Source organism: Physella acuta, unplaced genomic scaffold (genome assembly GCF_028476545.2).
Source record: "Physella acuta isolate Inbredline_101_S28 unplaced genomic scaffold, ASM2847654v3 ptg000239l, whole genome shotgun sequence".
Classification (NCBI taxonomy): Eukaryota; Metazoa; Mollusca; class Gastropoda; family Physidae; genus Physella; species Physella acuta.
The window spans coordinates 169155-241243 of record NW_026731758.1 but is presented as its reverse complement, the minus strand read 5'-3'; the positions used below and the strand labels follow the sequence as shown (position 1 = coordinate 241243).

At 36.2% G+C, this 72089-nt stretch overlaps 5 protein-coding genes across 5 annotated transcripts in view; 1 reads left to right on the top strand and 4 right to left on the bottom strand.

Annotated features, from left to right (window-relative positions):
- The first annotated feature begins 8033 nt into the window (after window positions 1–8033).
- On the top strand, window positions 8034–24068 carry LOC131938227 (uncharacterized). The gene is made up of 8 exons (XM_059296148.1): window positions 8034–8114; window positions 17130–17203; window positions 17958–18019; window positions 20354–20495; window positions 21312–21439; window positions 21691–21835; window positions 21977–22198; window positions 23806–24068. The coding sequence occupies exons 2-8, from the start codon at window positions 17158–17160 to the stop codon at window positions 23919–23921; spliced, it is 861 nt and encodes a 286-aa protein (XP_059152131.1). The 5' UTR covers window positions 8034–8114; window positions 17130–17157; the 3' UTR covers window positions 23922–24068.
- LOC131938246 (uncharacterized) lies at window positions 8844–11291 on the bottom strand. The gene is made up of 2 exons (XM_059296176.1): window positions 11185–11291; window positions 8844–10730 (listed from the first exon to the last, which is right to left on the bottom strand). Exons 1-2 carry the CDS (start codon window positions 11288–11290, stop codon window positions 9010–9012), a joined length of 1827 nt encoding a protein of 608 aa, XP_059152159.1. The 5' UTR covers window position 11291; the 3' UTR covers window positions 8844–9009.
- A 23032-nt stretch (window positions 24069–47100) lies between the features above and the next one.
- Window positions 47101–53747, bottom strand: LOC131938226 (integumentary mucin C.1-like; the record flags this gene model as incomplete). Its single annotated transcript, XM_059296147.1, has 5 exons — window positions 53658–53747; window positions 52086–52206; window positions 51582–51694; window positions 50493–50595; window positions 47101–48319 (listed from the first exon to the last, which is right to left on the bottom strand). Coding segments are annotated over exons 1-5 (1602 nt in total), but the record flags the coding sequence as incomplete, so codon positions are not given.
- Window positions 53748–59378: 5631 nt separating this feature from the next.
- On the bottom strand, window positions 59379–63197 carry LOC131938225 (mucin-2-like; the record flags this gene model as incomplete). Its single annotated transcript, XM_059296145.1, has 3 exons — window positions 59379–60946; window positions 61028–62953; window positions 63080–63197. Coding segments are annotated over 3 exons (3612 nt in total), but the record flags the coding sequence as incomplete, so codon positions are not given.
- Window positions 63198–70726: 7529 nt separating this feature from the next.
- The window catches only part of LOC131938224 (transcription factor SPT20 homolog), a gene marked incomplete at its 5' end in the record, with an annotated part of 10440 nt that continues 9077 nt past the window's right edge, over window positions 70727–72089 (bottom strand). The window contains one exon of the mRNA XM_059296144.1: window positions 70727–70814. Within this exon, the coding sequence (XP_059152127.1) occupies window positions 70727–70814 (88 nt within the window). The remainder of the gene's footprint in view (window positions 70815–72089) is intronic.

The following is a 72089-nucleotide window of genomic DNA, read 5'->3' as shown; positions in this document are numbered from 1 at the left end:
ACTTAATTACATGTTAATTTCACTTTTTGAAAATTAATCCGTGTTTCCTTTGTAACGTAATACTGTTCATCTCAATTATGCACACATTGTTTACGTTCATTTAGGTGCCTAATTCTTTTTTCGACTCGATTATATATATATATATATATATATATATATATATATATATATATATATATATATATATATATATATATATATATATATATATATATATATATATATATATATTTAATAAGCAATTGTTTTATTAGTAGAAAGAAAAAACTTTTCTTTTAAAAAATTGCACTGAAAGTACCATCCTCCTTACTGTTATAACAAGGTAATTAAAAAGTCTAGTGACAATTTTAGCGCAATTTCCTTATGTTATCTAAAAATAGCTCTGTCGTAGCGTAAATCAAGAGCAGGGTTAGTAAAACCATTGGTTAGTTATTAAAACGTTTTTTATTTTAAAAAAATTCAGTATTTTCATGTTTTATTTACAATAGAGTTACATGACTAAAAACCATTGCGCGCCTACTGGAGGTGATGGCGCAGCCATGGAACGCGATGGCGCAGCTGTTGAACGTGATGACGCGTGTAGTGTGGTTGGATAAAAATGCCTACTAATTCGGTCCTAATTTTAATTAATTCAAACATTTTTTTGTGACCGAACGAAAGGATATTTTTTGAAAACTATCTTCGGCAATATTGTTCTAAATTATGTCAGGAATCGATTGGTACATGTTTCAAGTCGCTAAGTGGTCTGGTTGCCGAGATATGGGCCAAAAACTGCATTTTTTCGAGGTTTTTTGGCTTTTCCGGGAAATCCATGAAAGAAACCCGGAATTTTTTTGGCCTATGTTCATCCTCGTAACTTGCTTAACATAATTGCTTTGGAACTAGTCGTCGATATTGCTTCGTTGAGGAGGAGATACGACTTAAATCTGCGGACACACATTCATCCATACATTCATTCATCCATCCATTCCCAGTAATGACGAGTTAATAAACGCAATTCTCCAGAATGGAAATTGCGCTAATAAAGAAGAATATACTAGAAAGTTATGGGAGATTACTCCCGCCTATTTTAATTAGCGCATTTTAGCGCTATAGACGGATCTTATTTATAACACGTGTAAAATGCGAATAATATATACGCCATAGTTTAATGGATCGAAGTTGTGAAAAGTTTTATCTAGTGTAGGGCCTACTGGTAAGTACAAAAGCTAGAGTTTATACTTTTGTAGCTATAAAGTACAAAAGCTATTGTACAGGTGTATTCACCCACGACTGCACTCTGATCAAGCGATTGCTTGCAAGTATTTTATCTTGTTATCTCTCCTTTTGATTTGAATATAGTAATTTTTAAAATTTAAATTAAATTGTCTCTCTAATTATTTGAAGTGGTTCAAAATTGAGTTACGAGTTTTGCCACAAACTTACTCCTAAACTAAATGTCCAAATGTATCCAAACACTGTCTGCACATACAACATCAACGGTCTAATCGAAAACTATTTTAATGGCAGAAAACATTACACACATGAACAAATGACATTATTTTATTTCAAATTAATAGAAAAGCAGAAAAAAACTTTTCCAGTAAAATAAATTTGAATTTTTCAACGTAATCCTATCCTGTCTGCATACTTGTGTGGTCGATCGTGGGTAGTCGATCTTGGGTGTACGCATGCGCTTAAGTTTTCGCCCGTCATCCTTAGCATCTATAGCGGATATTGAGCCGACATCGTATACAAATCAATTACACAAAAATTACACAAAAATTACAATTTTATAAATTCTATTTATAGTGTTTAACACACTTAATACACTAACAGACATATTTATTTTACACTAAACACACCAGCTGTAACAACAACAACAACAACAACGACAACAACAACAACAACAACAGCAACAACAACAACAACAACAACAACAACATGTAAGTAAAAGATTTAATTTTCTACCTTCTTTCAAATTTTGAGTAATTTCCACTTACCGGAAGTAGTAATTTACACTATTTCCTATGTCTTGAAAAACGCATGTAAATTTATAAAGTACTAATAATACTCCGCACTATTATGCACATTTTATTTGGCGTTCACTTGGTGTGCATTTTTTTTTTCTACGAGATTTTATTCTATTTTAAAAAGTTTTAAGTAATTAAATGAATTAAAAGTCATGTCTATATCCCGAGTTCCCATCCCCTGTTGTTTTATATAAGAACATTCGAGAAAGTATAGGGGAGATCACTCATGGTTTATTTTTACATATAACTATTTCAAAGTTATTCAGTAATCTTTTCAATTTTTTTTGTAATTTAAAAATCATAAGCGGGAGGTAGAGGGGGGAGAAGAGATATTACTAAATTTACAAGTTTATTTGGTAAAAAATATTGGGTTCCTTAAAAAGCCCACCTGAATCCATGCAAGTCGGAAATCAAAGCAATGAAGTTCCGTCGGTGGCTTCAGAGGAAGTTGGGATCTTGGCTAAGTTATAGAATAAGTTCGAGGTTTGTTGTATACAATTTTCGAAAATACGCCATTAAACAGACAATTGATTTTTCTACTTCAATGCCAATTTTACAGACACTGCATGAATCTACGTTAATAAGGACAGCATGTAAGAATATAAGAGTATACGTTAAATTCAACTTGGAACTTATATTTTGAATTTGCATACAGACCACCTTTTACATATAACTTTTTACAGAATACCTTTTACATAGAACTTTTCTACAGACCACTTTTTACATATAACGTTTCTATAGAGCACCGTTTACGTAAAATGTCATATAGACCACCTTTTAAATATAACTTTTCTATAGAAACATCCACTAACGCCATAATCACAGCACAGCTTAAAATTAAAAGTAGACTTATTTTCTAAGAATAAATAAAGTAACAAAATATATCACCCTGAAGAAAAATTTTAATAGTGTACAATTTACTTAACTTTGTTTCATTTATTGCCGATTTCGTCCCTTGATAGATTAGAAAAAAAGTTTTACTTCCCAAAAAAAGAATTCTTAGATTGGGGGGGGGGGGGGGAGAGAATACTTTTTATTACTGAGTTTTGGTGTTGGGAAAATAATTACATAATTAGCGTTGATTGATAAAATATATGGCTAGTATATATATATATATATATATATATATATATATATATATATATATATATATATATATATATATATATATATATATATATATATATATATATATATATATATACATAGTAAGAGAGAGAGTAAGAGAGTGAGAGGGAGAGTGAGAGAGAGATTAAGGGAAGCAGGATTAACTGTAAAACCGTCAAAAATAGAAATAGGATTTGAACAGGTAAGTTTCCTCGGTCATATAGTGGGAAGTGGAGTAATGGCACCTCAGAGAAGTAAAATAGATAAAATTCTAAACATTGCCATCCCAAGAACTAAGAGACAAGTGAGGCAACTTGTAGGCCTTATTAGCTATTACTCCAAATGTATCCCCAACTTCAGCAATCTTAAGGCGGTGTTGACTGACCTTTTGGCGGGGGATAAACCAGCTCTTGGGCTGATACAGGAGCACTTAAACTCAGAGCCTGTCCTTGTCCTGCCCGATATTAACCAACCGTTCATACTCAGGACGGACGCCTCAGCACGCGGCATCGGCGCAGTGCTACTGCAGGCTAAACAGGGGGTGCTGCGGCCCGTCAAATATGTGAGCAGGAAGTTGCTACCGCGAGAGACGAGGTACTCAACAATTGAGAGGGAATGTTTGGCCATTATCTGGGCAGTGGGGAAGTTAGCACTGTACTTAAACAACGTACACTTTACACTATAAACGGACCAACGAGCTTTGAAGTATTTAAATAACTGTAGTTACAGCAACTCTAGATTAACTCGATGGTCTCTATTGTTACAAGAATTTAAGTTTACTATATAGCATATACCAGGAAAAAGAGAATATAGTAGCTGACATGCTATCAAGGGAATTGAGGGAATGAGTAATAGAGGGTGGATTTTGAAAGCGTGAGTGCTAGACTCGCTATGGGTTGTCACTAGTAGCAATAGAAACAAAAAGTATGCAAGTTCACTTGAAATTTATAATTGTTCTAATTGGCCCCCAGGAAGTTTAATTTTGCGTGAATGAGTGGGTGCGTGAGCTATTGAACCTTGGTTGCAATATATATATGTATATATATATATATATATATATATATATATATATATATATATATATATATATATATATATATATATATATATATATATATAGACTATATATTTCTTTTTTTTTTTAATTCTTTTTTTCATCAAATGTGCTAATTGCTGTTGTAGATCCTGTTTTAAGCTTTGCTTGTTTTGTTTTTCTTTAATATTTTTTTTGTATTTTAAAAATCATAAGCGGGAGGTAGAGGGTGGTGGGGGAGAGAAGAGATAATACTAAATTTTCAATTTTATTTGGTAAAAAATATTGGGTCCCTTAAAAAGCCCACCTGAACCCATGCAAGTCGGAAATCAAAGCAATGAAGTTCCGTCGGTGGCTTCAGAGGAAGTTGAGATCTTGGCTAAGTTATAAAATAAGGTCGAGGTTTGTTGTACACAATTTTCGAAAATACGCCACCAAACAGACAACTGATTTTTCTACTATAGACTATATATTTCTTTTTTTTTAATTCTTTTTTTCATCAAATGTGCTAATTGCTGTTGTAGATCCTGTTTTAAGCTTTGCTTGTTTTGTTTTTCTTTAATATTTTTTTTCTATATATGCATTATATGTTATTATGTATATTGTAATGTATGTATACACATTTTAGTTGTATGTATATAGCATCTGCTGGGCGAAGGCAAATTTACAATAGTAGTTTAGTATTTAGTTTAGGCAAATAGTGCAAAGCCCAATTTGCTCTGGGTATGGGTGAGTATGTTGGGTCAGAATTCCACCAACATCCATTCACTATATAATTACAGGGTACACAGTAGGGATGGACAGTAGGTGACACGCTCAAAGAGACTGACCGCTCTGACAGGACAATAGTAGCCTTTATACTGACCAGTAGCCAGGGTTGTTAGCGCCAGGGGGATAATTTGTTAGGTCACAAGTTTAAAGCTCATTGTCCCATGGGAATAGCTAGGGGGTTAGAACAGGGGTATAAATACAGGCAGGTCAGTTAGTCTCTCTCTCTCTCTCTCTCTCTCTCGCACACACACACCCGAAGTTAGCGGTGAGGGGAAGCCTCGCTCGGCCGAACAGGCATTTAGCGAATTAATAAACAGCACAAACTAAGAAGGTCTCCTGTTCCGTTGATTTTTTCACTGGAGCTGACTCGGGTAGACTAATTAAATACCCCTAGACAACGACGGCCTTATTGGCTAGTGCCCTAGCCAGTGTCAGCAACGTATTCGGCCGGCGACTAAGCAACCGGACGGCAACATCGTAGTCCGGTTAAGGTTAATGTTAATGTTAATGTTAATGTTAAGGTTAAGGTTAAGGTTAAGGTTAAGGTTAAGGTTAAGGTTAAGGTTAAGGTTAAGGTTAAGGTTAAGGTTAAGGTTAAGGTTAAGGTTAAGGTTAAGGTTAAGGTTAAGGTTAAGGTTAAGGTTAAGGTTAAGGTTAAGGTTAAGGTTAAGGTTAAGGTTAAGGTTAAGGTTAAGGTTAAGGTTAAGGTTAAGGTTAAGGTTAAGGTTAAGGTTAAGGTTAAGGTTAAGGTTAAGGTTAAGGTTAAGGTTAAGGTTAAGGTTAAGGTTAAGGTTAAGGTTAAGGTTAAGGTTAAGGTTAAGGTTAAGGTTAAGGTTAAGGTTAAGGTTAAGGTTAAGGTTAAGGTTAAGGTTAAGGTTAAGGTTAAGGTTAAGGTTAAGGTTAAGGTTAAGGTTAAGGTTAAGGTTAAGGTTAAGGTTAAGGTTAAGGTTAAGGTTAAGGTTAAGGTTAAGGTTAAGGTTAAGGTTAAGGTTAAGGTTAAGGTTAAGGTTAAGGTTAAGGTTAAGGTTAAGGTTAAGGTTAAGGTTAAGGTTAAGGTTAAGGTTAAGGTTAAGGTTAAGGTTAAGGTTAAGGTTAAGGTTAAGGTTAAGGTTAAGGTTAAGGTTAAGGTTAAGGTTAAGGTTAAGGTTAAGGTTAAGGTTAAGGTTAAGGTTAAGGTTAAGGTTAAGGTTAAGGTTAAGGTTAAGGTTAAGGTTAAGGTTAAGGTTAAGGTTAAGGTTAAGGTTAAGGTTAAGGTTAAGGTTAAGGTTAAGGTTAAGGTTAAGGTTAAGGTTAAGGTTAAGGTTAAGGTTTTTATTTGAGTAGTAGTGACATTTTGCAATAAAGAAAAAAAATATTGCATATTTATAATAAACAATGATATAGACTGAGAAAATAAAAGATATATGAGCAATGTTGCAATGCGTAAGTTAAGGGGATCATTAAATAATTAAATGCTCCTATTTTATCCTGTTGCTAGTAAGCCTACTCGGAACAAATGTATTACTCATTAGTTGTTTACAGTCCGATATAAAGACTGATGTTCCCGTTTAAGTCTTTCATAAAATAATGTAACAATATTATAAACTTACGGTGGGTTGACTAGCGAGTTACTGTAAGAGGAAGAGGAGGGTGGGAATTATTTCTTTCTTCAGACAGAAATGTTTATTATGCATTGTTTTAGCTTAGTATTTGGTAGTAGCTTAGTATTTGGTAGCATTTTCTAGTGTTTTAATAACATAAAAACTGTATATTTATCACAAAATTATAAAAACAACAACAATAGATGAAGGAAGATCCGAATGAAAGAAAAAAAACCTAGTCAATTGTTTAATTAATGTTGTAACATGATGGCCACTAAGCAGAGGCGTAGCGTTGGGGGGGGGGGGGGGGGGCAGGGGGGTACATATGACCCCGGGCGCCGACCTTAGGGGGCGCCAAAATGTGTTGTAAAGACACATTAAAATGTCATTTTAGCTGCACTTTTGCACTTTTGCATTATAAATAGTTTGGGGGGGATGCAAAACGAAAGTCTGAGGGGGGGGCGGTGTAAAGTGAACATATTTGCTCCCGAGGGGGGGGGGGGGCACCAAATTCAAAGTTTGTCCCCGGGCACCGGGAAGGCTCGCTACGCCTCTGTCACTAACCCCACGTGGTTGGTCCTAGATTATTTTGTCTCACTATGCCAACACGAAATTTCATCTGCATCAAGATATCTATTCCCAGTCATTGTTTTTACTTTCTAGAAAAGAACGTTTGTCCCACTTGTTTCCATGACAAAAGAAAAATGTCACTGCACCAGCGTGTGCACGAGTGTTTCGTCGACAGGTGGGTGTGTAGTTTATTATGCCTCGTGACCTCATGGGCAATAAAAAAAATTAAGACACGTTCAAAGACTGCCGATATCAGTATGATATTGTGAAAATGAGGTTGAGGGGTTTGTCATGTAATATATCACAACAAAAACAGCACATTGATGTAGAGAGACAAAAGAGCACATTGATGTAGAGAGACAAAACAGCACATTGATGTAGAGAGACAAAAAAGCACATTGATGTAGAGAGACAAAACAGCACATTGATGTAGAGAGACAAAACAGCACATTGATGTAGAGAGACAAAACAGCACATTGATGTAGAGAGACAAAAAAGTACATTGATGTAGAGAGACAAAACAGCACATTGATGTAGAAAGACAAGGATCGAGCCTTATTTGTCAGAGGGTTTGAAGTCGAGAGTTTTTCGAATTTATCAACGATGAGCTTTTGCCGACTCGACCACGCCTCCATCAGTACTTAGGATATGTGTCAACTGGTTATTCGCCATTGAGGCCATTGGCTCCGATTTCAGATTGCTTTTCTTTTTATATTTGCTTCTATAGCCTTTGTCCAACCAAGGCAGCAGTTGTTTGAATTTGGAGTTGTCTCTACTAGAAGAGCCTCACCTGCCCGAGGGTTCGAACTCGAGACTTTTCGGCTTAGCAACCATGAGCTTTACCGACTCGACCCCGCCAACCCCGAAACCTGATTGGCTATTTTTGCAGTCGACGTGATGTGAGTAATTGTCGGTCGCCACGTCGTCCGCGGCAATTCCAGTTTAATCCGGGTTTTTTCTATTTATATAAAAAACCTGCGTAAGTGTGCAAGTCACATGACTCAATTGTTGGTGCTAGCATTCAGTCTACGATAGCTTCTTGTGAGTATTGTAATATAGTATTTAGTATTTAGATGCCTTTATATTCCAGCTGGAATGTATTACTTTATTTTAACGTATTTTGATATATATGGTAGATTAAATATAATTGAAGGGCTCAGTGGAAAAAGTACTTAAGTGTATTTTGAGAGTTTTGAGAAAAATGAGGTCAAAGTTTTTAAATTGAAGCTGAAATACCTTTTATTCATTTTACTTAACTGTAACATTTTTTTTTATATACAGCACACACTGCTAGATATCTGAACCAAGTTTTATACTTGTTTTGTAAAAAATAATGATTTTGTGATAAATAAGAGGTTTTGCACTTAGGTACTTTTTGCCCTGAATTTTGCCCTGAATTTTTATTTTCAACTTAATTTTTAAATTTACTAGCAATGTTTTGCACCCATAAATGTTTTGTCAGTCAATAATAGTCCCCTACTCACACCCTGTTTATTTATAATTCAAGCAGCTGTTAGTATGATGTTTAAATAATAGGTAGATAACATTTCTGTTGCCAGTGTTAAGTTCATCAGTGATCATCTGCCTATTAGTGTAGGTTACATAAGATGGATCTATCTACAGCTACCATTTGAATAATACCAACTGGAAATCATTTTATTAAAAGACTGCCTTTAAAGTAAACATCTAATGGCAAATAGTAATATTCTTTAACGATAAACACACTTTGACAAGATTCTGTTTATGATTATGTCAAAATGTTTATTTCCATTCAAATTTTAAACAACAAAGGTATAAACACAAAATGAATTTAAATTATTGGTATATACAGAGTCAACAGAAATAGTAAAACAAATGTGATGTAATAATTATTTATAATCTTGATGGTAACACTATTTACCTCAATAATTATCTATACAAAATTAAATTAAATGTCCTATTCAAAATCATCAGCTTGCTCATCCTCTTCTGTAGACATTTCTAAAGGTTTGAGGGAAGTGTAAAAAGTTACACTCTCTGGAAGATGGACATGGGACAAAAGTGACATAATGTCATCAAATTTTGCTTTCTTTATTGGAAGAAAGCCGTTGAATGCCAAAGGGAAATCTTGAATAGCTGATTTTAAGGTGTTCAGTGATTTTCCCCTTTTTAATAAATTTAAAGTGAAAGTAAGAGGGCCAGTCATTGAGCTTCTGCCAACAGGGTTCTTCAGCCTTTCAAATAAAATCCCTCTGAGACTGGCAATACCCTCTGGCGCTTTAATGACTTTGTCCAGGCTAGATTTAAAATCTTTAACCCTGACAACAGGTCTACTGTCCATTTCCAAATTGTCAGTAAATGGATGTTCAACATACACAATTTTCCATGAATTATTAATGCTTGATTTGGCAATAAGATTTACCAGGTCAGAAGGCTTATAAAACTTATCTGTTTTTAATTTTTTTTTTCCAATTCTGCCAAAGTCTCTGTCACATGGCATTCTGCTGTGACCAGGAATAGGGTACTTAATAACAACTTCAGTCAGTTTAGTATTACATAAATTTTGCAAAAAAGCAACAATGTATCGGTTTTTGCTTTGAGAAAAACAATTATCTGTGAAAATGACCAGTTTTCTTATCGACTCCGGCAATTCTTCTATATAGTGTTCCAGACATGAAAGAACCTCATTGGGTCCTTTGTTAGCAAAATTTTCTGCATAAATGTACATCGAAGCATTTCCAGAGCAAACATCATGAATGCCAAGGTTATGCACAGCCAGCTGTCTTTTGTAGTACTCCTGGCCAATCCCAGTAACAGGTAGAGGCAGGTTCTTTTGGAAATCCATAGCTATGACTTTAGTATCATTAGTAGAAAGAGCAAGATGCTTATCCTCTCTTATCTGCTCATAGAAGGCATCCCCTTTTCTTTTGTGAACTTCATGTTCAGTTCTTAGTTTGAAAACCAAATCATTATTTCTGTTGACAGTGGCAGATTTAATATCAGCATTAAATTTTTCACACGTGTCACATATATCTGTGCGTGGAAACCCAAAACTAATATTAAATTCAAAGTTCAAAATATCTCTATAGATCCATTCTTTGGCCATAGTGTTCATGTCTGGGTGTTGTTCCAAAAACAACCTAAACATCTCAGAAATGTTAAGGTCAGAGGTTAGGTAGATCCTTTTTCTATTGTCTGCTCGAGAATAGTGGCTTTCTCTTGCAGGAAATGAAGAAATATGTTGACGGATTGCTTGGCGAATCTCATCATTAAGTTTTTTGTGATGGCCATGCTTTCCTCTTAAGTCTTGTAGGGGGTCTTCAAAGTTCAGGACTTTTTTCTTCAGGCGTGATTCCTTAATACCATGCAGAGCACAAAAAGCATTTTTGCACACAGGTATAGGTGAGCCAGTTTCTTTTATTGTGTAGCTGTAGCTGCTACGGAATGTTTTGGGGGCTGCCTGACTCTGCTTTCGCCTGATAGTGTTTTCTTCTTTTACAGAAATGCAACCCCTTAAATAAATGTTTTGTTTCTCATGTTCGGCAAGCTCATTAAATTCTTTTAAAATATTACTCCTTTCTCCATCGTTAAACTTCTCTAGGCATTTGCACCTGCAGTCCACATAGTGCTGGCTCCTTTCATCAACATCCTTTCCAACATGGTTTTTGTGAGCATCGCCTGCAAATAGAAAGTTTACATTTTTCATTAGGTTACAACATAATATGAGTGAGGTGAAGAGGGTGTAATACTAATAGTATAGATAGGCTAATACTAGATCTAGTAATTAGATCTAGATTCTATAAATTAAAAAAAAATCACATTTTAGATAGGGCCTACTATTTAAAATAGAACTGAGAGCTGTTTAATTCAATAGAAAGGTACCTAAGGCTAATAAACGTATAATTTAAAACAGACTAGATCTAGATTTTACATAATATTAATAATATAGTCCTCAAATCGCCGAAATTCTGCAGTGATAACAGTACAGTACAGCATGAAAGCCGAAATCATAGCATGGCATGATGATATTGATAAGAAAGTAAAGTACAAAGTGAATGTTATTTTTAAATAGAAATTAGTATACATAGCTATCTTTAATTTTATTATTTTGATTACTCAATAAACAACATACCTGAAGCTTTGGCACGCTTTATTGCAGTCTTTGACCATTTATTTGGTGTAGATTTTCTTTTTTTCCCAGTTTTGTTTTCACTTTTCTCAACTACGTTGTCAGCCATTGTTGTAGAAAGTAACAGGAAGGGTGTGCCTTTTTGGTGCATTCTTATTGGCTGGCAGTAATTTTGTGATTGGTTGGTAACAGTTAAGAACTTTTTCCCCTAAAGATCAGCACTTAAGAACTTTTTCTTCAAAATTTTACCAAAACAGCTGATGCAGAGTATTCAAATTAAGCTACTTCGGTACTCTTTCTATAATAGATTGACGACAGAAGCCTGTATTGTATATAATACATTTAATGGGTCTAACTACCACGATGGTAACACACAGAGAGGACGGAAGGAAGTACGCAAGGGACATCACTCAAGATAACAATATTATAAATATAACTAATACAGAAGAGTGAGTTCCCTTGACCTCACAATTATTTCAATCTATTACATCCCTTTACCCTTAGAACACAATAACACATCTCTCAATAGAACAATTGATAGTATCCTAAAATCACCAATTATATTGTAACATGAACATTATGGTAGATTACATCCTTACAAACAATGCACAATATGCTACAACATAATCAAAATACAAAACAATAATGTCAAAGTCCTTTTGACCTTTAGAATCATAGGTCTAACTTATTTGGGACTTTGATTGTCCTGCTTGACCTTCTCAGTGGCTTTTGATTTGGTGACTCAAGATTCTGACCATCTGGATTCTCTATCTCAGGAGGTCTAGGATTTAAATCATTAACTCCACAATTTACATTTTCTGACTCCAGACAACTTGGTTCACTCATATCAACAGAACTTGGTTGTGGAACAAACTGAGTTGGTGTGAACTGATCAGACTTGGTGGGATTGACAGATTCACACTTATTATCTGCACAAGTTATTTTCAACTGGTCTGCATGTCTACGGACAATAAGTCCATCATTTGTTTTTACTTTATAAGACACAGGTCCTGTACATTGAACAATTTGACCTGGTATCCATTTTTCCTTTCTCCCATAATTTCTCAGATACACATTATCATTAACTGCAAATTCTCTTTCAATGGATGATTTGTCATGATTTACTTTTTGTGTATGTTGATGTTGGGAAACAGACCTTTGAACAGTTGGATGTAGTAGGTCAAGATGAGTTTTAATTTTCCTACCACATAGCAATTCACATGGTGCAACACCTGTTGTTATATGAGGAGTTGTGCGGTATTTGGTTAAGAACCTGTTTACTCTTTCTCTAAGAGAAAACTTGTTACCGGTATTCATTTTTACCATAGCGGTTTTGAATATGCCTACCGCTCTTTCAGCCAAACCATTCCCAGCAGGATGATAGGGGGATGTGGTTATATGCTCAATACCATTTGCCACACAAAACAGTTTAAACTCATGAGCTGTGAAACTAGGCCCATTATCTGAAACAATTTGATCTGGTAATCCATGAGTTGAAAATATTTCCTTAAGTTCTATAATGGTATCATTTGCAGTGATTGTGTTCATGATTTTAACTTCTAACCATTTAGAATGTGAATCAATAACAATTAAGAACATTTTGTTCATGAAAGGTCCTGCGAAATCTATATGTATACGTTTCCATGGTTCGATTGGCCAGTCCCAGTTTTGCAAAGGTGCTGTAGCTGGTTGATTTGAATGTTGTGCACAGCTTGAACAAAGTTTTACATATTTTTCAATATCAGCATCCATATGTGGCCACCAGAACCATGATCTTGCTAGACTCTTCATTTTGGAAGAACCAAGATGAGTATCATGTAAAGTTCTTAAAACTTCTTTTTGTAACATTTTGGGGATAATTACTCTTGACCCCCATAGTATACATCCATCTTCTAGACTTAACTCTGTTTTTCTTATTTTATATGGCTTTAAGTCCTCATTCACTGACTCTTCAGGCCAACCATTTTTACAGTACTCATATACTTTTATTAAGCACTCATCTTTTTGTGTTTCTCTCTTAATATCATTCACATTTATATTGGAGTTATCCATGATAGTGAAGAGAACAAATACATCTTCTGGTACATAGCTCAGGCTTTGGTTTTTTAAAGGTAATCTACTAAGACTATCTGCACTATTCTCAGATCCAGGTTTGTATTTCAATTCATAATTGTATGCAGTTAGTGTGATAGCCCATCTTTGAATTCTTGGTGAGGCATGCTCAGGTAGGGTTTTGTTTTCTCCAAATAAACCTAGCAATGGTTTATGATCTGTAAAGATGGTGAACTTCCTACCAAACAGAAACTTATGAAATTTCTTAACACCAAAAATGATGCCTAAGCCTTCCCTATCTAACTGAGAATAATTTTTCTCAGCCTGGTTCAAAGATCTACTGGCAAAAGCAATGGGTCTGTCACCCTTCTCATCCATGTGGGACAAGACTGCTCCTACACCATCTGGTGAAGCATCACATGTTAATATAAGTCTTTTCCCTGGGTCATAGTGAGTTAGTAAGGTGTCAGCAGACAAAGCCTCTTTTGCTGTATTAAAAGCAGCTTCTTGTTGTTTACCCCAGTGCCAAGTTGCATTTTTCTGTAGCAGCTTGTACAGTGGTGATAGTTTACCAGACAGATTTCCTATGAACTTTGCATAGTAATTTATTAAGCCCAAAAAAGCTCTTAGTTGTTGGGTATTTTCAGGTTTGGGTGCTTCTTTAATGGCTTTTGTTTTCTCAGGTTGAGGTCTGATGCCTTGTTTGCTTAATATATATCCAAGAAAACTAATTTCTGTCAGCATGAATTGACATTTATCTTTGTTTATCTTTAAACCTTTTTCACCAACAATTTTCAAGACTTTATCAAGTGTTTTAAGATGTTCAGTGTCATTCTTACCAGTTATGTACACATTGTCAAAGTACACACAAACATTTGGAATGTCCTTAAAAATACTGTCCATGACAGCTTGGAAAATTCCAGGGCTAGATGATATGCCAAAACATAGTCTTTCATATTGGTAGAGTCCTTTATGTGTGTTTATTGTCGTATAGACTTTTGAATCTGGATGCAGTTCTAGTTGAGTGTAAGCATGACTAAAGTCTAATTCAGTGAATTTGTCTCCTCCTGCCAAATTCAAAGAAACTTCCTCAATGTTAGGTATAGGGTACCTATTTAGCTCTATTTGCTTATTCAGTGTAGTTTTATAATCTCCACAAATTCTTATAGAACCATCCTTCTTTAACACTGGCACAATGGGTGTCGCCCAATCGGAATAGTCTACCTTCTTTATAATGCCATTAGATTCCAATCTACTTAGCTCATTTTCAATTTTGTTCCTCATTGCATAAGGTGGAACTCTAGCTTTGCAGTATCTTGGATTTGTATCTTTAATGCTTAACTTCACTGTTCTATCATTTAGTAATCCAGAGTTACCAAAAACACATTTATTTTCAGATATAACTTTATCTAGTGAAGTAAGACTAGATTCTTTTACATTCTTCAATGAACAAATACTCTCCCAATTTAACTTAAGATCACTTAACCAGTTCCTACCTAGTAATGGCGGTCCATTTCCTTCAACCACAAGAAGAGGAAGTTTAACACTTTGACCATTATAACTTACATGAACCATACACTCTCCTATTACCGGAACATTGTCACCAGTGTATGTTGTTAGACACTTGTGACACGGCTGTAGAGACACTGATCCTCCTGTGACAGCGTCAAAATCTTTCTTTGTTATGACTGTTAGAGATGCTCCAGTGTCAAGTTGGAAGCTGATGCTCTTACCGTTGATATTAACTTGTACAGTGATGGGAGCATGACTTATTGATTTAACAGAGAACAGGTTGAAATCCGGCTGCAAATCAATTTGAGCATTTTCACAGGTAGAGTGGTTCATTGGTTGGGTTAGGTAGTCTTGGTGAGAGTTAACATAGTGCTGCCTTTGGTTGCGGTACTGTCTTGACTGGCTAGATTTAGCAACAGACGAAGACTTTGCAAAGCAGGCCTTGGCCATGTGACCTTGCTTACTGCACTTATAACAAGTTGCAGACTTGAACTTGCACCGATGAGATGCATGGGGACCTTTGCATCGATGACATTTTTGATAATTATTACTAGATTTAGATCTAGGATTTGAACGAGCAGGCTGTTTAGCATAAGTTGGAATGCTCTGTTGGGGTTGATGTTTGTTGACTAACCTGCTGTTTACTGCATGGATCTCTGAAGGTGCTAAAGATTTCGCCGCATCTGATGACTGCTGGAATGAAGTTGCAAGTTGTATTGCTTTTTCCAATGTTAGATCTGACTCGAGCAGCAACTTTCTTTGAACATCAGGACTGTTTACACCTGTCACAAACTTTTCACATAATCTGTCAGACAGCGTGTCTCCGAATTCACAAAATTCACTTAAATGACGTAAAGCAGCAACATATTCTGATATTGACTCGTTTGGTTGACGAGTCCTACTGTCAAATTTAGCTCGACATAGAAACTTTGATGGGGTAGGCGCATGGTGGTCTGTTAGCAATTTGCTCAGCTCGTTAAAGCTCTTGGTAGTTAGACTAACTGGTGCGCATAAGTCTTTTAGTAGCCTAAATTGTTGAGGCCCTATGACTGTTAACAAAACAGCTCTCTTTTTGGCTTCTATCGTCACGTCGTTAGCTTCTAGGTAAAAGCTTAACCTCTCTAGGTAATCTTGAATGATTTCATCATTTGCATCAAATTCTTTTATTTGGCCATACAGCGCCATAATTCTAGAAATAATTAGCTAATAAGCTCTAGCAAACCTCTTTTTTGCGTAAGTAGGTGCTCTTTTTAGTAGATGTTTATCCTTCGTCGCCAGTTATAATAGATTGACGACAGAAGCCTGTATTGTATATAATACATTTAATGGGTCTAACTACCACGATGGTAACACACAGAGAGGACGGAAGGAAGTACGCAAGGGACATCACTCAAGATAACAATATTATAAATATAACTAATACAGAAGAGTGAGTTCCCTTGACCTCACAATTATTTCAATCTATTACACTTTCCATGGCCCAAATTTACAGGGATGGTTAAGGGGAGGTAATCAAATAATATACCGGTCTTAACTCATTTTTGAAAAAATGTAACTTAAGTACTTTTTCCACTGAGCCCTTCAATTTCTTTTATCAGTTTGTGTAGTTATTAATTTCAGATTTTTAAAAAAAACTTTTTATTTGTGTTTATTTGTGTTTGTTGTTCTTTATGTGAAGTTCGTGATTTTGTTTATATGTCAACGCCCGAGACTGCCTTAAAGCTGTAATTCTTTTTATGTGTGTTTTATGCATCTCTCCTGGTGGCGGGTGGGTGGGGGAGATCACATCACTCCCACCCCCCTGGATGGAACATATCCAACGCCCTACGGACAAAATAGACAAACATTAATTTAAAAGCAAATGCATCCTTCAACCACTATCCACATCTAGTTCATGAAGTTTCAAGTACCCCCAAACGTAGCTAAATGATTAAAAGAATGTGTGCTTTGTTTTCACCGAATGTAAAATGTTTTAGTAAAACTGGGCATGTAAATTGCAGTTTTACATTATGTGCCGCAAATATAACTATAACACTGCTAATGTATTTTTAAACACCGTGATGAGATGATGGTATGATTGGAGGACAAATACATTTTTGATGTTAACTATAAAACTTAAACGTTGCATTTCCGTCGCACAAACGTAGTCGTAGTAGGGGAGCAATGCTTCCATCTAAGTGCCGAATGAAATAGAAAAAAAAATTATTTTAGGTAGAAGAATTTTTTTTTAAACAAATATTCGATTTTGTTTAGATACGTTAATCGTGAGAGAGTGGATGGATAGACGGACTGACCGACCGACAGACGAACGGACGGATGAACGGACGGACAAAAAGAGTGAAAGACTATAATAATACAATAATACAATCTTTATTTTTAAACAGTATTGACGTAACAACCAAGCTACTGAAAATGCTGGTCTTTGTTTTTTTGTGTTGCTTACCGTTTTTGGTTGCAGGTGAGTGGTTCATCTACGTTACATAGTTTTAAAATACATAGTACTAACTCATTTTAAATTCAGATTATGTAACTGCTTGCATATTGCATGTGAATGTAATTGTTAAGTTGTGTTTCTATCGTAATTTGTGGACATTTACAAGCCAAGCTCGGTAGGCTATATTTAAGTTGTTTGTAGGCCGGTCTCATAAGTTAATGTTGTTTTTTTTTTTCATTTCTGGTTAAAGTGCATTAAACTAATGCACGAAGTAATATCTGGCGTTGAACCTCTCATAAGCATTAAAAAAACAACTAAAACATTAATTCTATCACAATGCATGAATAATGAAGCGTGTGTTTTTTATTTAATTGATATTTAATTATTCAAATTGAAGAATCTTAGTTTTATTAGCAAAAATGCAAAGTGTATTTTATTTTGTCAAGCCTAATAGTTCCTCTACTACAATGTAATACCGCTTCTCTCGCAAACACATTGCAACAAATAATTGTATATAAGCATATCGTATAATTCACAACTCCGAATATCATATAACAATTCTGATAACTACCCTTCTTCTTATATAACTTCACAATTTTGGAACCACCAAAGATTTGTAATTTTAAAATACACAGTATTCCTGTAGTTTGCGAAAGGGACTTTATTACGACTCTATTTTAAAGTGTGTGTGTGTGTGTGTGTGTGTGTATGTGTGTGTGTGTGTGAGTGTGTGTGTATGTGTATTAGGTATTTTTAAAATGTTACATATATTCTACAGGAGAAGAATGCAAAGCTTATAAAGGTACCTCGCAACTCGAATTAATTGTAAATTCTCACAAGGTAAAGTATCATTTTAGCTTCAACAAGAAAAAAAAAATAAAACGGTAGCGATCTCTAAAAAACTATTTCGAAAAACCGTTTATAGCACTAAAGGGCATGGTTCAATGTATAAAATAAATAAAATGCAGTATTTAAAATATCTGTGTTTTACCAACCATATTATACTTTATTAATTCATGTGCTTTAAATTTAAAAAAAAATTAAATAGTTTCATGACAAAAAACCACTGCGCACCTAATAAACATGATGACGCGTCTATAATAGTTGATAGTTGATTACACATTATAATTAGTAAACAGTACGTTCAGTAAATAAAATAAATAAAAGATTGCCTTTATCAATCCATGATAATTATAATATTCCAAAAATAATGTCTTCTTACACGTCTGCAGAATTTGCATTCACATTTTACTAATTATATTATTCCAACAATAATTCCCTCTTGAAAATTTTGCGTGAGTTGAATTTATTTTTAAATTACCTCCCTTGGCAAAATTATCAAACCATTAATTAGATTTTTCTACCCTTCTGTTATTATGTTATAAAAATGTATCCACTTTTCTTAGGAATCCAACGAAAATTATATTTGTCATTGATCAGTTTAATATGTTTTTACAATGTGCGTGTATTTACTATTTTCTTTACGTTATGCGAAAGAGTAAAAGCAGTGACAACTATAAAATAAATGTAAGTCAATATATAAACAAACCCTATTCTAATACTTATATTACGACAATGCGATGCACTGAAAAGCAATGCATGGTGCGATGTATACTTTTATGGTTCCAAAATCTATAGTAATGACTGAAGGAAGGAATGACTGATATACTCTAACAACCAAAACATACTCTTCTTCGTCACATCCTTATTTACTTTATCACGCATTTATAATCTTTTATCAATCCCACTACACACATACTCTCAAACCCTCGACATCTTTTATTAAACACGTTCTACTACACACATACTCTCAAACCCTCTCCATCTTTTATTAAACACATTAGACTGCACACATACTCTCCAACTCATTCAATACAACAAAGTCCATTCACAACATAACTGTACTTAAGTTATCGTTTTCTGAGACACGCACACACGCACAAACACACACACACACACACTCACACAGACATATCGACAAAATTAAAATACTTAGTATTTTCCTACCCAAAACAATACTTCATCTATACTTCGTAAACGTGAAAGTAATAAATAACCCATAATACACTAGACAAACGTATATTGTTAGGTATTGCAAAAAGATATAAATTAATGATTTAGATAAAATAAACAATAATGGAACGAATCTAGCGGTTGAGCGAGTTAAAAATTTGTTTTAGCAAACGAGCAAAATTTGAGATACAAAAACCTGGAGAAACTGATTAAAAGTAATCAAATATTAATCAAATATTATATAGTAACATTTAGGTTAAGTTAGGACTTAAAAGTGTAATGTTAAAGTATACGAGTAAGCTAATTAATGTGACTGAAAGAGCTTAGCGTTAAAGTGAGTTAGTGAACGAAGCAAAGCTCCGCCGCCTATCTCTTCCACTCATTCTTAGCGTACACCTAAACCGGCTTCTTCCGTAAGCTCATGTTTGCTGATTTTTACTTTCTCGCATATAAGAAGTATAGAGAAAGTCTTGTAATCGTGCAAAAAAAACGATACAAATCTCGACGTTTTCCACCTCCCTAAGTCGGAAAAACATAAATTTGCAATCTTGTCCGTTTGTCAGTGTGTGTGTTTGTGTGTGTGTGTCTGTAAACACGATAACTTGAGTACCGTTACAGTAAGGTTTATGAACTTTCACATATAAGTATTATATCAAAATCTTAGATCCGTATCAACATTTGAGCCATTTCCGATAACCAGAAGTTGTATTTTTTCTACTTTGAATTTTTCAAAAGCCTGTAACTTGAGTACTATTTCAGTTAGATAAATGTAATTTCACACATAAGTAAAAGTATTAATTCTCTACCTTCTTGCAAATTTTGAGTAATTTCCGTTTACCAGAAGTAGTAATTTACGCTGTTTCCGATTTCTCAAAAAAACGCATGTAAATTTATAAAGTACTAATAATATTGCGCGATATTAAGCACATTTTATTTGGAGTTCAATGGGTTTGCAATTCTTTTAGATTTTATAGATTTTATTCTATTTTTAAAAACTTTAAGTATTTAAAATGGATTCAAAATCATGTCTAAAGCCCGAGTTCCGATCCCCTGTTGTTTTATATGAATATTCGAGCAAGTTTAGGGGAGATGAGTGTTTTATATTTAACTTTTTTGAAGAATTCTATTTCATTCACTCTTTCTAATTTTTTTCAATTTTAGGATTGTTTTGAACGATGCAAATCCAATCCCAAGTGTATTCAATACGATTATAGTCCGCCCTCAAACTGCATGAACTTCATAATAAATTCAGATGTAATAGACCCTCCTACCAGCAATTATGGCTTTGTCTTCTGCAACTGTTGTGAGTTTTACCACAATACTCATACTATTTAGGTTTCATCAACCGGCATTCCCACAGTGGCTTTTTAATTACAAAATTTTTTTTTAAAGATCGTAGAAAATGATCATCATTGGTCAAAAAAACTAAAAATGAAATGTGTTTCTCAGTGGCGTAGGCAGGGAGGTTAAACCCCTCGGTATATATATATATATATATATATATATATATATATATATATATATATATATATATATATATATATATATATATATATATATATATATATATATTCGGTCGGTCGGTCGGTCGGATTGTATGTATGTATGTATGTATGTACGTATGTACGTATGTACGTATGTACGTATGTACGTATGTACGTATGTACGTATATAAGTATGCACGTACTTACGTACGTATGTACGTATGTAAGTATGTACGTATGTACGTATGTATGTATGTACGTATGTACGTATGTACGTATGTACGTATGTACGTATGTACGTATATAAGTATGCACGTACTTACGTACGTATGTACGTATGTAAGTATGTACGTATGTACGTATGTATGTATGTACGTATGTACGTATGTACGTATGTACGTATGTACGTATGTACGTATGTACGTATGTACGTATGTACGTATGTACGTATGTACGTATGTACGTATGTACGTATGTACGTATGTACGTATGTACATATGTACGTATGTACATATGTACGTATGTACGTACGTACGTACGTATGTACGTATGTACGTATGTACGTATGCACGTATGTACGTATGTACGTATGTACATATGTAAGTATGTATGTTTACTTTATTCCTGAATCACAGCACTTGGGTGTACAACTATGGATGCCGCGACGTACTTGATGGTTATAGCTCAATCACCCGAGTTAAGTATAAATTATTCTCCTTATTATACATACAAGCATATTCAAACCGCATTTAAAAAGGCTTTTGTTGTTCAATAATTTTTTTGGCGGAACACAGCATTCTATCTTTGTGAGAAAACTCGAAAATTAGTAAACAGCTTTTTTGAAAAATATTCTTTCAGCGGACAAAGACAAAGAAAAAAAGCACAAAGTACAGAGGGGGTGAACTGTTACAATATTACAATTAAGAACATGGAAGAATAAACTTTTTCTTTTAATATGTAAAACAAGAAATTTAATATGATTTGATTTACATTAGACTCGGTTGTTTCTAACAGGATTGTTACAAAGCTTGTGCGAATGACGACAGGTGTTTCATGTACGCCTTTGATGGAGGAATCTGTTCAATTAATGTACCTACTGGATCTGTCGTAGACCCAAACGTAAACAAAGCAACATCAGGTTTCTCCTATTGCAAATGTGGTGAGTGAATTATATATTACCAGTCTCCAGTTGGGCCGTCAATTCAAACCTGTTACACGATGGTGCTGATACACAATTGTTTTTTTAAATACATTTAAAGCTAAATATTATTTTTTTAAACTGTTTTACTTTACCCACCAGATAGGTCTTCGGCAATTACAACTGTGAACCCTCCTGTTAGTTCGGTTGGTTCCACAACAACATCCGGTGTGCGTTTGTGCTACAAATGCAAGAACGGCCCATTTACTTCCAAATGCCACAATTGCCCCGCCCCTGAGGATACTGTAGGCTGGAAAAATACTAAGCTTGTCAAGTGCACTGGGCCTTGTGTGAAAACAACATCTCTAACAACTTTAAGAGAAGGTGAGTAGAGATACTTGAATTACGAGCTAAACCAACATTATTAGCATACATTTTCATTTGCTATCTGGGTAATGTATAATGGCTGGTAAATGGACCGAAGATCGTTCAACCTCTCTGTTGGCTGACTCAAAAGTATTTAATTACAATCCAACCAAACCCCGAAAACCACTCATCCGAGACTGTAAGCGTCTGTAAAAAAAAAATAACCACTAATCAAAAACACAATGACTACATGACACAACGATTCAAAAACACCATGCCTCAATGACATTACAAATCTAAAAAAAAAACTCCAAGACTCCCTGAATAAAATACAACAAAACCTCACGACACGCGAAACAAACACAAAGTCTCATTAAACCGTAAATTAAAACCACTAAGACTCCGTGATACCACAAATCATCTATATATATAATTCTCTTCTGGGAGCCGTTAGAAAACAAGCTGCAGGCGCGCCTTACAGTCCACTCTCTTCCTCTCTATCGCTTACCCCCCCCCCCCCCCCCCCCCACCCCCTCACATGGTCTGGAGAGCTGTGGTTCACGCTAAATATTTACAAAACAATCGTAGAACCGGGTTTGGTGACGGCTATTAGGGGCAGATAATTTAGTTTGAAACGATTTTAAACTTAGAGGAGGTAACTAAGAGGGGGGGAAGGGGGGTTTAGTGTTTTAAAGCAAATATTTTCAGTGGCAGCATTGGTACTGTCGAATTCACAAATTATGATTTAATGAAAAGTAGAAAAAAAAAACAACTAAATAGCGGCGTATGATAAGCCGCGGGTCGGCTCGTACACAATAAAACTCAATGACACGCATAAAATCAAAAGCACAAAAGCATGATTCCAATAATAAAAACCTCAGCACACCATAACACCACGAATCAAGAACATCAATCCTCCATCACACGACAAATAAAACACACCAAGATTCCATCACGCCCATAATACAAGTTCCTATGACACCTTGACATTGTTATTCCAAGGCAACAAAATGCAATAGTTATACTACAAAATGACACCATCTCCTCGCGAAATGGCGTCAACGGGTGGTAGAGCGAACGACTTTATTTTTAATGTATCGCTTTTGATTCCCAAATAGGTGTCATAAAGACATTCCAATGCCCCTCCTACTTTAATGAGAAATCTCTCAGGCTAGACTGAATAATGTAGGCTGTACTTAGAGCTTACTACTATATCGCTTTATATTCGACAAGGGTCTAATCAGCTCATCTGTCTTATTAACCGTCACCTCCGATAGACGCAGTGTTTCTTCCAGACTTTTTTCTCTGGGGGGGCACTTGAAATCTTCGGGGGGGGCGGTAAACTTTCTTCGGGGGGGGGGCGGACACTGTTAAAAGTATATATTTTCTATATAAATTATATAAATTTCATTTCGTTCGGGGGGGGCGGTAAAAAAATTTCGGGGGGGGCTTCGCCCCCCCCGAAGAGATGCCTGGAAGAAACTCTGGATAGAAGTCCATTGTATATGGCTCGAATTTTTAGTGAATTTAAAATCTTTATTTTAAAAAGTTTATAAAAATGTTAAATTTTGTAAAAATAATAGACTTAACTACTAACCTTCTATTGTCAACATTTCCCCTGACAGAGCTTGAACGCAGTTGTTCAGACGGAAAGTTCCCATCAAATGTTATTCAAGCTGATGGATGTGTGAATTATCTTGGAAAAAACACCTGTTTCTGCTCTAAAGACCTTTGTAACTAGACAAGCATCGTTATGGACATCTGGAAAAGAGATAAAAAATTAAAAACTAAAATTTAGGGAAAAAAAGAATAAACCCATTTTAGAAAATAATAAACGACCTATGTATAAAATTCAAATTAGGAAACAAGAATTTGTATCAAATATTTTTTAAACCCTGTAATTTCATTTGATTTTATAAAGCAATAAATATAATAAAGAAGAAATATGTGTTTGTAAATTTAATTTTGTTTGTGTTTATTTATCTGAAATATTTTGTCACAAATGTTGATTTTTCTTTTTTCTATTTAGAATGAGTATTAAAATTAAAAATTTAGATTAAAATATGTAGAAGCTATTATAAGTACGAGAAATAACAATGTTGTTTATTTTATCAAATGGATTTCTATATAAATATATTGACTTTCTAATGTCTTCTAGTACAATTTAACACCTTTGAATAATCTGTTCCGGAAAAGCCCAACCATTGAATAAAATGTACATGTCGCAACTACTCGATGAATGGCCGTGACAGGGTTTAGATATGCTTATGAACAACGAAAAATAGCTTAAAGATGCCCCTTAGTTTATTGTTTGGATAGTTGATTTCATGTGTGATTCGTACATATGGACCTAGGAACAAAAAAGGACCCAAAAGATGTAGCTCTTGTGACCTACTTAGGTCGAGTCAGGTTCTATTTTTATTTTGACATTGTATAATACCTTATATGGAGTGATTGTGCAACATAGAAATTTTCCATTAAGATCTGATTGAATGATTCTGGTCAGATGACTATCCCAACCAATGGCTACATGAGTTGAGGATAATCTCCCCTGTGGCAGAAGTCTTTAATTGCACCGCACACTCGCCACACGTGGCAGTTTTACCTTGATCAGGCAGCCGTCCATATTGTCTGGCTATATATTCTGACCATTTGAACGTGAGAGAACTTAAGTCCTGTGTGTGCCTTGCTTTCTTAAGTTGATTTAGTCTTCTAGTTTAATATTACTTGTCGCCAAGTAATTCTTGAAGCTATAATAGTGTTGTGTGGCCTGTGGCTATTATTAGGCAGTGTTGAAATCTGTGATAGTGTTTTTTCCTACATTTTGTAAGTTGGGTTCTGATATTTTATATATTAAATATTTTATCTAGTTTAAACTTGTGTTCTGCCACAACTGTGTTCGCTGATTAAAGGTTGTATGTAGATTGGATGAGTGTTAATTACAATAGTATCGCTAGTTATCCCTAGACATAGAATTCGAGCCCTAGTGTGCCGTAGTGTTAGTATTCATCCACTTAGGCCGTAAGGCATTTGCATATAACCCCGAAAAAAGAATCCGGGGACGTTCACCTTCTATTTGGCTGATAGATAGGGGACGTTACAAAGTGGGGGCTCGCCGAGATTTAATCTGTCGTTCCAGTTGTTGGTTATATCAGTAAGCACTAAGTTTAGTTTGATTTGGTTGTTTTTCTATTCAGTGCGCCGTGTTCTTACAGCGCGCGCAAGCCTAGTGGTATCTAGGTCAACAGCCAGACGTGTCACGATAAGAGGTCAAGTACACGGCCCAACGCTCAGTGTTAAGTTAGTGAATCTAGGCTTGTTGTGTTTTTGAAAGTTAGTGTTATGGAGTCTTTTTTGGCTAATCCCACTTTTGAGGAGGTCGAGAAGTTGAGTAGAAAAGTTTTGATTAGTCTTGTTAAGGAATTGAAATTGGATTATTCTGTTACGCAGAAGTCAGAGGTGTTGAGAGATAAAATTGTTGTTCATTTCATTAATGAAGGGGTATTTGATGAAAGTTTGTTGGCTGGTGTGTTACTCCGTGAGGAGAAAGTTGCTTTAGAGAAGGCATTAAAAGAACAGGAGTTAGAAGTTAAAATTGCTTTAGATAGGAAGAGGTTGGAATTAGAGTTTGGTCAAGTTAGTGATGTCACTTCTCTGGTAGATCCAAAAAAGTTGTCGGTAGGGCAAGTGATTGCCAAATTTGGGAAATTAGTTCCTAAATTTGATGAAACAGATTTGGTCGTTTTCTTTAACTCATTTGAGAGTTTAGCGAAGACATGTGAATGGCCCGAAACTTCCATTACTGCTTTATTGAGCTCGGTCCTTACTGGGAAAGCTGCAAAAACATACCAGGCACTCTCTCACGATGTTCAAAATAACTATAGCTTGGTCAAGACTGCCATTTTGAAGGCCTACGCACTGACGCCCGAGGCCTATCGGACAAAATTCCGAACACTCCGCAAGTTACCCACTCAGTCATATGTGGAATTTCTCTTTGAAAAGGAGAAAATATTCTCAAGGTGGCTACACTCTGAGGAAGTTTCTGAGTTTGAGAAACTCAGGTCACTTATCCTAAGGGAAGAATTCCTATCGTCCCTGCCTGAAGAGATACGACTACACATACTGGATAACAAGATAATTGACGTCCAGAAGGCTGCTGAGTCGGCTGACACATATATGTTGGTGCATAAGAAACCACCAGTGTCAGGAAACCGCCTCAACCCCGTGCTTCCCCTTTTTGGCAGCAATCCTCCTGTTGGCCAATACGTGAAGGCATCACAGTCCAGAGAGAAACCAAGATCAACTCTCAATCGTCGAGCCAGTTCTGCAAAAGACCTGGTCATCATGTCAAGGACTGTTACAAACGTCTTCAATTTAACAGAGAGGTGGTGCGTACTTCTGCGCACTATGCTCTACCCCCTCAAGCTGCCGGTTCAAATATGAACTCTAGAATTCCAAGGGACGCTAACCCTAAGTGTCCGCAAGAAGGTAGTCAAGTCTCCACACATTATGTGCAGTCACATTTTGACTGTTCTCGCCACCATCCAGTTTCTTCCGAGTCTACCGATCTCGAGGGATCGAGAAAAGTTGACTTTTCATCTTTTATTGCCGAAGCCATCATTAGCAAACCAGGTGATCCGTTGTCTCAGCGGAATATCACCGTCCTAAGAGACACAGGAGCGTCACAATCACTCCTTTTGAAAAGTTCAATGGACATTACACCAGAGACGAACACCGGAAATATTTCCATAATCCAGGGAGTGGGGACAAAATCTACTGTCGTCCCTTTACACAAGTTTGCCCTGAAACATCATCTCGTCGAAGGTGAAGTCATTTTAGGTGTGATAGATAGTATTCCTGTCCCAGGAGTACACCTACTTCTAGGGAATGACCTTGCGGGAAGCAAAGTATACCCCTGTACGGTTTCAGACCCTTTGTCAACAGTTCCAGATAATGATTATGAACTGTATCCTGCATGTGCGGTGACAAGAAGCCAGACCAAACAATTGGCTGACACAACGTCTGAACCACACCCGCCATCATCGTCAAGAAATTCGACTCCCAAATTGGAGTCTATGCTTCCAGAAAACACAAGCCTGGGCTTACCCCTGAGGATATCTCAGGAAGACATCATTAAAGCTCAACAAGTCGACGCGGAACTCAAAGCAACGGTCGAAAAATCTCTATCATCTGACGATGGAGAATATTTCTCCGAGAACGGCCTCTTCTTTCGTCGCGCTATACCAGTGAATGCCTCACCAGCCGAACCATGGTTGGGTAAAAACCAGCTGTGGGTCCCTCCTCCTTATCGGCATGAAATACTTAAGCTGGCACATGACCATCCAATGTCAGCGCACCCAGGAGTCTCTAAAACGACGGCGAAGATCAAAGAACTGTTCTTTTGGCCCAAAATGAGAAAAGATGTGTCGCGTTACTGCAGAAGTTGCACGAACTGTCAGTTGGCCGGAAAGCCAAACCAGACAATTCCTAAGTCCCCTTTGAGTCCGATTCCTGTATTAGAAGAACCCTTTTCAAAAATCGTCATGGACTGTGTAGGTCCCTTGCCTAAAACCAAGGCGGGCAACGAGTACCTACTTACCTTTATGTGTTCAAGTACCCGTTTTCCCGAGGCGATTCCCTTACGGAACATTAAGGCTAAGACTGTAGTCAGAGCCATGACCCGGTTCTTCACTACCTTTGGATTACCTAGAATCGTGCAAACAGATCAAGGCAGCAACTTCACCAGTCACCATTTTCAGGAAGCACTAGCCAAGCTAGGCGTTACCCACATCACCAGCTCAGCCTACCACCCTCAGTCTCAAGGCGTACTTGAGAGGTTCCACCAAACCCTCAAAACCATGCTAAGAACGTTCGCTAACAGTAACACCCAATGGGATGAGACTGTTCCTTGGATTATTTTCGCCGCGAGGGACTGTGTCCAGGACTCTTTAGGTTACTCTCCTTTTCAACTTGTGTTTGGACATTCTGTCCGTGGTCCCCTGAAGCTGATCCACGAACAGTGGACAGGTACCAGCGTTCATCCTGTGGGAAACTTTGATGATTTTCACGTTCGACTGAAAGCCGTGTGCGAAATGGCTCACAAGAACTTAAGAAGGGCCCAAGTGAGAATGAAAGGACTGTATGATAAGAGTTCTTGTAAACGAACATTCAATCCAGGCGACAAAGTTCTTGTGCTAGTGCCTAATCTGAACAATGCGTTATCCTTGAGATATTGTGGACCCTTTACTGTGCATTCAAAATTAAGTGATTTGAACTATGTTGTCAATACGCCTGACAGAAGAAGGAAACAGACAGTGTATCATGTTAACTCACTGAAAAAGTATTATGATAATTGTAACAATGTTCATTCCACAGCTAAAATTACTTTACCTGTATGTTCAAATGTTTCTGATGATGTGATACATGATAAATTGAAACCCCCAAAATTGGTAAATTCTTCCTTTTTAGATAATTTGAATGTCCACCTTATGCATTTGTCCACAGAGGAAAGCCATAGATTGTCTCAGTTATTCGAGACATTTCCCTCTATTTTTGGGGATGTCCCCAAAGAAGCGAAGGTTCCACCTCATGATGTAGACGTAGGTGACGCAAAACCCATCAAACAACACCCTAATAGAGTTAACCCGGAAAAGGCTGTTTTGATAAAAGATGAAATTGATTATATGCTCAAGAATGATATCATTGAGCCCAGTTTCAGCAGCTGGAGTTCCCCATGTCTCCTAGTACCGAAAGACGGTGGATCTTTCAGGTTTGTGACCGACTTTAGGAAGGTAAATGCGCTCACCAAAGCTGATTCCTATCCATTACCTCGAATAGAAGACGTTATTGATAAAGTTGGTCAAGCTAAGATAATTTCCAAAATTGATTTACTTTCAGGATACTGGCAAATCCCATTATCTGACCGTGCAAAAGAAATATCTGCTTTTGTAACCCCTAATGGTTTTTATAGATACAAACGTATGCCCTTTGGTATGCGCAATGCTGGTCAAACTTTCCAGAGGGTCATTAATTCTGTCATTGCTGACGTAGACCAATGTGAGGCCTACATAGATGATATAGTTGTATTTTCTAATACTTTTGAAGAACATATTGTTCAGTTGACTAACCTTTTTAGAAAATTGTCTGAAGTGAATTTTACTGTAAACTTGCATAAAAGTGATTTCTGTAAAGCTTCAATTACCTATTTGGGTTATCAAGTGGGAACGAACCAAGTTCGGCCCATTGAAGCTAAAGTAGATGCTATTGTAAGGTTACCTCCTCCCAAAAATTGTAAAGAAATCAAAAAGTTCCTTGGGATGGCTGGTTACTATAGGCGGTTCTGTCAAAACTTTTCAGCTATTGCTGAACCTCTTACTGCATTATTGAAAAAGGGTGTTGAGTGTGAATGGTCAAATAAATGTTAAGAAGCTTTTTTAACCATTAAGTCATTTTTATCTAATGCTCCTGTTATGGCTGCACCAAGTTTCAGCAAGCCCTTTAAACTTGCCATTGATGCTAGCAACTTAGCCATTGGCTCAGTCCTATTTCAAGAAGACAACATGGGAATTGACCATCCCATTGCTTTTTTTTCCAGGAAGTTAAATGAGAACCAAAAGAATTATTCTACTATTGAAAAAGAGGCTTTAGCTTTGGTTTTGTCCTTACAACATTTTGAAGTCTATGTCTCTTCTTCAACCAATCCAGTCAGAGTGTTTTCTGACCATGATCCCCTGAAATTTACCTCTAAGTTAGGACAGACAAATCAAAGAATATTGAGATGGTGCTTATATTTCCAAAATTTTAATCTGGAAATTTCACACATTAAGGGTAGTGATAATGTTGTGGCTGATTGTTTGTCAAGGATGTAAAATCTTATTGCACACATTGATCATGTGACATGTTTTGTGGTTCATTAAGACCATACCCAAGTGTTGTGTTTTGACATGGAAATGGGTGGTATGATTTTGATTTTTTCAAAATTCCTTTCCTGTTGAATATTTTGTTTATTTTCAGGTGAACCTTAATTAAAGGTGGTTTTTGATTATATGTAATCTTTTATAATAATATGTCTCACATGACTCAGTTGATATTGTAGCTAGTCATTGAAATAAAGGTCTTACCCTAGCGGGTTTACCACTTTTAATATCCTCATGGAAATGTTGTAATACCCTTTTCTGAGGGATTTTGATGTATAATTACTTTTTGAAGGGTTACTTCCCTTTCACCAATTGTAAAAGTTTGAGTTACTTCCCTTTTATGTTCAGGGATATTTTCATCTGGTTTTATGATTTTGATTGCCTACATTTGTAAAACATTTTTGTTATTTCATTGCCAGATTGGCTCCTTATGTATGTTTTGTGGAACCTATCTGTCACTTCTAAAAAGGGAGGGGATGTGACCTACTTAGGTCGAGTCAGGTTCTATTTTTATTTTGACATTGTATAATACCTTATATGGAGTGATTGTGCAACATAGAAATTTTCCATTAAGATCTGATTGAATGATTCTGGTCAGATGACTATCCCAACCAATGGCTACATGAGTTGAGGATAATCTCCCCTGTGGCAGAAGTCTTTAATTGCACCGCACACTCGCCACACGTGGCAGTTTTACCTTGATCAGGCAGCCGTCCATATTGTCCGGCTATATATTCTGACCATTTGAACGTGAGAGAACTTAAGTCCTGTGTGTGCCTTGCTTTCTTAAGTTGATTTAGTCTTCTAGTTTAATATTACTTGTCGCCAAGTAATTCTTGAAGCTATAATAGTGTTGTGTGGCCTGTGGCTATTATTAGGCAGTGTTGAAATCTGTGATAGTGTTTTTTCCTACATTTTGTAAGTTGGGTTCTGATATTTTATATATTAAATATTTTATCTAGTTTAAACTTGTGTTCTGCCACAACTGTGTTCGCTGATTAAAGGTTGTATGTAGATTGGATGAGTGTTAATTACAATAGTATCGCTAGTTATCCCTAGACATAGAATTCGAGCCCTAGTGTGCCGTTGTGTTAGTATTCATCCACTTAGGCCGTAAGGCATTTGCATATAACCCCGAAAAAAGAATCCGGGGACGTTCACCTTCTATTTGGCTGATAGATAGGGGACGTTACACTCTCGATAAAAAGATCCTTTGCAAATGCGTAGCGAGGGGGGGGGGGGCGACACATGTCTCCGAGCGCCGACCTTAAGAAGCGCCACATTGGATTGGAAAAACAAATTGAAAGGTTGAGGGGGGATGGAAATTGAGAAGTTTGAGGGGGTGGGGGGTGCAAATCAAAATATTGAGGGGGGGGGGGTGTGCAAATCGAAAGCTTGAGGGGGGTGCAAATTGAAAGTTTGTCCCCGGACGCCTTTGTGAAATATTTCCGACAAATCATGCTCGTAATTAAGAACAGCCAAATGCTTCAAAAAAACTTATACAAGTATGATACGAACAATTTACACAAATTAAGTATAATACAAGTTTTAAAACGAATATTATAGCATAATTATCGGATGTGATAATTATAGGACTAACCTCACCTAACCTGACATAAAATAAACCTAAACTAACCAAACCGAACCTAACCTAACCATGCATAACATAACCTAACATAACCTAACATAACATAACGTAATATAACATAACCTAAAAAAATCTAACATACTTTAACATTATTTAACACAATCTAGCATAATCTAACATAATCTAGCATAAGCTTACGTAACCTAACATAACCTGACGTTATATAAAAACTTGAAACAATCAATGTCTGATCTTCTTCTTCGTTCTTTATTACTTTCTCGTATACATAGCATAGGGGAAGTATTGTAATCGTGCACAAAAATCACATGAATTTTTTCCATTTTTCATCGTTTTATACCTCAGTACTTCATCATATATTGACTATAGGAGACTTTTTTTAATCAGCAAAAATAATAAATGCAGATTTATAAAAAACATTCTATGCGGAATTGAGTTGGAAAAACTGGGCTTTGCCAATCTGTCCGTGTGTGTGTGTGTCTGTAAACAAGATAACTTGAGTACCGTTACAGCTAGGTTGTTGAAATTTTGTATACAAGTATTATATTAAATGTGTAATTGTGTATCAACTTTTCAGCGATTATCGGTGACCGGAAGTGGAACATATTCTACATTTAGTTTTTTAAAAGCCAATAACTTGACTAGTATTTCAGATAGATGAACGTATTTTTTTTCAAAAATAAGTAAAATATCTAATTCTCTGCCTTGTCTCAAATTTTGAGTAATTTCCGTTGACCGAAAGTAGTAATTTACGCTATTTCCGATTTCTCAAAAAACGCATGTGAATTTATAAAGTACTAATAATATTCCGCACTATTATACAGATTGATTGGCGTTCACTTAATGCGCAATTCTTTTTTCTACGAGATTCTATTCTATTTTAAAAAGTTTAAGTAATTAAAAAAATTTCATAAAAAACATGTTAATAACAAGCTTTTATGTAATAATGCACTAAAAAGGAGAAAATAAATTATACACCACTATTTAAATAAAAAAAGCGTGGGTACCAACAACGAACCGTATCTGTCAGTTAGAAGTGCCTGCAATTTCGCTTGGACGTTTCGATCTAGACTGACTGACGACTGACGACAGGGGAAGCAAGTTAAATAAAAGCTTGTAAAAATTTAATAAAAAACGTTTTAATAACAAGCTTTTATGTAAAACATTATAGACTCTGTAAATCTGTTGTTTTTTTTGCATAACCTTTGTAATTGACTTAACCATATTGTAAAACAAATTGTCGGTCAGACTATACACCCACACAGTAGCTTGGGTAATGCAAGGCTTCAATAATCTAGCAACTGTTAAGGCAATGTGCTGGGATGATCTCCTTATATGTCACACACCTAGGCCAATATTGCTAACGCTATTAACAGCTGTGAATTCCTTTCCAGTTAAAAATTGAACAACATCGATATTCAGCCCGCAGATATTCAAAACCATCTTCGTCACGCCTTTAGAATTAAAAGAACAAAAACAAGCATAATTATAGCGCTGTTTGCTCAAACTAGTAACTCTGTGGGCGACATCAGCCAATACTTGGAGAGCGAGCAGAAGTCAAATTAAACTGCGAGTGCGGTCACACACACACAAACGCATACAAACAAACACAAACGTCACTAACATGCACAAAGGGTAAGGGTTAATGTTAAGGTAAGTGACCAGTTGTTAAATATATTTAACCTTTTTTTGTGTTCGGAAAAAGAAAACAAAGTATAAACAAAAATAAATAAAGTATTCTTTTGAGCCTGACGGTACCTGGGGCTGGTTAAGTTGCGTTCAAATGACATCAACATGAAGAGATACTGTGGTCAGCAATATGCTTGTATTTCAGAAAATCACGAGGAAATGAAAAATTCTTAGAATTATGTTGCTCTGTGAGAAAATGTTATAAAATTTAAAAACGTTTGAAGTTTTTAAGTGTGTAATAGACATGTTACATTCTTAGTATGGGCAGTCGTATGGTTAATCTCAAAGTATGGGCAGTCGTATGGTTAATCTCTAAGTATGGGCAGTCGTATGGTTAATCTCTAAGTATGGGCAGTCGTATGATTAATCTCTAAGTATGGACAGTCGTATGGTTAATCTCTAAGTATGGACAGTCGTATGGTTAATCTCTAAGTATGGGCAGTCGTATGGTTAATCTCTAAGTATGGGCAGTCGTATGGTTAATCTCTAAGTATGGGCAGTCGTCAAATTAAACTTTCCTTTGTGGACTTTCTTCAGGTTAAACTATAGGGAGCCGGACGTTTTCCTGAAAGACACTTGCCCGAATGCCGTTTGCCCGAAGGCCGATTTCCCGAATGGACACTTGCCCGAATGCGACAAACGTCCGAATGGACACTTGCCCGAATGCGACAAATGCCCGAATGGACACTTGCCCGAATGCGACAAATGCCCGAATGGACACTTGTCCGAATGGGACAAATGCCCGAATGGACACTTGTCCGAATGGGACAAATGCCCGAATGCCCGAATGCCACTTGCCCGAAGGCTGTTCGCCCGAAAAATGTTAATATTAGATAATAAATAATATTTCCAAATCATGTTCATGTTTGCCTGTCGTCCCTACTGGGACATAGGCCGCTGACAAGAGCTTTCCAGACGTCTCTGTCCAGGGCTAGTCTCTCCAACTGTCCCCAGGTGTATCCAATCTTCTTGGTGTCTTCTTCCAGGTCACGTCTCCGGGTCTTTCTTGGTCTGCCTCTCTTCCTCCTGCCTTGTGGATTCCAGGTGAGGGCCTGTCTTGTTATGCTGGATACAGGCTTCCCGAGTGTGTGGCCAATCCATTTCCATTTTCTCTGGAGGATCTCTACTTCAACTGGCAGTTGATTTGTCCGTTGCCATAGAACATCATTTCTGATGGTTTTAGGCCAGCGAATTCGCAGGATCTTTCTGAGGCATGCGTTTATAAATGATTGTATTTTCTTCTTATTTATAGCAGTTATTCTCCATGTCTCGGCTCCATAGAGTAAAACAGGTTTTACTAGTGTGTTGAAGATCCAGATTTTTATTCCAAGGGTCATCTGGTGCTAGGGCCTTGTCGTGGCTTGGCAGCTTGCGTACCCTGGCGACCCCCAGAGCTATACCAGCGGGAGTGTTAACTCCTGGCAGGTTCAACCAAGCTGGGAAGGTCTGCGCGGGTAGGGGTCAGACGAAAGCTAGCACCCTGGTCCTCAAGGATGGGGGTTGAGCATAAGGTCAGCAACCTTATCTCGTAAAACAACTATCGCTACAGAAACGCAGACAGAGAGAATATTTCCAAATAGACATTATTTAATCAGTTTAAGTTTGAAATTTTGATTATAAACACAATTCTAAGCATAAAACAAAGTTGTTTATATTTTTAAATTCAGCTTTTTTTTTACCACGTTTTCTTTAACTTGCTTTCTCTGTGTGTTTATTTATTTATTTGTTTGTCTTTCCAATCCAATCTTGCGATCGAAATTTCTGGCACTTCCCAGTTAGCTAGCGCGCTGAAATTTTCAGGGAAGCTTTCTTTTGGATGACCATTGAATATTCAATTGTTATTATTACTAAATTGATCAATGGAAACATTTTATTGAGCATTTTAGACCGCTATATAATCTATATATATATAATTCTCCTCTGCTAGCCATTACAAAAAAAAAACCAGCGACGCGTACCTCGCGCGCAGTGAAGCGAACGATCACATGTCGCCACAGGCTTAGGGGCAGAGAATTTAGCTTGAACCGAGTTTAAACTTACAGGAGGTAGGCCAGTTTGGGGGAGACGATATGGTCGAGTGGTTGGGCACACGATTGCTATCCCACTCGACACGGGTTCAAATCTATGTGTTCTAGTCAGTAACGTATTCAAACAACGTGTTTTTTACGAGTTGTCTTTTTACGAGTTGTCTTTTTACGAGTTGTCTTTTTACGAGTTGTCTTCGTTTACCCAAAAAAAGTGAAAAGATAAAATCGATAGCAAGATTTTAATGCAAACAAACAGACAAAGACTAAAAAGTAGAAAATAATAATCATTAAAAAAGTTTTTAAAAACCCACGTTTTCTGATTGAACTAAAAAGTAGAAAATAAATGCTATAGGCCCTACATCACAATAATGCAAGCGATCACTCTACTATAAGCGAGCAAAAACGTGGGGCGCCGTGATTTTCTTACAGTTTCTAATACTGTTGACTCTCTACAAGCTCCCTAATAAAAGTCAATAGTATTATCTAATCAATAGTAATATAACTTTTACTTCGGCGCCCCACGTTTTTGATCGCTTATAGTAGAGTGATCGCTTGCATTATTGTGATGTAGGGCCTATAGCATTTATTTTCTACTTTTTAGTTCAATCAGAAAACGTGGGTTTTTAAAAACTTTTTTAATGATTATTATTCAAAGCTGAGAAAGAGCTGTAAGAAAAACTTTATTCTTTAATAAATGTAAGGTGATGTTAGCGGCGGTGTTCTAACATTCTTTTGATGTATGTTTTGAACACCTTGTTTAGCCGACGTGTTGAGGTGGTTATATAGCTTTTATGACACGGCGTAGGCGGCGCGTCGTCTCGCAACATTGAACAGAGGCGATTTTGTTTGTTTATCTTGTTATGATTAAACTTGTGTGGTGATCATTTAACAAAAGAATGAGGCGAGGTCTAGGTGGCGAATTTAAAAACTAAACGTAGTCAGATATGTTTGATCTCCATTTAATGCACCATATTAAGACAATGTGTTGAAGCGATTACTTAATAAAGAAAGCAAAACTCATTTTGATGAATGAAAATTGTATTTTTGTCTAATTTCATATATGGAAGAGAAAGTATGTTTCTACACTTTTTAAATATCAAATACAAATTAATTTAAAATGTCTGCGTGGTAATATATAATATTTTTTTTACTTTCTTTTTGCGTAGATGTGTTTTGTTTACCAAAATTTTAAATTTAAATTGATTACGAATGATTATTTAGTAATATATAATGTTAACATTTTTCGGGCAAACGGCCTTCGGGCAAGTGGCATTCGGGCATTTGTCGCATTCGGGCAAGTGGCATTCGGGCATTTGTCGCATTCGGGCAAGTGTCCATTCGGGCATTTGTCCCATTCGGGCAAGTGTCCATTCGGGCATTTGTCGCATTCGGGCAAGTGTCCATTCGGACGTTTGTCGCATTCGGGCAAGTGTCCATTCGGGAAATCGGCCTTCGGGCAAACGGCATTCGGGCAAGTGTCTTTCGGGAATTTGTCGTAGACCCTAAACTATCTATGTGGACTTAGGTTAAACTGTTGTTGTTAAAGAACATTCATATCAAACTGTAAAGGTTTAACATTGAGTGCAGGGAGATGACAGGTTTAAACTGTGAGCGTGGAGTGCCTAAGGTTATCCTGTGTGTGGGGGAGGGGGGGGGGGCGGGGCGTCAAGTCAAAATGTTATTTTAGGCAGTTAACATTTTTAACTAGCTTATTCTCGAACAAACAGTTTAATAGTGAGAGCGGACAAATACCGTGTTCCAGTGTGGGTGTGCACTGATGTTAAGTTAACCTACGATTGTGGACAGCTGTAGGTAAATTATGCGGAGTGAGCAAATGTTATAAAACATTTTAAGTTGGACGCGTTATGTAAGATGAATTTGTCCCATCAAGATAAGACAACAGATGGTCTCTTACCACACTCATCTAAATTAAAATTAACATTTTATGGCAGACAAAACATAGACTCTATGTTATCAATTAAAACATCATTTTGTCGATCATTGCAACAGCCGACTGTACCTACATCTTCAATACATTGTGATGTATGTTTCAGTATGACTCATAAATGCATTGTTGAAAGAGCACATATATATATATATATATATATATATATATATATATATATATATATATATATATATATATATATATATATATATATATATATATATAATTCTCTTCATGGGGACCATACTAGACATTACGTAAACGCCCAACGTTACTCCCCCGCTCTGTAAGCATAGAGCTACCATTCTGGTGAGTTGTGGTTCACGCCAAATGTTTACAATAGTAGAGCTGGTTCAAATTAGTAACAGCTATTAGGGGAAGATAATTTAGCTTTTACACGATTTGAAACTAAGGAAAGGTAAGAAGTTCTGCTTGATCTTTTCATTGTCGTACGTAAACTGTCGTCACGGACGGCTGCTTTCACGTTGTCGCTGGGGGTGGGAAGGGAGGGTAGTGTCGAATTCACAAACTATAAAGTACTGAAAAGTAGAAAATAAAACAACTAAATAGCGGCGTACGATACGCCGCGGGTTAACTCGTTGTTATATAAAAACAATCATATTTTGTGCCTTGTATTAACAATTAAAAAACTAAAAGAAACTTTTGGCACAGATAGTTTATGAATAATGCAAGATTATACTTAAACTACAAGCCACCCCCCCCCCCACCCATTTTGCAATCTGGTCCAGCTCTCTACCGCTAGACCACTCCGTACTCTTCATTCATACTATCAACATGAACATATTCGAGATAAAAAAAAAATAAAAAAAAACAATTTAGACATTTATGGTCTGGTTTATTTCGATCAGAAATCGATGTGTAAATTGAAAATAAACAGAGTAATTGTTATTACATAGAAGTTGTAAACTGAACTTGTTTTCAAAGGTTTAAGAACAAAACAAACGAAACAAAAAGTACATTTTTTTAAAACGTTTTTTTTTTCGCTCGGGTTACAGCTAACTTTGCAAAATTTTATAACTAACGTTATCTGACTCACTTTCCATTCGTTACAATTGTTTGAAAGTAATGTTTCAAAAGATTAAAACGTAGTTAACTGTAGTAAAAAGATTTTCAAGTATTTGCATTGTTGTACAAAATTTAAACTAATGAACCATTTAAATCCTTCATAGTTTTAAATACTTTTACATTATTTTTTGTCTTAAATTTAAAAACGAGTCTGTTTTGTTTAATACAAATTTGGACAACTCAATTCAAACAGATTAGACGTTACAACCGTGCTATTGAAGATGCTGGCGATTGTTTTCCTGTGTTGCCTACCCTTAGTGGTATCAGGTGTGTGTTTTATATACTCTACGTAGTTTTAACATGAACAAAGCTCAAACTGATATTAAAATTGAGGTTTTGGGATTCTTTGACCGGCGACTTAATATCTTTTATTGCATTTTCCTGAACACTGATTTTTACTTTCTCGTAAATACGAAGTATAGAGAAAGCCTTGTAATCGTGCAAAAAAAAAATCAAGATTTTTGCAAATATCGACGTTTTACAGCTCCCTGGGTCAGAAAAACATAGTTTAGCAATCTTGTCCGTATGTCTGTGTGTGTATTTGTGTCTGTGTGTGTAAGCACGATAACTTGAGTACCGTTATAACTAGGTTGATGAATATATATATATATATATATATATATTTATATATATATATATATATATATATATATTAATATATATATATATAATCATGTACTGTCGTCAAAGAAGAACGCATCTTGAAAGTTTGGAATAAAATTGCTGTATTTGAAGTGGGTCAAAATTGAGTTACGAGTTTTGCCACAAACTTACGCCCTAACAAAATTTCCAAATGTATCCAAACTCTATCTGCACATACAACATCAATTGACTAATCGAAAATTATTTTAATGGCTGAAAACACGAAACACATGAACAAATGATATTATTTTATTTAAAATTAATAAAAAAGCAGAGAAAAACTCCCAGGAAAATAAATTTGAATTTTACAGTTTAATCCTATCCTGTCTGCATACTTGTCTGGGCGTCCGTGGGTGATCGATCGTGGGTGATCGATCGTTGGTGGTTGATGGTGGATGGTCGATCGTGGGTGGTCGATCGTGGGTGGTCGTTCGTGGGTGGTCGATTGTGGGTGGTCGATCGTGGGTGGTCGAACGTGGGTGGTCGATCGTGGGTGGTCGATCGTGGGTGGTCGATCGTGGGTGGTCGATCGTGGGTGGTCGATCGTGGGTGGTCGATCGTGGGTGTGCGCATGGGCTTAAGCTTTCGCCCGTCATCCCTAGCCTCTATAGCGGATATTGAACCGACGTTGTATTAACAGTGTTTCTCCGGGGGGGGGGCGGTCTACATTTTTCGGGGAGGGGGGCGGACACTGGTAAAAGTGTATGTTTACTATATTAATTCCATCTCGTTCGAGGGGGGGGGGATGCCTGGAAGAAACTCTGGTTGTATACAAATCCTTACACGTGAACCCAAGAAGAAATTTACAATTGAAAACATTCATAGGGTGTTGTAGGTTTTTATGTTGGATTGTTTTAACCGTTGGATTTTCAATGTTTTTAACATTTTTTTTAACACGTACACTATATTATAGATTGTAGAGCTATGAAACACATAACACATGAACTAAGGGTCGTCAATACATTTAACACACCAAAATGTTATAACATAGTGTGCTGGAATTTGAAAGATACAGGACATATGCATATAGAGTAATGAAAATACCAGAAGACTGTGTATTAAATAAATGAAAATATTACATGATTATAGCACCATTCCTATATGATCTAACGGTCAAACAATTCTAATAATTACCCCCCCCCCCTCCCCCCCCCCCCTCCCCTTTCTAACAATTTTATTTAAAATTAATAGTAATTGCCCGTCATAACTTCAACAGAAGAAATTGTAAAACTGTTTGAAAGAAAATAGTTGTCATAGAGTTCTATCGTTATCTAACCCAACCGTACTAAAAACAGAAAGTTTACCTAGCTCTATAACACCTTAATATAAAAATTGAACCACACGCCTCTTCTCCCCTTCCCCCTCCCCCTGCCTTGGTAAAATGTTGTTTGCTATGTCATGGATAATGTATACACCATTGGAAGTAGCATTCACTGTCTTAAAATCCAGTTCAAGTCGTACATAATGTGGTTTACCATCTTGCACACAAACAAACACTGTGCAATCAATAACACCTGTTTTATATTTATTTGTTTGAGAAAATATTGAGATTGTTGTGTAGAATGACGTAAATTGAGGCTGAAATCACGTGTCGTAGAGTGTGTTATGAAACGGAATATGGTGTGGTGTGTTGGAACGTGACACGGTATATGTTATGGCATGTTTTATGACGTCCTTAATTACATGAAGTGTGTAATCTCGTGACACTTAGTGTGTAATAGAATATCATGGGATAACATTTAGCTGTAGACATGTAACAGTGGCTTCTTTCAGATATCTATTCGGGGGGCGGAATGGGGCCGAAAATATCAAATGGGGTATTTGAAACTTCAATGAACTATCGTTAAAGTATATATTTTCTATTTTAAATGAAATTTTTTCTAGTTGTCAGTTCGAGAGTAGGCGGTACCCCCCCCCCCCCCCCCTTTGTTCACAAAGGAAACATTGGACGTGAAAGGTAGCATTTTTTGTCAAAATGTTAAGTGTAATAACTACGTACAGTGTGTAATGTCACAGCATAAAGTGTGTAATGACACATCATGGTGTGTAATGACACGTTATGGAGTTAGTAATTACATCATGCAATGTGTGATTACACGTCATACAATGTGTGATTACACGTTATGCAGTGTGTAATGCCCCGTCATGGTGTGTAATGACACGTTATGCAGTGTGTAATGACATATAATGCAGTGTGTGATGACACGTCATGAAGTGTGTAATGACATTTACACTGCTTAGTAAAAAATATATGTCAAGTTAAATCAAACATGTCAATGTGATCCCCGTGGTCTGGTTGGTAAAACCATAGCTGATAACCGAAAAGTCCAGAGATCAAACCCGGAGATGTGACTCGATATCTGGGAACAGCAACCCATTTAGGAGAGAAAACCACATCAATGAACACTACAACTTTGTAGTTTGTTCTTGGAAGGACAAATACTATGGAAAAAACACACCACAACAAAACCACCGACTACCACAGCACCAACTACCGCTACAACAACACCAACTACCTCTACAAGAACACCAACTACCACTACAACAACACCAACTACCTCTACAAGAACACCAACTACCAGTACAACAACACCAACTACCTTTACAAGAACACCAACTACCAGTACAACAACACCAACTACCTTTACAAGAACACCAACTACCAGTACAACAACACCAACTACCTTTACAAGAACACCAACTACCAGTACAACAACACCAACTACCTCTACAAGAACACCAGCTACCACTACAACAACACCAACTACCTCTACAAGAACACCAACTACCACTACAACAACACCAACTACCTCTACAAGAACACCAACTACCTCTACAAGAACACAACTACCACTACAACAACACCAACTACCTCTACAAGAACACCAGCTACCACTACAACCACACCAACTACCTCTACAACAACACCAACTACCTCTACAAGAACACCAACTACCTCTACAAGAACACAACTACCACTACAACAACACCAACTACCTCTACAAGAACACCAGCTACCACTACAACAACACCAACTACCTCTACAAGAACACCAACTACCAGTACAACAACACCAACTACCTTTACAAGAACACCAACTATCTCTACAAGAACACCAACTACCTTTACAAGAACACCAACTACCAGTACAACAACACCAACTACCTTTACAAGAACACCAACTACCACTAAAACAACACCAACAACCTCTACAACAACACCAACTACCTCTACAAGAACACAACTACCACTACAACCACACCAACTACCTCTACAAGAACACCAGCTACCACTACAACAACACCAACTACCTCTACATGAACACCAATTACCACTACAACAACACCAACATTGACATCGATTCGGGGGAAATTTGGCAAATAGAAACATTTTTCTGTGTGTTTAATAGTTACAATCTGTTTCCCCATGTCAGAGATAATTTATATCTAAAACTATATCACTTGATTTATTTTATTCATGTAATTTAATGCTAATGTAGCGAGTCTGAATGTTGAAATGCTAAGAAAACCACTTTTGTGTGTACCTGCTTTCTGTGTACACATTTCGTAACACACATTTAGTGTTCATATGTCATTATACATATTTAATTGTACACATTTTGTTCACTTCTATTCATTTTAGCAATGTCCATGAAACTCATAGAAGACGAAAATGTATGATAAAAAGATCATTAAAAGATATCATTAAAAGAGATGATTAATTGATGATAGGTTGAGATTTTTACAGATGATTGTTAGATAATTTATAGAAGATTGATAGGGATAGATAGGTGACTGTATCAAGGATGATTAATATAGATAATTGATCATTGATTACCAGATGATTAATAGATATTTGAAGCACGATTGTTATATGAATGATTAATTATTGAATACAAGATACATCTTTCTGTGCGAATAAAATAACAATTACCTGAAGTGAATTGCCACGAAATAATAGCTGTATTTATTCAAGTTCTTTTGAAATCATCATTCACATTTGTTGATGTTTTCGAATGTATAATTACACAAGAATACATACACAAAATTAACATAGTTCTGTTCATCATTTATTTTATAAAACAAACAAAAAATTCAAACACGGGTTAGCTTCGTTATTTTTTTTATTTTTTTTCTAACAGGAGTCTATATATTTTATTTCTAAATAGTTTTTAATGATTCATCTACTTATCCAAATGTCTATACGTTTCCTAACTATAGTTAAAAGAAAAAAGTTTATCATCGTTTACTGGTGTCCAAACGATGCTTGTTTAGTTACAACGGTCACTAGAACAGAAACAGCTGCTTTTGCCCAGGTAAGTCACACACCCTGACGATCTAACAACGGTCGATGGGAACTTCCCGTCTGAACAGCCACGCACAACATCTGCAAAGTGAAATGTTGACAAGAATAGTTTAGTTGCTAAGTCTTGTACAACGTTTACAGTAATATATTCACTATTGTGATTTTATGTTATTCCATTTTGCTAAAAAAAATTAAGCGCTAGTCTCCATTTATGTATCGCAATCACGTCATTTCTTAAATACATTAGGTTGCGGAGTAATATGAATGTGGAAGTTCGGCTACGGGAATCATAATCATATAGAGTCTTTCCGTTTTAGATCTGTTTTAGGGGGTTGGCGTGGTCGAGTCGGTAAAGCTCATGGCTGCTAAACCAAAAAGTCTCGAGTTCGAACCCTCGGGCAGATGAGGCTCGTTAGCTGGGGACAAGCCACTCTTCTAGGAGAGACAACTCCAAAATCAAACAACTGCTGCATTGCAGTACGTTCTTGGTTGGACAAAGACAATGGAAACAAATCCAAAAAGAAAAGCAGGCTGAAATCGGAGTCAATGACCTCATTGGCGAATAAACAGTTGACACGTATACTTAATTGCGTTGGCGGCGTGGTCGAGTCGGCAAAAGCTCATGGTTGTTAAAATTCGAAAACAAAGTCACGAGTTCAACCCTCTGGCAGATTAGGCTCGATCCCTTCCAACACTTAAAATTAAGAACGAAGAAGAAGATCCTTTTTTCAAGTGGTAGTCTCATCTTGACTTGTTTTTTAATATTATAAACGCGTTCTGTCTTGGACTAGTTGGATTAGACGCTTTAGGGATTAGAGGATTTTGCTTCATGGAACTGAATGTCATGTAATCATAAATAAATTTCGTCGTGGAGGTATGGGTGGATACACGGTGTCACAGAATGTTCAGCCAATTCACCAACCATCATGCAATAGTTAGACCATACAGTAATTTTTTTTCAAAACGCGGCTTATAAATAAGACAAATAATTTCTACTTACGTTCTCCTGTTGATGTTTGATATGTTGTTACTACACAAGGGCCTGTACACTTGGTCACCTTGGTTTTCTGCCAGCCTAAGATATCCCCAGGGGCGGGGCATCTCTTGCATTTTTTAACTCCGTAGCCACTCTTGCATTTGTAGCAGTAGCGGGTTGCTGGTACAGTAGGGGTTGTCGTAGGTGTTGTGTTTGGTGCTGATGTGGTGGTACTATCAGGTGGGGTTGTAGAAACTGATGTAGAGGAAGGCGTAGTTGTGCTCGTTTCTGGTGTTGTTGTTGTGGTGTCTAGTGGTGTTGTAGTTGTGGTATCCGGTGGTCCAGGTGTGGTGTCTTGAATTGTTGTAGTGCATTCTGGTGTCGTTGTAGTGGTGTCTTGATTTGTTGTAGTGCAATCTGGTATTGTTGTAGTAGTATCTTGATTTGTTGTAGTGCAATCTGGTATTGTTGTAGTAGTGTCTTGATTTGTTGTAGTGCAATCTGGTATTGTTGTAGTAGTATCTTGATTTGTTGTAGTGCAATCTGGTATTGTTGTAGTGGTGTCTTGATTTGTTGTAGTGCAATCTGGTATTGTTGTAGTAGTATCTTGATTTGTTGTAGTGCAATCTGGTATTGTTGTAGTAGTATCTTGATTTGTTGTAGTGCAATCTGGTATTGTTGTAGTAGTATCTTGATTTGTTGTAGTGCAATCTGGTATTGTTGTAGTGGTGTCTTGATTTGTTGTAGTGCAATCTGGTATTGTTGTAGTAGTATCTTGATTTGTTGTAGTGCAATCTGGTATTGTTGTAGTAGTGTCTTGATTTGTTGTAGTGCAATCTGGTATTGTTGTAGTAGTATCTTGATTTGTTGTAGTGCAATCTGGTATTGTTGTAGTTGTGTCTTGATTTGTTGTAGTGCAATCTGGTATTGTTGTAGTAGTGTCTTGATTTGTTGTAGTGCAATCTGGTATTGTTGTAGTAGTATCTTGATTTGTTGTAGTGCAATCTGGTATTGTTGTAGTAGTATCTTGATTTGTTGTAGTGCAATCTGGTATTGTTGTAGTAGTGTCTTGATTTGTTGTAGTGCAATCTGGTATTGTTGTTGTAGTATCTTGATTTGTTGTAGTGCAATCTGGTATTGTTGTAGTAGTGTCTTGATTTGTTGTAGTGCAATCTGGTATTGTTGTAGTTGTGTCTTGATTTGTTGTAGTGCAATCTGGTATTGTTGTAGTAGTGTCTTGATTTGTTGTAGTGCAATCTGGTATTGTTGTAGTGGTGTCTTGATTTGTTGTAGTGCAATCTGGTATTGTTGTAGTAGTATCTTGATTTGTTGTAGTGCAATCTGGTATTGTTGTAGTTGTGTCTTGATTTGTTGTAGTGCAATCTGGTATTGTTGTAGTAGTATCTTGATTTGTTGTAGTGCAATCTGGTATTGTTGTAGTTGTGTCTTGATTTGTTGTAGTGCAATCTGGTATTGTTGTAGTAGTGTCTTGATTTGTTGTAGTGCAATCTGGTATTGTTGTAGTAGTATCTTGATTTGTTGTAGTGCAATCTGGTATTGTTGTAGTAGTATCTTGATTTGTTGTAGTGCAATCTGGTATTGTTGTAGTAGTGTCTTGATTTGTTGTAGTGCAATCTGGTATTGTTGTAGTAGTATCTTGATTTGTTGTAGTGCAATCTGGTATTGTTGTAGTAGTGTCTTGATTTGTTGTAGTGCAATCTGGTATTGTTGTAGTTGTGTCTTGATTTGTTGTAGTGCAATCTGGTATTGTTGTAGTAGTGTCTTGATTTGTTGTAGTGCAATCTGGTATTGTTGTAGTAGTATCTTGATTTGTTGTAGTGCAATCTGGTATTGTTGTAGTAGTGTCTTGATTTGTTGTAGTGCAATCTGATATTGTTGTAGTAGTGTCTTGATTTGTTGTAGTGCAATCTGGTATTGTTGTAGTTGTGTCTTGATTTGTTGTAGTGCAATCTGGTATTGTTGTAGTAGTGTCTTGATTTGTTGTAGTGCAATCTGGTATTGTTGTAGTAGTATCTTGATTTGTTGTAGTACAATCTGGTATTGTTGTAGTAGTGTCTTGATTTGTTGTAGTGCAATCTGGTATTGTTGTAGTAGTGTCTTGATTTGTTGTAGTGCAATCTGGTATTGTTGTAGTTGTGTCTTGATTTGTTGTAGTGCAATCTGGTATTGTTGTAGTAGTGTCTTGATTTGTTGTAGTGCAATCTGGTATTGTTGTAGTAGTATCTTGATTTGTTGTAGTACAATCTGGTATTGTTGTAGTGGTGTCTTGATTTGTTGTAGTGCAATCTGGTATTGTTGTAGTTGTGTCTTGATTTGTTGTAGTGCAATCTGGTATTGTGGTAGTGGTGTCTTGAAGTGTTGTAGTGCATTCTGGTGTTGTTGTAGTTGTGTCTTGATTTGTTGTAGTGCAATCTGGTATTGTTGTAGTAGTGTCTTGATTTGTTGTAGTGCAATCTGGTATTGTTGTAGTAGTGTCTTGATTTGTTGGAATGCAATCTGGTATTGTTGTAGTTGTGTCTTGATGTGTTGTAGTGCAATCTGGTATTGTTGTAGTAGTGTCTTGATTTGTTGTGGTGCAATCTGGTATTGTTGTAGTAGTGTCTTGAAGTGTTGTAGTGCATTCTGGTGTTGTTGTAGTTGTGTCTTGATTTGTTGTAGTGCAATCTGGTATTGTTGTAGTAGTGTCTTGATTTGTTGTAGTGCAATCTGGTATTGTTGTAGTTGTGTCTTGATGTGTTGTAGTGCAATCTGGTATTGTTGTAGTAGTGTCTTGATTTGTTGTAGTGCAATCTGGTATTGTTGTAGTAGTGTCTTGAAGTGTTGTAGTGCATTCTGGTGTTGTTGTAGTTGTGTCTTGATTTGTTGTAGTGCAATCTGGTATTGTTGTAGTGGTGTCTTGATTTGTTGTAGTGCAATCTGGTATTGTTGTAGTAGTGTCTTGATTTGTTGTAGTGCAATCTGGTATTGTTGTAGTAGTGTCTTGATTTGTTGTAGTGCAATCTGGTATTGTTGTAGTGGTGTCTTGATTTGTTGTAGTGCAATCTGGTATTGTTGTAGTAGTATCTTGATTTGTTGTAGTGCAATCTGGTATTGTTGTAGTTGTGTCTTGATTTGTTGTAGTGCAATCTGGTATTGTTGTAGTAGTATCTTGATTTGTTGTAGTGCAATCTGGTATTGTTGTAGTAGTGTCTTGATTTGTTGTAGTGCAATCTGGTATTGTTGTAGTGGTGTCTTGATTTGTTGTAGTGCAATCTGGTGTTGTTGTGGTTGTGTCTAATTCTGTTGTAGTTGTCGCAGGTGTAGTGGTAGTGGTGTCAGGTTCTGTTGTTGTAGTATCTTGTGTTGTTGTGGTGGTGCCAAGTGTTGTTGTAGTGGTGTCAGGCTCTGTTGTTGTAGTATCTTGTGTTGTTGTTGTGGTGCCAAGTGTAGTCGTTGTGGTGTCTGATTTTGTTGTTGTGAGATCAGGTGTTGTTGTAGTACTGTCGGTTGTTGTAAATGTTTCTTGTGTTGTTGTAGTGGTTTCTGGTGTTGTAGTCGTAGTTGTTGGTGTTGTTGTAGTGGTAGTTGGTGTTGTCGTAGTTGTAGTTGGCGTTGATGTCGTGGTAGTTGGCGTTGTTGTAGTGGTAGTTGGCGTTGTTGTCGTTGTAGTTGGTGTTGTTGTCGTGGTAGTTGGCGTTGTTGTAGTGGTAGTTGGTGTTGTTGTTGTAGTTGTTCTTGTTGTTGTAGTGGTAGTTGGAGTTGTTGTAGTTGTTGTTCTGGTTGTTGTTGTAGTTGTCGTTGATGAAGTTGTAGTTTGCGGGCAGTAGTAATCTACCCAAGGCTTTAACATTGCGTCTAGTGCAGCTGACTCGATCGAGGTACTGAATGTTGGACAGCTAGTGACAGCTAAATCCATTACACAGGCTTTTGCTTTAATCGCCCAGCTGAGAAAATATATTTTTTACTATATAACCAAATATCGCAATCAATTTTACTTTCTTGTATACGAAGTATTGAGAAAGTATTGTAATCGTGCAAAAAAAAATCGAGATTTTTGCAAATCTCGACGTTTTACACCTCCCTGAGTCGAAAAAACATAGTTTTGCAATTTTGTCCATATGTCTGTGTGTGTATGTGTGTGTCTGTGTGTGAGCACTATAACTTTAGTACCGTTACAGTTAGGTTGATGAAATTTGATATATAAGTATTATATCAAATTTGTACTTCTGTAGTAACTTTTCAGCGATTTCCGATAACCTGAAGTTGAACTTATTCTAATTTCAATTTTTCAAAAGCCTATAGCTTGAGAACTGTTTCAGATAGATAAATGAAATTTCACATGTAAGTAAAAGATCTAATTCTCTGCCTTCTGTCAAATGTTGGGCGATATAAAGTATTTAAAAACTGGTTAGTTACAAAAAGCCTTATTGGACAATAGAAAATGGTCTAACAAGATAGGTATTTATCAACATTTAAGTGATTTCCAGCAAAAGATACTTTATATTAGATTTGTCTAAAACCTTCACAATTTGTAAATTTTCTATTATTCTCTCACATAGCAGCATATTCTAATAGCTTTTAGACTTTTTCTACCTTCTACTTCCCGATTCCACTAGAGTTGATACCCGTTTTATTTATTTATTTATTCGATTTACTAGGGAGGAGGAACGATAAGTTTATAAAGTGAAAATGTCAATAAGTTTTTGTGGAGTGAGGATATTAGCATCAGTGGGAAAATATATGACTTGTCTATAGTCTCAATATGGTGAGACTTGTGGTATCAGGTGCCATAGAGCGGTGAGACTTGGGCTGTCAGAGGCAGAATGGTGAGACTTTGGCTGTCAGAGGCAGAATGGTGAGACTTGGGCTGTCAGAGGCAGAATGGTGAGACTTGGGCTGTCAGAGGCAAAATGGTGAGACTTTGGCTGTCAGAGGCAGAATGGTGAGACTGGCTGTCAGAGGCAGAATGGTGAGACTTGGGCTGTCAGAGGCAGAATGGTGAGACTTGGGCTGTCAGAGGCAGAATGGTGAGACTTGGGCTGTCAGAGGCAAAATGGTGAGACTTTGGCTGTCAGAGGCAGAATGGTGAGACTGGCTGTCAGAGGCAGAATGGTGAGACTGGCTGTCAGAGGCAGAATAGTGAGACTTTGGCTGTCAAAGGCAGAATAGTGAGACTTTGGCTGTCAGAGGCAGAATGGTGAGACTGGCTGTCAGAGGCAGAATGGTGAGACTTTGGCTGTCAGAGGCAGAATGGTGAGACTGGCTGTCAGAAGCAGAATGGTGAGACTTTGGCTGTCAGAGGCAGAATGGTGAGACTGGCTGTCAGAGGCAGAATGGTGAGACTTTGGCTGTCAGAGGCAGAATGGTGAGACTGGCTGTCAGAAGCAGAATGGTGAGACTTTGGCTGTCAGAGGCAGAATGGTGAGACTTTGGCTGTCAGAGGCAGAATGGTGAGACTTTGGCTGTCAGAGGCAGAATGGTGAGACTTTGGCTGTCAGAGGCAGAATGGTGAGACTTTGGCTGTCAGAGGCAGAATGGTGAGACTTTGGCTGTCAGAGGCAGAATGGTGAGACTTTGGCTGTCAGAGGCAGAATGGTGAGACTTTGGCTGTCAGAGGCAGAATGGTGAGACTTTGGCTGTCAGAGGCAGAATGGTGAGACTTTGGCTGTCAGAGGCAGAATGGTGAGACTTTGGCTGTCAGAGGCAGAATGGTGAGACTTTGGCTGTCAGAGGCAGAATGGTGAGACTTTGGCTGTCAGAGGCAGAATGGTGAGACTTTGGCTGTCAGAGGCAGAATGATGAGGTTTGGGCTGTCAGATGAGTGGCATCAAACCGTGAGACTTGGGACATCTGTGGCCTTAGAACTCGGATGCCTAGGATGCCCAGCAAAGTGTGGAAGCGAGCGACACTCAGATATGTGTTAAGAAGAGCTTGTAAAGGCTGTGTACAGCTTGATTGCAGCTAAATATTTATGTCGCGTGAATTAGTTACAATTATTTAACATTTGGGAACATCTACAAAGAGCTAAAATGTACTTCAACTACGGAACAAATTATCAATAATTCAACAAAAATATTAATTCAAAACATTGACTTCGAAATTTTCACATTGACTTACTCGCAATTGTCTGTATATATAACATCACCACACCTCTGAAAATCCCTCTGAAATTGATTTAATTTTCCTTTGTTTTGTAGACAAGTAAGGAATTGAACGAAATCTGAAAAATATTTTTTGAAACACGTTTAGTTGCTTAAAAAAACATATATCTCTATATAAACACTTGATTACGTCTTAAAATATTAATATGTTTTGTTTTCTATTTTCTGTTCTTGGCCGTCTTAATTACATTGGCACAACGATGATCATATAGGCCAAAGATAACGACATAGAGCAATGCGAGTTCATGTTCTGAAGCGATGGCAGATTTTAGAGGTGTAAAGTTACAACTGATTATAAATTATTATTGTATTGCAAGAATTTAGGTGATATTAATATTAAAATTGTTTGCATTCAGTTTTTTTTTAATCTTTAATCAAGATTTCATTTTTTTAAATTAAATGTGTTATCAACTGGCTTGTTTATACCTTTTGTTACATTTAGCGATAGGTAATTTATCACTGTATGATAGATTGACTACTTGCAATACCTAGACCACATTTTCTATTCACAAATAGTTATATTTAGAACAAATTTAAGATGTATTATCGCCATTTTTCGAGAAGACGTTTCCGCTTTTTAAAATTTGACTTTCTTGGCTCACAAAGAGTATCGTGAGAACAAGGGTAGCAGAGAACAATTGAACGGAGAGAACAATGTCAGCAGATTGTGAGATACGGAGTGATACAGTGTGTTGACCTGTAACAATGGAGGTCTGTCGGTGTTAATGGCATTCTTTCAACAGAGACTATTCATCAAGAATTAAACTATTGTAATCTCGAACCTGCAGAATGTGATGCGTTTTGTGAATGTGACAAGCCAGAGTCAAATTAGGAGTCCGCAGACTAGGCGCGCTATTCCTGGGCGCGTACGAATACGTACACGGCAAGTGGTTACACACCACTGTCGCATGTAAATGCTGCCAGAAGGGTTAAACCCATCAAAGAACGTTACACGTCTGTCACGATTGGCTGTGATGGCAGGTTGGAATGACGAAACACAAATCAACAAGGTTACACATAGGTGTAGCTATAAGTTCTGACTTACAGTCCGAGCCCTGCTGGGTACAGAGGTAGGTGTAGGACCCTGCCTGCTTGAGATATGGTCCCCATGTAGTACGAGGACAGTCGGCCAGTACGGCATTTGCACAGGTGGCTCCCCTGTCAAAGTATTTTTTCAGAGTTATATAACAATGTCAAATGCTTAACAAAATTATAATAATTATGAAATAATAATACAAAGTATAATAATAATAATAATAATAATAATAATAATAATAATAATAATAATAATAATAATAATAATAATAGTAATAATAATAATAATAATAATAATAATAATAATAATAATAATAATAATAGAAATATTAATAATAATAATTATTATTATTATTATTATTATTATTAGTATTATTATTATTATTATTATTATTATTATTACTATAATTATAATTATAATTATAATAACAATCAAAATGAATACAAGAAATTCTTTTCAAATTTTGTAAGATGGGTCGGAGAGTAGTGTACACGGCCTCTAACTTGAACTTACGCACAATACTGTTGTTTCGCAGTGACACTGTTCGTCAATAAATAGCCCCAGTCTTTAAACTTTAATAAATTGTCCCACACGGTATTCAAACACGTATCAGCGTTGGTCAGAGAACAGGTAGCTGTAGAGATAAATAGTTACAATTCTAGTATTGGTGCATAGTTACATTTTACAGTAAGATTGTATACACATCGGTATATAGTTAACAAGTTGTTAGGTGGAATTTAGTGTTGAAGCCAGGTTCAATGATGCAGCTGTAGGTGGAGGGGAGGGGGCAAGACCGTAAAACTGAAATCCACCATTTCACTGTAGCGCATAATTGCTGAAATCATGACTCCTTATTCTACAAAAACGCAAAATCACGAGATTGTCATTAAAATTTCATGTGTCAGCAAAAGTTACATCAATGGAATATGCTGAAGACAACAGTTCCTCAGAGACTTCAAGCAAATCCTCAGAGAATTCAAACGATACTAATTTGTTCTTTAGATAACAATTTCAAAAATATATTTAAAATTATTACACAACATTGAGTATTTTATTTATACTTCCTTAAAAGGTGTAGGCTCCGGGAAAAACTTTTAAAATAATAAGCCTTATTTATTTGTTAGTGTATTTAAGTTAGTGTACTAAAAGGAAAATAAGTGAATGCATTGTGGACTCTTCTGAAAGAATGTTTTCCATCGCAACGGCGGCGATCTTGAAAAAAACAACCAGTTGTCGAAGTCTCAAGGTAAAAAAAAAGTTAATATTAATCATAAAATCATATACTTTTCTTTTACTAACTCTAATAGAGTCCTCTGACTACGTTTTGTAACAGAAAATTCTCTAGAAATTTTTTTTCGAATTTCAAAATGTTTGGTATGGTGTAATAATATTAAACTTAATGCTGAATATAATGGTACTTCCAAAAAAGAAATTATCAGGTGTGTTTTATTTTGAGTTTTCTTCAGGGTTTTTGTCCGGAGCCTATCCCCTTTCAGCACAAGTATAGAACATTCCCCTCAGGTACTTGATGAACAGATAAGGAAGGTAAATTTGAATTTTCAGACAGTTACGTAAATATCAAACGTGTATGCTTCATTTTATACGAATTGTGGCTTGTATAATATAATGTTATTAAAATTTGTAAACTAAATTATCTGTGTATCTGTGCGTGGTTTGAATGTTGCTATGAATGTTTTCAATTCACAACTACAAGTTTCAATGTGTCTCTATTCTTTATGTCGGTGTATTTATTTTAAATAAAACAGTTGAAAAGATTGCTGTAGGGTTGAGGAGCGTTGGTTGACTTTTTAATTTAATAGGAGGGCGGTAGATTGAAATAGTGTGGAGAAAATTAAAAATGTAACAATATTATATCTAAGTTTTATGCTAAAAATGAATTCAGGCTTTTAAAAATAGAGCACCATCTTAAAACCACAAAGGCTAGTCAAATTATTAAAACAACTTTTACAATCGAACGAATTCAAACCAAAAAAAATACATAAAATCTTCACTTGAATATGTAATTATAGACAAAATACCAACAAAATTCATAACATATTTACAGGAAACTGTAATTATACGAACCTGCATTAGACAGCTGAATACAAAGCAGAAAAATGAAAATCCTCATATTTGAATATTTCCGTGGTAGCTATTGAGATTCGTCCTTTGAAAACACTTTCTCGACTGAATGACTTAACATCTTATACTCAGATAAATACCCACCTTTGATCTTGGTAACAGTGGACAGATATAATCTGTTTAATAATGTTTAATTGATATCGATGAGTTCAATGTTGTTGGCCTCACTTGTCCATTAAAGACACATAAATATGAGGAAAATCAATGTTGTATACAGAAGATTTAAGGATAATTTAGGATGACGATGTAGAATACAGGAGGTGGAAACAGAATACAGTATGAGGATGGATAATACAGGAGAATGATGAAACTGAAGTAAGGAATATTAGGAAGAGGAATGAAAAATAAAGGTGGCTGGGGTATGCATAAGTAGAATGGAGCAAACAAGAGGTGGTTTGAGCAAATAGGACGATGAAGTATACAGATATAGGATGGAGCAGAGTGGAAGAATATGGGACATACAGGTGAATGGAACATACATTAGTTGCTAAAAAAAATTAAAGAATACAGTAAGTTTCAGAATCCATGCGACTATTTTCATATAGATTGATTTATTACTGGCACGTTCGTAACAAACTTTTACGCAGATGTTACATTGGGTATTTAAAATGTCCACCTTTTTATGTCCGCGTTGGCGTATTACAAATAAACAATGATTGATTTTTTTAGTGTCGACATTTTGTTTCTCTGTTTCTTCAGTAACCAAAAATATTTTCGATTTTCGATTTGCGAACCGCCAACGGTTCTACTGTGTTTTGGACTAAATAGCGGATGGGGAAAATTCGGTTCGGTTATATAAGATTAATAAAACTATTAATTTACCTGCACAAAATCAAAATAGTATGTCTTCTCTGAACTTTCTTTACCCACGACTTCGCCTACAAGAAGTAATGACAAAATACAGGTGATAAAACAAACTTGCTTTCAGTAGTAACATCATATGTCACTGAAATGTGTAATACATTATATGAGTGAACAAGCAATTCTGTTTTGTTTTTGTTTTTCAATTGTTTTTAATTTTATTAAAGATTATTATTTAAATCTAAATTTATTTTTCATTTTTTTTTGTTCTTGAAGAAGATAAATGGCCGAAAATTGGGCACAATTATTTGCTCTTGCATGAAACCAAAATTCGAAACCAAAATTCGAAACCAACATTTCACTCCAACAACTCAATCACATCACACAAACAACACATACCAACAACACAGCCGCGCCACACAGCAACAAGTAAACGTAACAACACAGCTACAGCACATAACAACAACAGAGCCACGCCAAACACCAACAATGTATTCCTACCACACACAAACAACGAAGCAAAAACTACGCACCAACAACCCAGCCAAACCACACACAACAACACAGCCACAGCCACACCAAAAACCACCACTTACACACCAACAACGAAAACACATCGCATTTATTTTAATCATCATCATCAAATTGTACTTCTCCTCATACCCCTCCTACACACACATACCTATTATTGTATTGCACGAAATCGACCTTTATAAAGAGAAAACATTTTAATTGCGCGTGTCTTGTGCCTAGTGTCACAGCTCGGATGAACATTAAAAAAAAACATCGTTTTTAAATACATAAATATATGTGTATATATATATATATATATATATATATATATATATATATATATATATATATATATATATATATATATATAAACACACATATATATGTATATATTGTTGATTGTATAGCACTATACTACAGACGTTATAAAAAGAAAGACGTTAACATACAAGAGCAACCATCCCTCTGATAGAGAGATTTACCCCGGTACTCACGGCAGGAGAGAGAGGGCAAGATAGTTTGTACGTTTTAAGAGGGCTCAGTGTTTCTAATCATCAGCTTGATTCATTTTGTTTTATCAAAAAATAATTGAAAGTTTATTAAGGGAGGAGAGGTTTTGAAATCACGTGACTCCCAGTCCTATTGTGTGGGCTGCGTGCGTCATATACTTAAAAACCAATGTGACGTTTTATTTAAAGTAGGATTCAAAATCAATAGAAGCAAAACATAAGTAGTAAGAATCAATAGCAACCTAGATCTTCTCATACTAAAAAACGTGGGGGGAGGGGGGGGAATTTTGAAACGAAACAATTATGCGATGCGTCGTGAACACAACTGAAAGTGATACAAGATAACATAAGAACAAGTATAATAAAATAGATATTAAAAAAACTTTATAATAACAAGTATTTAAATGCATTAAAAATAATAAAATAAAGTAACTTCGCTTTCATTAATGAAAGCTTTGTTCATTTATGAAATCTCTTACATAATTTAGCGAAAGCTAGTATTTACGATTTTAATTAGAATCGTTTTCTAATATTTGCATTTATTTTTATTTTTTTAATTAACTTGTTCTTAATAATGTTGAGCCAACATTAGACTGTAAATATTTACCCCGATCGGTAAGTTGCGATCTATAAAAGACCTGTATTTGTCAGTTGGTCCTAGTTTGCAAACATGATGCAAAACATTGTGACGCCCGGTGCTTAATCATCTTTTTGTTATTGAACTTAGCTATCAATTAATGTATACACAATTCTAGCTATTAAAACAAATCTTATAATAGATTAAAAATAGCGTAACATTCTTTATGAATGAACACTGAACTCAAAGTTATCTAAAGGATAACGGGTGGTCTAGTATTTCCTAAAACTTTCTACTATTCATATTATGCGATTCTTTTTTTATATATATAATTTCTATTTTTTTGTTATATTTTAATTGTTATAGTAAATAGCCTTTTGTTTTTTTTCACTGGATGGTAGACTGTTTCACGGCAATCAAAGTTGATTACTAAAGAATCGTGCGCTTGTCGCATTCTGGCAAACGTCTTTCGTGAAAACACCCGTCTCCCGTCTCATTCATGTCGTGCATAATGTGGTGTACAATCTCACACAAAAACAACACTGTGAAATCAATAACAACTTCTTCATAATTATTTTTATGACAAAAGATGGAGATTAGTGTGTAGAGTGACGTGAATCGAGGCTGACATCACTTGAAGTAGAGTGTGTTATGACGTGGTGTGTTACCACGCACGTGTGGTGTGTTGAGACGTGATACAGTGTATGAAATGACATAGTTTGTCGTGACTTTAATTACATGCTGTGACATTTTGTGTGTAACATTTAGGGTGTAAAGATTTATTTTAACATGTAATAGTTAACGTGTGTTCTGTACTCATCTGTTTCGAGTTTTTTCAGATTTTTTTTCAGCAGAACAGGGTGGGAGACTTTTGAGAGAGGGTATTTGAAAATCTCGAAGAAATCGAAATAGGTTATGATTAGATGTGTTGTTTTTTGTTGTTTTTTTTTTCATGGATAATCTATTAAAGTACATAAATAGTTTAAATCCCTGAATGTTAATCGTCGAAAACATGATACGTTATGTTAGTACCACTGTTTGACCACTGTTTATCTTACAATAACTATCACAACAACAGCACCAGCTATCACTACTACACCACCAATTACCAGTACAACACCACCAGCCACCCAGACATCAACACCAGCTACAACTACAACTACAACTACACCAGTTAACTCTACAACAAAACAAACTACCAATACAACAAACATCACATAGATTTAAACTACTAAACTATTATACAACACGAGACACCACAAAAAACACAGGTTATCATCCACTGCTGGCATTATTAGGTAAAAAAAAAATTCGCATAGCTGTAATTAAAAACAAAATAGCATACATTTAACACCTACATCGCTAGATTAACTAGATTAATTTTCTGTCCCTTTTCTGAAGTTTAAAATTTTATGGAAACGGCTGTTTTGTTTACATTGGACACATTATGTAAGTTATATATTTCGTTGTTCATATAAAATCACTTATAGATAATCTGTTTAAACCATCGATAACTGATAGATAGAGAATGAAGAAAGAGATTGATAAATACAAATTGAGTTTAGATTAGATTTGTTTTTACATAAGAATAGATGCAAGGAAAGAACATAATTGTGTTCTGAATTTGCTGTATAAAAACAAGAAACAATGAAAAACAATAGTTTTCATTATTATTATGTTTATTGTTTTCTAAAATTTATTCTAAATTCTAGTTTTTAATTATTTATCTACTTATCCAAATGTCTATAAGTTTCTTAATTATAGTTTTTTTTTAAAGTATATAATAATTAACTTGTGTCCTAATGATCCTTTTTTTATTTGCAACGGTCGCCAGAACAAAAACAGGTCTTTTTGCCCAAGTAATTCACACACCCATTGGCTTGAATGACGGTCGATGGGAACTTCCCGTCTGAACAGCCACGCTCAACATCTGTCAAGGGAAATGTTGACAAGAATAATTTAGTAACCAAGGCTGATCCAATTGTGAAAGTATTTCAGAATTGAGACTATTAAATTACAATTTAAAAATGTGTTTTTTTTAAATACAAGATACTAAGAAAGAATACTCTAAAATTGTTATGTAATCACGCCATGTATTGAACCTAAAGACGTTGAGGGTAATAAAGGTATGGAAGGTTTTCTTTCGGGAATTGCAATCTCATGGCGACTTTTGGGTTTTGGATTAGTTTGGTCAAGAAGATTTGTTGTTTTGATTTTTTTAATATTCTGAACCTTGCAAGATAAGAGGCCACGAAACATTTTGGAGATTTGTATTCATGTTGTTAGCGTCTGTCAAATCATACTGTCGTGTGAAATATAGGCCTACATACTGTTTTTTGAAGATTACGTACATACTGTCGTAAGGTCATGGATACATAACGTCGTTGAGGATTGGATATACACTTTTGTGGAGTCATGGATAAATAATATCGTGGAGTTGTGAGGTTGATAAATATTAAACTCATCGTCAAAAAACGATACAACTGTTAAACATTTTTTAAAGAGCACAACTTGGCGTATTTACTACTACTACTACTACTACTACTACTACTACTACTACTACTACTACTACTACTACTACTACTACTACTTTTACATACGTTTTCCTGAAGTTGTTTGATATGTTGTTTTCACACAAGGTCCTGTGCACTTTACCACCTTGGTTTTCAGCCAGCCTAAGATATTTCCAGGGGCGGGGCATGCGTGGCATTTCGGTGTTTTAAAGCCAGTCTTGCATTTGTAGCAGTAACGAGTCGTAGGTGTTGTGTTTGGTGCCGATGTTGTGGTGGTAATATCAGGTGTTATTGTTATAGTTGTAGATATTATTGTGGTGGAGTCAGGGGTTGTTGTAATAGTGTCGGGTGTAGTTTTTTCTTGTGTTGTAGTGGTATCTGATGTTGTAGAAGTTTCGGGTGTGGTTGTAGTTATTTCTGGTGTTGTTGTGCCTGATGTTGTAGAAGTTTCGGGTGTGGTTGTAGTTATTTCTGGTGTTGTAGTTGTATCTGATGTTGTAGAAGTTTCGGGTGTGGTTGTAGTTATTTCTGGTGTTGTTGAGCCTGATGTTGTAGAAGTTTCGGGTGTAGTTGTAGTTATTTCTGGTGTTGTTGTGGTATCAGGTGTTGTAGAAGTTTCGGGTGTGGTTGTAGTAATTTCTGGTGTTGTAGTGGTATCTGATGTTGTAGAAGTGTGGGGTGTCGTTGTAGTTATTTCTGGTGTTGTAGTGGTATCTGATGTTGTAGAAGTGTCGGGTGTCGTTGTAGTTATTTCTGGTGATGTTGTGCCTGATGTTGTAGAAGTTTCGGGTGTCGTTGTAGTTATTTCTGGTGTTGTTGTGGTATCAGGTGTTGTAGAAGTTTCGGGTGTGGTTGTAGTAATTTCTGGTGTTGTAGTGGTATCTGATGTTGTAGAAGTGTGGGGTGTCGTTGTAGTTATTTCTGGTGTTGTAGTGGTATCTGATGTTGTAGAAGTGTCGGGTGTCGTTGTAGTTATTTCTGGTGATGTTGTGCCTGATGTTGTAGAAGTTTCGGGTGTCGTTGTAGTTATTTCTGGTGTTGTTGTGCCTGATGTTGTTGAAGTGTCGGGTGTGGGTGTAGTTATTTCTGGTGTTGTTGTGGTATCAGGTGTTGTGGAAGTGTCGGGTGTGGTTGTAGTTATTTCTGGTGTTGTTGTGCCTGATGTTGTAGAAGTTTCGGGTGTCGTTGTAGTTATTTCTGGTGTTGTTGTGCCTGATGTTGTAGAAGTTTCGGGTGTCGTTGTAGTTATTTCTGGTGTTGTAGTGGTATCAGGTGTTGTGGAAGTGTCGGGTGTGGTTGTAGTTATTTCTGGTGTTGTTGTGCCTGATGTTGTAGAAGTTTCGGGTGTCGTTGTAGTTATTTCTGGTGTTGTTGTGGTATCAGGTGTTGTAGAAGTGTCGGATGTCGTTGTAGTAATTTCTGGTGTTGTTGTGTCTGATGTTGTTGAAGTGTCGGGTGTGGGTGTAGTTATTTCTGGTGTTGTAGTGGTGTCTGATGTAGAAGTTTCGGGTGTGGTTGTAGTTATTTCTGGTGTTGATGTGCCTGATGTTGTAGAAGTTTCGGGTGTGGTTGTTGTTATTTCTGGTGTTGTTGTGCCTGATGTTGTAGAAGTTTCTGGTGTGGTTGTAGTTATTTCTGGTGTTGTATTGGTATCTGGTGTTGTAGAAGTTTCGGGTGTCGTTGTAGTTATTTCTGGTGTTATTGTGCCTGATGTTGTAGAAGTTTCGGGTGTGGTTGTAGTTATTTCTGGTGTTGTTGTGCCTGATGTTGTAGAAGTTTCGGGTGTGGTTGTAGTTATTTCTGGTGTTGATGTGCCTGATGTTGTAGAAGTTTCGGGTGTCGTTGTAGTTATTTCTGGTGTTGTTGTCGTGTCTGGTGTTGTAGAAAAGTTGGGAGTCGTCGTAGTTATTTCTGCTGTTGTTGTGGTATCAGGTGTTGTAGAAGTTTCGGGTGTGGTTGTAGTTATTTCTGGTGTTGTAGTGGTATCTGATGTTGTAGAAGTGTCGGGTGTGGTTGTTGTTATTTCTGGTGTTGTTGTGCCTGATGTTGTAGAAGTTTCGGGTGTCGTTGTAGTTATTTCTGGTGTTGTTGTGCCTGATGTTGTAGAAGTTTCGGGTGTCGTTGTAGTTATTTCTGGTGTTGTTGTGCCTAATATTGTAGAAGTTTCGGGTGTCGTTTTAGTTATTTCTGGTGTTGTTGTGGTATCTGATGTTGTAGAAGTTTCGGGTGTAGTTGTATTTATTTCTGGTGTTGTTGTCGTGTCTGCTGTTGTAGAAGTTTCAGGTGTCGTTGTAGTTATTTCTGGTGTTGAAGTGGTATCTGGTGTGGTAGAAGTTTCGGGTGTGGTTGTAGTTATTTCTGGTGTTGTAGTGGTGTCTGATGTTGTAGAAGTTTCGGGTGTGGTTGTTGTTATTTCTGGTGTTGTTGTGCCTAATGTTGTAGAAGTTTTGGGTGTGGTTGTAGTTATTTCTGGTGTTGTTGTCGTGTCTGGTGTTGTAGAAGTGTCGGGTGTGGTTGTTGTTATTTCTGGTGTTGTAGTGGTATCTGATGTTGTAGAAGTTTCGGGTGTGGTTGTAGTTATTTGTGGTGTTGTTGTGCCTGATGTTGTAGAAGTGTCGGGTGTGGTTGTAGTTATTTCTGGTGTTGTAGTGGTGTCTGATGTTGTAGAAGTTTCGGGTGTGGTTGTAGTTATTTCTGGTGTTGTTGTGCCTGATGTTGTAGAAGTTTCGGGTGTGGTTGAAGTTATTTCTGGTGTTGTTGTCGTGTCTGGTGTTGTAGAAGTGTCGGGTGTGGTTGTTGTTATTTCTGGTGTTGTAGTGGTATCTGATGTTGTAGAAGTTTCGGGTGTGGTTGTAGTTATTTGTGGTGTTGTTGTGCCTGATGTTGTAGAAGTTTCTGGTGTCGTTGTAGTTATTTCTGGTGTTGTTGTGGTATCTGATGTTGTAGAAGTTTCGGGTGTCGTTGTAGTTATTTCTGGTGTTGTTTTGCCTGATGTTGTAGAAGTTTCGGGTGTCGTTGAAGTTATTTCTGGTGTTGTTGTGGTATCTGATGTTGTAGAAGTTTCGGGTGTCGTTGTAGTTATTTCTGGTGTTGTTGTGCCTGATGTTGTAGAAGTTTCTGGTGTCGTTGTAGTTATTTCTGGTGTTGTTGTTGTATCTGATGTTGTAGAAGTTTCGGGTGTCGTTGTAGTTATTTCTGGTGTTGTTGTGCCTGATGTTGTAGAAGTTTCGGGTGTCGTTTTAGTTATTTCTGGTGTTGTTGTGCCTGATGTTGTAGAAGTTTCGGGTGTCGTTGAAGTTATTTCTGGTGTTGTAGTGGTATCTGATGTTGTAGAAGTTTCTGGTGTCGTTGTAGTTATTTCTGGTGTTGTTGTGGTATCTGATGTTGTAGAAGTTTCGGGTGTCGTTGTAGTTATTTCTGGTGTTGATGTGCCTGATGTTGTAGAAGTTTCGGGTGTCGTTGTAGTTATTTCTGGTGTTCTTGTGGTATCAGGTGTTGTAGAAGTTTCGGGTGTCGTTGTAGTTATTTCTGGTGTTGTTGTGCCTGATGTTGTAGAAGTTTCGGGTGTCGTTTTAGTTATTTCTGGTGTTGTTGTGCTTGATGTTGTAGAAGTTTCGGGTGTCGTTGAAGTTATTTCTGGTGTTGTAGTGGTATCTGATGTTGTAGAAGTTTCGGGTGTAGTTGTAGTTATTTCTGGTGTTGTTGTCGTGTCTGGTGTTGTTGAAGTTTCAGGTGTCGTTGTAGTTATTTCTGGTGTTGTTGTCGTGTATGGTGTTGTAGAAGTGTCGGGTGTGGTTGTTGTTATTTCTGGTGTTGTAGTGGTATCTGATGTTGTAGAAGTGTCGGGTGTGGTTGTTGTTATTTCTGGTGTTGTAGTGGTATCTGATGTTGTAGAAGTTTCGGGTGTGGTTGTAGTTATTTCTGGTGTTGTTGTGCCTGATGTTGTAAAAGTTTTGGGTGTGGTTGAAGTTATTTCTGGTGTTGTTGTGCCTGATGTTGTAGAAGTTTCGGGTGTGGTTGTAGTGATTTCTGGCGTTGTAGTGGTACCTGATGTTGTAGAAGTTTCGGGTGTGGTTGTAGTAATTTCTGGTGTTGTTGTGGTATCAGGTGTTGTAGAAATTTCGGGTGTCGTTGTAGTTATTTCTGGTGTTGTTGTGCCTGATGTTGTAGAAGTTTCGGGTGTCGTTGTAGTTATTTCTGGTGTTCTTGTGGTATCAGGTGTTGTAGAAGTGTCGGGTGTCGTTGTAGTTATTTCTGGTGTTGTTGTGCCTGATGTTGTAGAAGTTTCGGGTGTCGTTGTAGTTATTTCTGGTGTTGTAGTGGTATCTGGTGTTGTAGAAGTGTCGGGTGTGGTTGTAGTTATTTCTGTTGTTGTGGTGTCTGGTGTTGAAGAAGTTTCGGGTGTCGTTGTAGTTATTTCTGATGTTGTTGTGGTGTCTGGTGTTGTAGTACTTGTAGTGGTAGTGGTAGTTGGTGTTGTGGTCGTGGTAGTTGGTGTTGTTGTAGTTGTAGTGGTAGTGGTAGTGGATGTTCTTGTTGTTGTAGTTGTGGTTGATGTAGTTGTTGTTGGCAGGCAGTAGTACTCTATCCAAGGCTTCAACATTGCATCTAATGCAGCTGACACAATCAATTGATTGAAATATGTGCAGTCAGTGGCAGATATACCCATCACACAAGCTTTTGATTTTCTCGCCCACCTGTGGAGAGAAGAGCGTTGATTAAATAATCCCAAAAATCACAGTGTTTTTAGAATATATCTATTTTGGGCGAAATATGTAATTTAAAATAGTATATTCCAACCACTCTCAATATGCGTTGTCTACCTGTTTAAAAATTAAAAAGAAGAGTACCTTGGTTTATATTTTTTTTTTTATTTTAATAGTTTTCTTTTCAGGTATAGTGATTTTATTTTTAATTTCTCACATATGGATTTTAGAGAAAGTATTGTAACTGTAAAAACTCAAAATGGAGATTTTGACAACTCTGGACATTTTATACCTCTCCGAGTCGGAAAAACCTAGTTTTTCGATCTTTTATGTATGTGTATGTGTGTGTGTGTGTGTGTGTGTGTTTGTGTGTGTATGTGTGTGTGGTGTGTGTGTATGTGTGTGTGCGTATGTCAATGTGTGTGTGAGAGTGTGTGTGTGTGTGTGAGTGTGTGTGTGTGTGTGTGTGCGTGTGCGTGTGTGTGTGTGTATGAACATGATAACTTAAGTGACGTTACACATAGTTGGACGAATATAAATATTGCTATTGTAGTTTACCCATTTTGTTTAGTTGTGCATATTTACATAGTCTATTTGGGATGTTGGCCTCAAGATTGTGCAATTGGGATGTAGTTGGCCTCAAGATTGTGAGGTTTGGGATGTAGTTGGCCTCAAGCTCAAGATTGTGTAATTGGGATGTAGTTGGTCTCAAGATTGTGTAATTGGGATGTAGTTGGCCTCAAGATTGTGTAATTGGGATGTAGTTGGCCTCAAGATTGTCAGGTTTGGGATGTTGTTGGCCTCAAGATTGTCAGGTTTGGGATGTTGTTGGCCTCAAGATTGTGAGGTTTGGGATGTTGTTGGCCTCAAGATTGTGAGGTTTGGGATGTAGTTGGCCTCAAGATTGTGTAATTGTGATGTAGTTGGCCTCAAGATTGTGTAATTGGGATGTAGTTGGTCTCAAGATTGTGTAATTGGGATGTAGTTGGCCTCAAGATTGTGTAATTGGGATGTAGTTGGCCTCAAGATTGTGTAATTGGGATGTAGTTGGCCTCAAGATTGTGAGGTTTGGGATGTAGTTGGCCTCAAGATTGTGTAATTGGGATGTAGTTGGCCTCAAGATTGTGAGGTTTGGGATGTAGTTGGCCTCAAGATTGTGTAATTGGGATGTTGTTGGCCTCAAGATTGTGTAATTGGGATGTAGTTGGCCTCAAGATTGTGTAATTGGGATGTAGTTGGCCTCAAGATTGTGTAATTGGGATGTTGTTGGCCTCAAGATTGTCAGGTTTGGGATGTTTTTGGCCTCAAAATTGTGAGGTTTGGGATGTTTAATTTTTCGGTCTCGGTACAAAATAGTGGAAGCGAACGACAAGAAGATTCCATTTTTGGAGAGGCTGGATATTATGGATGGATACGGTTTTATCTCAATACTGTGAAGCTAATCAACCACATACTAGCGACCAGTAGCGAACCCCAAATTTCCCCATATACTTACTCGCACTTATCGCTAGCTTGAACATTACCGCAGTTCAGAAACTCCCGCTGGAAATGAGCTAAAGTTTTACAGTTTCTTAGACAATTTAGGAATTGAACGAAATCTGGGGAAAAACAAGCAAAAAGCCATCTTTATATGCTTAAAAGTAACAAAAAACCTGCTTTAATACACAAAAAGATAAAAACATAAAAGACGATGTGTTTTAAAGATACAGCAACTTGCCACTTAAAATTAGCAAATGAAAAACGGTAAAGGTTTCAACGGTATCATGATGTTTTTGTTTTAATATTTATAATTTCGAAACTCCTGTGATATTTATTGCATTCTTTTTTTTATATTCTTATTTAAAGCTTCAACTTCTAAATAAATTGTGTTTGTGTGATGTTGCTCTTTTATATTGTACACTTGCACTCGTGTCATTGTGTATCGTCTTGAACTGCTTTCTCATTTGGGTTAATTTCAAGTACTATTTATCTCAGTTCAATGAAGGAAATATTTTTCAAGAAAAAAATGTTTGTGGCGATTTGCTGTAGACTGGATTATTTAGACCTGATTTTATATTTTTCAATCGTTTATTTAGAAAAAACAGATTCGCCATATTATTGTTTCATAATTAACTTCTTCACATACACAATTAATTGATTTTGTTAGGCTTTAAAATACAAATAGAAAATAAGTTTTGTTAAACAAGACAAATTTTCATTCACTGAACATGAGTGGTCAATTTAAATTTTACTGGGATGAAGGATCATAGTGATCGAGGGGATTACATGACAGTGCTGAAACGACACAAAGCACAAAAGCTATAGCTTCTACCGTGACTCACCATAGCTGCCTTGCTGGCTACAGAGGTACGTGTAGGTCCCTGCCTGCAGAAGATATGGGGGCCATGTGTCGCGTGGACAGTTGGTTAACACGTCAGTGGCACAGGTAGCTCCTCTGTCAAATGTTTTTAAACAATATATCAAGAAAAAAAAATAAGAATAAGAAATAAGCAATGACAAATGACAAATGACAAAGGACAAAGGACAAAGGACAAAGGACAAAGGGCAAATGACAAATGACAAATGACAAATGACAAATGGCAAATGGCAAATGGCAAATGACAAATGACAAATGACAAATGACAAACGACAAATGACAAATGACAAATGACATGAACATCAACGCCAACCTCAATGTGAACGTGAACGTAAACGTGAACATTAACGTTAACGTTTACATTAACATTAACATTAACATTAACATTAACATTAACATTAACATTAACATTAACATTAACATTAACATTAACATTAACATTAACATTAACATTAACATTAACATTAACATTAACATTAACATTAACATTAACATTAACATTAACATTAACATTAACATTAACATTAACATTAACATTAACATTAACATTAACATTAACATTAACATTAACATTAACATTAACATTAACATTAACATTAACATTAACATTAACATTAACATTAACATTAACATTAACATTAACATTAACATTAACATTAACATTAACATTAACATTAACATTAACATTAACATTAACATTAACATTAACATTAACATTAACATTAACATTAACATTAACATTAACATTAACATTAACATTAACATTAACATTAACATTAACATTAACATTAACATTAACATTAACATTAACATTAACATTAACATTAACATTAACATTAACATTAACATTAACATTAACATTAACATTAACATTAACATTAACATTAACATTAACATTAACATTAACATTAACATTAACATTAACATTAACATTAACATTAACATTAACATTAACATTAACATTAACATTAACATTAACATTAACATTAACAAACATTAACAAACATTAACATTAACATTAACATTAACATTAACATTAACATTAACATTAACATTAACATTAACATCTACATCAACATCAACATCAACATCAACATCAACATCAACATCAACATCAACATCAACATCAACATCAACATCAACATCAACATCAACATCAACATCAACATCAACATCAACATCAACATCAACATCAACATCAACATCAACATCAACATCAACAGCAACATTAACATTAACATTAACATTAACATTAACATTAACATTAACATTAACATCAACATCAACATCAACATCAACATCAACATCAACATCAACATCAACATCAACATCAACATCAACATCAACATCAACATCAACATCAACATCAACATCAACATCAACATCAACATCAACATCAACATCAACATCAACATCAACATCAACATCAACATCAACATCAACATTAACATTAACATTAACATTAACATTAACATTAACATTAACATTAACATTAACATTAACATTAACATTAACATTAACATTAACATTAACATTAACATTAACATTAACATTAACATTAACATTAACATTAATACAATAAATACAAAAACAAAGACTAGATAACCAACAACTAAAACCTTAACAACAACGATAACGATAACGATAGCGATAACAATAAATTTAACTCTTATTATAACTTTAACGTAAAAGATAAAGATATTAACAATACATCTTTAATCTGTTTGACATCATAAAATCGTTTAACTATATCGAACTACAAGCCTGCCTTTAACGTTTTAGTATTATTCAACATTAACATTCATAACATTACCTTCTGACTTCACATCAAGTTAGAAATAGTTTTAAAAGCGTAAACAACTTACACACAATACTGGTTCCTCGCAAACACATTGTAAACGAATAAAAAATTCCAGTCAGTAAACTGATACAACTTGCTCCACACGGTATTCAAACATGTATCCGTGTTGCTCAGTGAACATGTCGCTGTAGAGATAAATAGTTACACTTACAGTATTGTTGCATGGTAACATTTTACTGTAATATTTTATATACATTGTTATCGTGTAAACAAGCTGTGAGTAGGGTATACATGATTAAAATCAGGTTTAATGGTTTTATTATCAACATAAACTGATTGCCGTAGGAGTTAAGTGGAGCACCAGACTGATTTCAAAGATGAACGGTACACAGACAAGTTGGAGGCTGAAAACCATTCAGAACAGCTGATTGTATTGATAACACAGCTCATAAAATAAAAACAAAGCCGGTAAATTTTATTAACACGTTTTTATTAACTCAGCTTCGCGTGGATGTGTTTGTTGTTAAAATTGACATCGAAAATTAGCCCACTTCTGATTGCTCTATAGATCTGAAATTTGGCATGCAGGTTACTTTCGCCTAACAATTTCAGATGCAATCATAAAAACTAGCAATTAGAGACCGTAATTAGCTTAATTTAATTACGCCCAAAGGACCATAAAATTGAGGACATGATTTCTAAAGATACCGACAAGACTGGAGGCTTGTTGACACAGTTACTTCGGCCCCAATCGATGTGAGCGCGCTGGCCGTGATCGTATAGTGGTTAGTACTTCGCGTTGTGGCCGCGACAACCCAGGTTCGAATCCTGGTCGCTCAAGATTTTTTTAGTCCGTGTATTTATAAACACTTTTTTAAAAACCACGTTTTTCATGTGTAGCAACGGACTAAAAAGGAGAAAATAAAATACTTAAAAAATACTTTTTAAAAAACCACGTTTTTCTTGTGGACTAAAAAGTAGAAAATAACTATTTTCATACATTTGATGACAAAAAACGTGGGTCGGGCAGATGGGTCGGGAAATTTGATGGTGAACGTACCCACGTTTTTTGTCATCAAATGTATGAAAATAGTTATTTTCTACTTTTTAGTCCACAAGAAAAACGTGGTTTTTTAAAAAGTATTTTTTAAGTATTTTATTATAAAATGTTAAAACGTCCCACAAAAACCAATTTAATATCTCTCTCTGTATATATATATATATATATATATATATATATATATATATATATATATATATATATATATATATATATATATATATATATATATATATAATTCTCTTCTTGGAGACCATAGAAAACACTAAGCTGTAAGCGCAATCCCTACCACCCCCACCTCTACATGGTCTGGTTAGCTGTGGTTTACGCTAAATGATTACAACCGTAGAGCCGAATTTAGTGACGGCAATTAGGGGCAGATAATTTACTTTGAAACTATTTTAAACTTAGGGGAGGTAACTAAGAGGAGGCTGCTGTCACGAGGGAGGTATGGGGTTGGGAAAGGCGGGGGGGTGGGTATCGTCCTTAACGAGTTACTGGTAGTGTTTTAAAGCAAATATATTCAGTGGCAGCATTGGTACTGTCGAATACACAAATTATGAATTACTGAAAAGTAGAAAATAAAACAACTAAAGAGCGGCGTATGATATGCCGCAAGTCGGCTCGTATATATATAATTCTCTTCATGGGGACCATGCAGGACAAGACGTAGACGTACGCCGTTACTCCTCCGCTCTCCAGGCAAATCCCTACCACCCACATCCCCACCAATCTGGTGAGCTTTGGTTTACGACGAATGTTTACAATCGTAGAGCTGTTTACAATCGTAGAGCGGGGTTGGTGACGGCTATAAGGGGCAGATAATTTAGTATTAAACGATTTGAAATAAAGGGGAGGTAACAATTTCAAATTGATCTTTTCATTGTCTGTAAACAGCCGCTTTCGATGGGGGGGGGGGGGTTGTGTTGAATTCACAAACAAATTATGAATAGCTGATAAGCAGAAAATAAAACAACAAAATGGTGGCGGATGCTACGTCGCGGGTCAGCTCGTATTTTATAAACTGGCTGGGAACGATGTACTCGGATGGTAGAGTTACGACTTCCGTCGGACCAGAAGGTCTCGAGTATTTGGGACGTCCCTGCTCTGATTGGTACTTGGGGGTCATCCATAAATGACGCTTTTTTGACGATTATACCTCCCCCCCTCCCCCTCCTATCCGTCACACGTCGTCACAAAAAGCCAGACCCCCCCCCCCCCCCCATAAATGACGGCACACCTCAACCTACAACCCACCTCAAAAATGCTGTTGAATTTTTTTTTTTTAAACGTCGATATTTTTCCAAAATCTTGTCAGAACTTTGTCAACATACAGTATTTTAATTAATTCCTATTACAATTTATTAAAACAGTTTTCTAAAACGAGGAAATAACGGCTAAAACTCGTTTTCTAACTTTGCTTTTTTATAATGCAAAAAAGTGAAGTCACACCATCTGAACCCCCCGCCCTCCCCCTCATCACACACCGTCACAAAATTACGGACCCCCTACGAGTGTGACGTCATTTATGAACGACCCCCTTGTCTCTCGCTCGGAAAAATCAAGACGGCTTGTCGTTCAAACAGATTAACTGTATTTCCTCTGTCCCCCGAGTTGTGTGCATGAACGGGAAAAGACGATAGAATGGCTTATACAATCGATCCGAAAGAAACCAACATTCTATAAAATGTATTAAACAACGCATATAATTAAAAAAACAATACATTTTTTAAAGGTTATTACAGTACAAGCGATTGAATAAAAAACAAAGTGACTTGTTTTCTAAAATGTTCATACAGTGCACACATATAAAATAAATTACAATCATACGGACCTGCATATGCCAGTTGTAAACAAAGAAAGAATATGAAAATCCTCATCATTGGCTTGGCTTGAATATTTCTGATGTATCTAGAGCTACTCACTCTTTAAGAACACTCTCCCTACTGCATTCAAACGAATTACTTATCGCATTATAGCCAGAAATTATGCTAACTTTGATGAATCCAAACGTGGAGAGATCACAGATGTGTTCAAAGTCAATAGCCTTTCTCGACCATTAACAACAGAACACTCAGTGTATATCAAAACGCCTATCATAACGTATCACAGCACACGGAAAACGTTATTAATGGTTTTCCCATGATGACGTCAGTATTGGGAAATTTAAGACACATTATTGCTGTTTGCTACAGTTACAAATTGTATATGGATCATCATCTTCATCGTCATCGTCAAAATCATTATCATCGTCATCACAATCACTATCATTAACAATATCATGATATTATAATCAGCATCAACATCGTTTATTGTCAACATCACTATCGTTTTTATTATCAATATTTTCATCATCATTTTCATCATTATAATCGTCATCGTTAGCATCGTCATCAAGTACATTAATATCATCATCTTCATCATTAACATCAGGAATCATCAGTTAATATTATCATCATGGCCATCGTCATTATCAGCATCCTCATTACCACGATCTTCATTCACATCATTATAATTAAAATCATCTTTAATTATGAACACTCCTTATTAAACTGCCAGTTAATCGGATTTTTTTAAAAACTGTTAACATTTAAACTTTGGGGGTAGCTAAATATCAAGTTAAACTCTGGGGTTAGCTAGCTAAATATCAAGTTAAACTGCCGGGGTAGCTAAATATCATGTTAAACTTTGGAGGTAGCTAAATATCAAGTTAAACTTTGAGGGTAGCTAAATATCAAGTTAAACTTTAGGGATAGCTAAATATCAAGTTAAACTGTGGGGTTAGCTTAATATCAAGTTAAACTGTGGGGTTAGCTAAATATCAAGTTAAACTTTGGGGGTAGCTAAATATCAAGTTAAACTGCCGGGGTAGCTAAATATCAAGTTAAACTTTAGGGATAGCTAAATATCAAGTTAAACTGTGGGGTTAGCTTAATATCAAGTTAAACTGTGGGGTTAGCTAAATATCAAGTTAAACTTTGGGGGTAGCTAAATATCAAGTTAAACTGCCGGGGTAGCTAAATATCAAGTTAAACTTTAGGGATAGCTAAATATCAAGTTAAACTGCCGGGGTAGCTAAATATCAAGTTAAACTTTGGGGGTAGCTAAATATCAAGTTAAACTGCCGGGGTAGCTAAATATCAAGTTAAACTTTGGGGGTAGCTAAATATCAAGTTAAACTGCCGGGGTAGCTAAATATCAAGTTAAACTGCCGGGGTAGCTAAATATCAAGTTAAACTGCCGGGGTTTCTAAATATCAAGTTAAACTGTGGGGTTAGCTAAATATCAAGTTAAACTGTAGGGTTAGCTAAATATCAAGTTAAACTGTGGGGTTAGCTAAATATCAAGTTAAACAGCCGTAATAGCTAAATACCAAGGTAACTGTGTGTGTAGCTATATATCAAGTTAAACTGTCGGTGTAGCTAAATATCAAGTTAAACTTTGGGGGTAGCTAAATATCAAGTTAAACTGCCGGGGTAGCTAAATATCAAGTTAAACTGCCGGGTATGCTAAATATCAAGTTAAACTGTGGGGTTAGC

What these genes read in the sequence shown, in the direction of transcription:
- LOC131938227 (XM_059296148.1), top strand. Translation starts at nt 17,158, where the DNA reads ATGCTGGTCTTTGTTTTTTTGTGTTGCTTACCGTTTTTGGTTGCAG. An exon ending in CTTACCGTTTTTGGTTGCAG is followed by an intron (nt 17,204 to 17,957) that starts GTGAGTGGTTCA and finishes TATATTCTACAG; the next exon opens with GAGAAGAATGCAAAGCTTAT. An exon ending in CTTTGTCTTCTGCAACTGTT is followed by an intron (nt 20,496 to 21,311) that starts GTGAGTTTTACC and finishes CCTGAATCACAG; the next exon opens with CACTTGGGTGTACAACTATG.
- LOC131938246 (XM_059296176.1), bottom strand. Translation starts at nt 11,290, where the DNA reads ATGGCTGACAACGTAGTTGAGAAAAGTGAAAACAAAACTGGGAAAAAA. An exon ending in AAAGCGTGCCAAAGCTTCAG is followed by an intron (nt 10,731 to 11,184) that starts GTATGTTGTTTA and finishes TTCTATTTGCAG; the next exon opens with GCGATGCTCACAAAAACCAT.